Source organism: Notamacropus eugenii, chromosome 1, assembly GCF_028372415.1.
Source record: "Notamacropus eugenii isolate mMacEug1 chromosome 1, mMacEug1.pri_v2, whole genome shotgun sequence".
NCBI lineage: Eukaryota > Metazoa > Chordata > Mammalia > Diprotodontia > Macropodidae > Notamacropus > Notamacropus eugenii.
The window spans coordinates 159676428-159748516 of NC_092872.1; the positions used below are offsets into that span (position 1 = coordinate 159676428).

General features: G+C 35.4%; 1 long non-coding RNA gene and 1 pseudogene across 2 annotated transcripts; both read left to right on the top strand.

Moving 5' to 3' along the window:
• Positions 1–12697: 12697 nt before the first annotated feature.
• On the top strand, positions 12698–14111 carry LOC140509039 (pre-mRNA-splicing factor RBM22 pseudogene; annotated as a pseudogene).
• A 19255-nt stretch (positions 14112–33366) lies between these two features.
• On the top strand, positions 33367–38434 carry LOC140509589 (uncharacterized). Of its 2 annotated transcripts, none has more exons than XR_011968829.1 (4): positions 33367–33443; positions 36269–36418; positions 37004–37105; positions 38327–38434. It is a non-coding gene; the product is annotated as an uncharacterized lncRNA (long non-coding RNA). The 2 variants fall into 2 exon arrangements; XR_011968831.1 differs by lacking the exon at positions 33367–33443 and adding an exon at positions 33558–33712.
• Positions 38435–72089: the final 33655 nt, after the last annotated feature.

A 72089-nucleotide genomic window follows, 5' to 3' on the forward strand; every position in this document is an offset into this window, starting at 1 on the left:
AAAATAAGAGTGGTAGAGGAAAACATAGGTAAATGAATGAAATCAAGGAAAGAGAATTATGAAATGAATTATGATATGATGAACTTGTCCATAAAATGGAAGTGGAGAGCAGAAGGGATTGGAAATAAGAATTCAACAATATGTTGTTAGTTGAAACAGAAAGACATACAGAGAGTTAAAATAAAGGACAAGAGTAGACTCTATAATGCTTAGTCAAAGACAGGGGTAATAATCATGATCTCAGACAAAGCAAAACAAAATTAAAAAGAATAAGCAGGGAAACTATATCTTGCTAAAAAGACATCATAGACAAGGAAGTAACAATCAGGACTAAACCTATGTGCACTAAATGGCATACCCTTCGAATTCTTTTTTTAATGGATAGATGTATTTTTTTATTTATTTTTTAAATTTTAACTCTTTTTAAACCATTCTTTTCTTTTTAAATTCTGAGTTCCAAAATCTTTCCCTCTCTCCCACCTCCTGAGAAGGCGAACAAAATGATTTCAATAATGCATTGAAATCATGTGAAACATTTCCATAAAAGAAATATCACCCAAAAGCAAGAATAATAAAGTGAGAAAATTATGCTTCTAATTTCACTTACAGATCATCAGTTCTCATTTTGGAGATGGACATCTTTTCATCATTGTTCTTTTGGAATTGTCTTGGATCATTGTATTGATCAGAGTTGCCAAGTCTTTCCCAGTTAACCATCATTGCAACATTGCTGTTACTGTGCTTAATAATCTCCTGGCTCTTCTTACTTCTCTTCAATTTGTAGAGTTGTCACCCCTGCTTTATGTATGTATGTTTATTTGTTTCTGAAACACATCCCCTTGTCATTTCTTATAGCACAAAAGTACTCCATCACTAACATATGCCACAATTTGTTCAGCCATTTGCCACCTGATGAGCATCCCCTCAATTTCCAATTCTTTGGCAGCACAAAAAAAAAGCTGTTGCAAATATTTTTGTACATGTAGATTTTTTTCCTTTATCTTTTATTTCTTTGGGGTACAGACATTTTCGTGGTATTTCTAGGTCAAGGGGTATGTGCAATTTAAAGGTCCTTTGGGCATAGTGCCAAATTGTTCTGTAGAATGATTTAATCAGTTAATGATTCCCCAATAGATTTTTAGTATACCTGTTTTCCCTCATCCCATCCATCATTTGTCATTCCTGATATGTGTGAGGTGGTACCTCATAGTTGTTCTAGTTTTGATTTTACTAATCAATAGTGATTTAGAGAATTTTTTCATATGATGATAGGTAGCTTTGATTTCTTCTTCTGAAAACTGCCTGTTCATATACTTGGACCATTTTTCAATTGGGGAATGGCTTATACATACATACATATACATGCACAAACATACACACACATATATATGTATATATGTTTGACTCGGTTTTCTATATGTTTGAGAAATAAGGCCTTTTTCAGTGAAATTTACTGTATTTTTATATTAGTTTATGGCTTATGGTATCTTTTAGCAAAATGTGGTTTTACTAATTGTAACTTCTAATTAGGTCTGTTTTTACTTTTGCTTTCTGTGACATCATAATTGCTACCTTCTCATGCTTTTTTTTTTTTTTAATGTAAGCTGAAGCATAATAGATTTTGCTCCAGCCCTTTTTTTTTCACTCTGTATTTTTGTTTTTCTATTTTAAGTGTGTTTCTTGTATGCAACATATTGCTGGATTCTGGTTTCTAATCAATTTTGCTATCTGCTTCCATTTTATGGGTTAGATCATCCCATGTACATTCAGTTATGATTACAAATTGTCTATGTCCCTTTATCCTTTTTTATTTTGTTCATCCCTATCTCTCTTTCTATCTTGTCCAATAATTCTTAAATTTTTTCTCCTGGATCATTTTTCCAGGTCAGTTGTTTCCAAAGAGATATTTCACATTTTCACTATTTAAAAAAAATTTTTTAATGGTGCCTTATTGTTTCATGAAGTCATTAGCTTCCACTTGCCCCATTTTAATTTTTAAGGAATTATTTTCTTCAAGGAGCTTTTGTACCCATTTAACATTGAACCAATTCCGCTTTTTAAAAAATTATTTTCATCATTAAATTTTTATATCCCTTTTCCTATTTGGGCCAATTCTGTTTTTAAGGTATTACTTTCTTCAGTATTATTTTTTGTGCTTCTTTTATCAAGTTGTTAGTTGTCTAAGTGGTACAGTGTTAAGAAATGAAACAAGAGAAGAACTTCAAAAATGAAATTAACAGTATAATTAGAGACTTTGAGCGAAAAAATATTAAAGAATGAAAAGCTCAGAATAGAAAATGCAAAACTTTATTAAAGTAATACTTTCTCTAAAAAACATAATAAGAATGGAGCTGATTGAACTCAATGAGTCCATGAAACAAAAAGAAGTATTAGAAGAAAAATGAGAGGAAAAAGGTGTCTGCTATAAAATAGAATTGGCCTGGAGAAGAAGCAGAATAGAAAAATGTTAGAATCATTAGAGTCTTTATAAGATACATGAGGAATTGATTCAATTTATGAGAATAAAAGTCATTCCTCAGTTGATAAATGAGCAGGCAGTTCTTAAGATAAAAAACTCAAGATACTTGTGTGAAATAAATATCCCAAATAATCACTAATAATTACAGAAATGTAAGTTAAAACAACTCCAAGTTTCTACATCACTCCCATCGGATTGACAAAGTTGAAAAATAAGAAATATGTTGAACGGGCCTTTGGAAAACAGGCACTTTGGGGCATTCTTGGTAGAACTATACTTTTGACAGTCTTTCTGGAAAGCGATTTGGAACTATATCCCAAATGTTACTAAATTGTATATACCTGTTGGCTTAGCAATAAAACTACTAAGCCTTTACTCCAGATATGAAAGAAATAGGAAAAGGTATTACATTTACAAAACTATTTACAGGAGTTCTTTTTGTAGTAGTAAAGAACTAGAAAATGAGGTATTCTTCAGTTGGGGAATAGCTGAACATATTATGGTCTATAAATATAATAAAATAAGATTGTGTGCTACATCTTAGAAAAGTAGGAGTATTTATCTGGAATGATGCAGAGTAGAGGAAGCAGAACCAGGAGAACAATTTATACTGTAGTATCAACATTGTAAAAAAATAAACAATTTTTAAAGACTTGGGAAGTCTGATCAATGAAATGATTAATGAAGAGCAGTGTTAAAGTATGCAACCTAATTCCTGACAGGAAGATTAGGGACTGATATTAAGAATGGGACACACATCTTTGAACATTGCCACTATGAGCATTTGTTTTATTTGACTCTGTTTATTTTAAACAAGTATTTCGATTTTTTTTCTTTAACTTTGGAGGGGAGTTGGAGAGAGAAAAATAAATAAATGGTATTTTAAAAAGGCTTAATTTAAAATAAAGTAGAAATAATTGAAAAGAAAAAAATCACATTTTTAAATTCAAAAGACTCCCTGAATACTATGACCAAGCAAATAATTTGAATGTCATATTTTTAAAAAAAATCTGCCCATAAAACTCCCTAGATCTGCTAGTACCAAAAATCAAATTAAAATTAGAAAGAATACATTGGCCAGCTCATGAAGGAAACCTCTAGTTGAAAATATCTTAGTTATGTCCTGACAAAATCCAGATGTTTAAGGTCAAAGAAAAAATACTTCAGGAAGCCAGAAGAGTTCAAGTACTAAGCAACTGTAGTTAGATGGTAGGACAAAATTATAGACAAGATTATTTGGCAAGTACTTTAAAGTACAGAAAATCTTGGATTATTATATTCAAAAAGAAAAAGACAAAATAAAGAAAAATATAGGGAGGAAAAAAAACAAAGTGTAGTATAATTCTATGAGTGGAAGTGGTCTTTTAATAGGTGGAGCATTTCTTGTGCAAAGACACAAGTTAGGTAGAATCTTTAAAGCACAAACACAGGAGATCTAAAAAAAAAGAGAGAAAAAAATTTAAAGGTAAATGAATTTAAGCAATAGCAAAGGCCTAAATGATGGTGAACTACTTATGTTCTAACTGACAGAGAAGAGACATATTCTTTCAGAATCCAGTTCTCTTTAAGGGTCATAAAGAAAATTTTAAAAAGAAAAGAAAAAAAGATCCTCTAGTTTGTTTCATTGTATCTTGTTGAATTTTAAGTAAGAAAGAAAGGGAAAGGAAAAGAAATACACTAGGGAAGAAAGGAGAAAGAGGAGAGTAACTAAGTAGGGTTTATAGATATAAGGCTTAAAAGAAGACTGCAAAGATGGAGGAAGGGATGGGGTATCATACATCACATACATTTCATTCTTATCTGAATGCAAGAGAAAGAGGGTTCAACACAAATAAAGGATTCAGTGTAGGAATATATTAAATGGAACAAGGAAACTTGCAGTGATAAAGCCAGGGAAGATGGGGGACTAAATAGTCACAAGCAAAATAAATTTCACCTTTGGTAGTTGTATCATAAAGAGAGATCTATAAGGAGAAAAAGAAAATGTAAGACCTGAGGTATGGATCAGATAAAGTGGGGTAAAGAAAAGTGGAATCTGATTACTTCAATTACAGAACATTGAGATTGATAATATTTCTTCTCAATTATCATTTGCTTCTTCTTTATTGTGTTCATCCTTCATTGCCAAAGAAGACCATGCCATCAGAGAAATGATGACATGACTTGAACTTGACTTTGTTTTGGGTGAGGGAGGGCTGTGCAAGGTCACCAGCCTCACTCCTCCTGCAGAGTCATCTGAGTCCAGTGACCAGATATTCATCAGAATGACTGGAGATGACCCAGGATGCACTGGGAGACCTTGGGCCCTTTAGGCCAAGGTCTTTGCAGGTACTCACTTAGGGGGAGGTAATGCCCATTCATTGAATAGGACTGTTTAAGCAGTAGCCAGGGCATGTCTCCTTTAATGTGGCCAAGAAAAAGAAAGGCATCAGGCTGAGAGTGAAACAGTAGCAGTTACTATTGATAACCACTCTAAAGCTAGGAGGGCCCAGAAGAGCCCTTAGGCAGGAGCCCATTGGCGTCCCAGCTTCAGAGTGCAGAAAAGATGAATTCCCCCTGCACCAGGTTTCCTAGTGAGGAACAGTAAGGAAGACTGTAAAATTTTAAAAAGATATAGATTTAGTCAACTGCATTTATGTCCCTTCCCTTAGTACCCCTGCCTCTTTGATTCCTTATAATCTACCTGCTTTGGGGCAATTGAATACAAACTTTTGGTCAGTCCTACCTGAACTGCACCTAACTTTAGGTATTGGTGTTTCCCTGCAGACCTGAGCAAATTAGGTTGAAATATTTGTGTAAGATTAGAGCAGCTTCAACAGTCAAGACAAATAATGCTATCCATACAAATGGGTACTCTGAGTATGTAGGGAGGAGGCACTGTGTCCTCTCTACCATGCTCCATGGGTGAAAGGTGGCACTATTCTTTTCCCCAAAGAGCTTTAAGTATGGTTTTTGAAGCATGGAATCATTGCATCATAGATTCTAGAGCTAGAAGGAACTTTAGGAACCAATAAATGTAATACCGTGCTTTACAGTTGATAAAATTGCCCCAAATCACAAAGGGAGACACAAAATCTATGAGGCATAATATGAACCCAGGTCTTCTTGAGTCTATGTCCAGTGCCCTATTAAATCCAATTCATTTGCAAGTCATGGCATCACTTTCCTTATGTCATGGTCCTCTCTGAGAACAAAGGACAAAATATATGTGCCTCCAAGAAGCCAAATCTTTGATAAGACAGTACTACCCTCAGAAGGAGGAGGGCCCTCTAGTCCAATGACCTCTTGGAAGAAAGAGAATAAAATGGAGGGAAAAACATCATTAATATTCACAACCATGAATGTGAATGTCATGAACTCGACCATAAAACAGAGGAGAGTAGTAAAAAGGTTTAGAAAGGAGAATCCAACAATATGTTGATTACAAGAAATACACTTGAAAGAATAGAGCTAAAATGTGAGGCAGGAGCAGAATTTATTATGTGTTTGATAAATTTAGAAAGAGTAGGGTGAAAAATCAAGATTTTATATAAAACAACATTAAAAATGCAGGTATTTAAAAGATAAATAAAGAAGCTGCATCATGGTCAAAAGTACCATAAATAATGAAATAATTTACTTTTATGTGCACCAAAAGTTATAGCCTCTAAGTAGTTAATTTAATTATGGGGACAAATAGACATCAAAACCATAATAGTTGGGAACATCAATATGATCATTTTTAGTTAAATCTTACAAAAGGATGAAGAAGTTAAATCTCTGATTAGAATTTTAGGAAGATAAGATAAGAGTATATCTCTTTAGATAAAAGTAAAAAGAGAAGTCTAGAATGTCAATGTACCAAAATGTTTAGCATACAGCCAAAGCAGTCCTTAAGAGAAAATTCACATCCATAAGCATTTTTATTTAACATCTGATCGTAACTTTTGAGGTCTCTAGGTGACAGAGTGGATAGAGTATGGGATTTAGAATTAGGAAGATTTGAGTTTATATCCTGCTTCAGATGCCTACTAATTGTATGACTCCACATAAATCATTTATGTTCTTTTGAATATAGTTTCTTTATTGGTAAAATGATGGTGTTCGACTCAGTGAACTCTAAGGTGTATCATTCAGTCTTAAAGGAAACCAGGAAATATAATAGGTAGGTAGGAGGGGTCAGAGCATTTCAAGGATAGGTGAAAGCTTGAAAAGGCATGGAGTCATGAGATGGAGGACTGTTGATCAATGCAGCTAAGTCACAGAGTTCATGGCAGGAAATAACATCGTGACAAAATTGGAAAGGTAGAATATATGTTCCTTGAGAGGAGGTAATGTATTTTGCCTTTTTAAAATCTCCTGTTAATAAAATGTTGTGATGGAGTGACCACATCACTATTTTGTACACCTTCCCTATTTTGTAAATTCTAGTGGCTCCTTGTTGCCTCCAGGATTAAAAGTAAAAATTGTCTGCTTGGTCTTTAGATCTCTTTGGTGACAATGCATTTTTTTCAGGTTCATTATGTTACTTTTCCTTCTTTGAGCAAAACTGGCTTCTCTCAGTTTCTCATACATGGTTTAACAACATCATCTCCATGTTTTTGTATGGGCCATCTCCAATGCTTAAAATGTATTCATACCTCAAATTTTCCTCAGAAATTGCCTGTCTTACTTGAAGATGAAGCTTAGGTATCACCTTCCATACCACCTTTCTTGATTTACACTGCTAATATCCTCTTTTATTAGAAACCATGTAATTAGCTATTTTGTATTTAATTTGCATTGATTTTGCATTTCTATTCAATACATTTATGTAACATAGAGGCAGAAATCCAATGAGGGCCCAGATCTAGAAGCATACCTGCATGGTGAACTTGCTTCAGGAAGTGCTTGATGGCTTGCTATCAAGGGGTCTTCTTTTCCACTTCAGAGCATGAATACATATTCACTGCTTTCCTGTCCACTTGGTGGATCATATATGGTGAGGAAACAGCCTTTGGAATAGGTCAGGTATTCATAAGATAACAGTAGGAAGAAAGTAGAATAAAGATCAGTATATCTCATCATATTATGGAGTTGACTGTCTAGCTATCTGTGGTAATTCAAGAATCTTTTCTCCTGGCTAGTTCAGAAATATATCAGGAAAGTCCTGCCTGGGTTGGGTACTTGGCATTTGAAAGCAGTCAATAGGATATATACCCTTACCGAGATGTGAATTCTGCTTAAGGGAATATCAGTGATAGGTTATGAAGGAATTGTCCTCTTTGTCTAATAAGATAAATTGAACTAAATGGAATTCTTTGGCCACAAGGAAAAAAGCACTTAATTTTTAAAAACTTTTTAAAAAATTGAATTCTTCTGAATAAAGTATTTCTATTACTGTGCAAAGCTTACAAGCTTTGCAAATACAAACTAGGGATTGAAGTGACAAGGATTTTTCTCTTGTCCAGATCAGGGAGGGTCCTTTCATGTCCAGATCAGGGAACGGATGAATTTGTGGTGAGCTAGTTTAAGCCTGTTTGTTCAATATATCTCCACTCATGCTAAATCTGACTGGCTTTAAAATATATGTGTATGTATATGTATATATATATTTATATATATATGTATATATATATGTGTATATTATATGTATATATGTATGTATTCAAAAGCATAGAAAATAGCCATAAAAAGCAGAATACAACATGATATAGTTGGACAGATTTTGAATCTCACCACTGACAAGCACTCCTACGAATATGGGCAAGCCCCATGACTTTCCACTGTCTTGTCATAAGCTTCCTCATCAGTAAAATAGATGTAACGACACCTGTAATCCTACGTCACATAGTTGTCACAAAGCTCAAGTGAGATGACATATGTAAAATGTTTTGCAAATTATGCCATATAAATGTCAGGTAGCATGAACAAGCACAATGTGTTATTTTTTGTTTGTTTGTTTTTATTTTTAGTTATTCTTTTTATGAGATTATGTAGGAAGATTGAAATTTGAAAAGTCAAAGGAATAAATCTATTCAAGTTAAAAGCATGTTGTCAACATATTCACATTTGGAAGGGATTGTGATGAAGAAGAAGAAATGATTGTATTAGCCAGAGGGTGAAGGGGAGGATAAGAAGCAGGAAGTGACTTTTTACTTTATCCATAAGTATGGATTTGCAACCCTTGGGAACAAAGGGAAAGTAAATGATATTAAACGAATTTTAGAAGTCAAAAGAGACATGAGCCAATTGTTTGGCAGTTAATTACAGTATTTTCACCTGGCATTTTTTTTGTTTTTCAAGATTTTTGTCCTTGATCTCTCTGAGGCTATAACAGCAAGTTACAATTGAATCATTCTAAATAATCCACAGTCAAATAGGCGGAGGGTGTTGCTCACCAGACCACAGAAAGCAAGAGCTCAGTGGAGTGAGAAAGGGTAGTAAAATAAATAAAATAGAGAAAGAGGAGATCAATGAATTGGGCATGCAGCTGAAAAAGCTAGAAAAAAAACAAATTGAAAATCCCCAGGTAAATACCAAATTAGAAATACTGAAAACCAAAGGAGAAATTAATGAAATTGAAATTAAGAAAACTATTGAACTAATAAATAAAGCTAAGAATTGGTTTTATGAAAAACCTAATAAAATTGATCAACTTTGAGTAAATTTGATTAAAAGAAAGAAAACCAAATTACCATGATAAAAAATGAAAAGGGTGAACTGACCTCCAATAAGGAAGAAATTAAAACAATAATAAGAAATTACTTTGCCCAACTTTATGCCCATAAATTAAACAATCTAAATGAGGTGGATGATTATTTTAAAAAATATAAATTGCCCAGATTAATAGAAGAGGAAGTTGAATAAGAAGTTGAATACTTAAATAACCCCATCTCAGAAAAAGATATTGAACAAATCATTAATGAACTCTCTAGGAAAAAAATGTCCAGGGTCAGATGGATTTGCAAGTGAAATTCTATCAAACATTTAAAGAACAGTTAATTCCAGTACTATATGAACTATTTGGGAAAATTGAGCAAGAAGGAGTTCTACTGAATTGTTTTAATGATACAAATATGATTCTGACACCTAAACCAGGAAGAGTCAAAACAAAGAAAGAAAACTATAGACCAATTTCTCTAATGAATATAGATGCAAATATTTTAAATAAGATATTAACAAAAAGAATACAGCAACTTATCATGAGAATAATACATTACAATCAGGTAGGATTTATACCAGGAATGCAGGGCAGGTTCATATTAGGAAAACTATCAGCATTATAGATCATATCAACAACAAAACTAGCAGAAACCACATGATTATCTCAATAGATACAGAAAAAGCTTTTGACAAAATGCAACACCCATGCCTATTGAAAACACTGGAGAGCACAGGAATAAATGGAATTTTCCATAAAATAATATGCAATATCTACCTAAAACCATCAGCAAACATTATATGCAATGGGGATAAATGAGATGCATTTCCAGTGAGATCGTGGGTGAAACAGGTGTGTCCATTGTCACCACTGTTATTCAATATGGTACTAAAAATGTTAGCTGTAACAGTAAGAGAAGAAAAAGAAATTGATGGAATTAGAAGAGGCAAAAAAGAAACTAAGTTATCACTCTTTGCAGATGATATGATGATATACTTAGGGAATCCCAGAGAATCCAGTAAAAAACTACTTGAAATAATAAACAACTTTGGCAAAATTGCAGGTTACAAAATAAACCCATATAAATCATCAGAATTTCTATATATTACTAACAAAGCCCAACAGCAAGAAATAGAAAGAGAAATCCCATTTAAAGCTAGGGTAGATGCTATAAAATATCTGGGAATCTACCTGCCAAAACAAACTCAGGGACTATCTGAACACAATTACAAAACATTTTTCAAACAAATAAAGTCAGATTTAAGTAGGCAGAAAAACATCAGTTGCTCATGGTTAGGCCAAGCCAATATAACAAAAATGACAATTCTTCCTAAATTAATTTACATATTCAGTGTCATTCCAATCAAACTACCAGATAATTATTTTATAGAGCTATAAAAAATATCAAAATTCATCTGGAAGAACAAAAGGTCCAGAATATCAAGGGAAGTAATGATAAGTAATGCTAGGGAAGGTGGCCTAGGTCTACCAGATCTCAAATTGTATTATAAAGCAGCAATCATCAAAATCACTTGGTACTGGCTAAGAAACAGAGGGGTAGACCAGTGGAATAGGTTAGGTGCTCAAGACACAGTAGTCAATGAACATAACAATCTACTTGTTTGATAAAACCAAGGACCCCAGCCTCTTGGATAAGAAGTCACTGTTTGACAATAATTACTGGGAAAACTGAAAAACGGTGTAGGGGAAACTGGGCATAGACCAATGCCTGACACTGTACACAAGAATAAATTCCAAATGGATATATGATCTAGATACTATAAACAAATTAGAGGAGCAAGGAATAGTGTATTTGTCAGATTTATGGAGAATGGAGAAATTTTTACCAAACAAGAGATAGAGAATATTATGAAGTGCAAAATGGATAATTTTGATTATATTAAGTTGAAAAGATTTTGCACAAACAAAGCCAATGCAACCAGGATTAGGAGGGAAGCAGAAAATTGGGAAAGAATTTTTGCAACTAGTGTCTGTGATAAAGGCCTCATTTCTAAAATATATAGAGAACTGAGTCAAATGTACAAGAATACAAAGCATTCTCCAATTGATAAATGATCAAAGGATATGAAAAGGCAGTTTTCAGGGGAAGAAATTAAAGCTGTCTTTAGTCATATGATCAAATGCTCTAAATCACTATTGATTAGAGAGATGCAAATCGGAACAATTCTGAGATACCACATCATACCTATCAGACTGGCTAACATGACGAAACAGGAAGATGATAAATGTTGGAAACAGTGTGGGAGAGTTGGAACACTAATTCATTGTTAGTGGAGTTGTGAGCTGATCCAACCATTCTGGAGAGCAATTTGGAACTATGCCTAAAGGGCTACAAAAATATGCATACCCTTTGATCCAGCAATATCTCTCCTAGGACTGTAACCCAAAGAAATGGGAAAGGGTCTCACATACACAAAAAAATATTTGTAACAGCTCTCTTTGTGGTGGTCAAAAACTGGAAATCAAGGTGGTGCCCATCAATTGGGGAATGGCTGAACAAGTTGTGCTATATGAATGTAATGGAATACTATTGTGCTATAAGAAATGATGAGCAGGAAGACTTCAGAGAGGTCTGGAAGGACTTATATGAACTGATGCTGAATGAAAGGAGCAGAACCAGGAGAACTTTGTGCACATCAATGACCAGAGTGTGAGAGGAATTTTTTCGGTAGACTTAGTACTTCATTGCAATGCAAGAACTTTAAAAATTCCCGATGGTCTCTCGGGGCAAAATACCTTCCAGAACCAGAGAAAGAACTATGGAATTGGATCCCAGAATGAAGCACACCATTTTCTTTTGAATTATGTTTTGTTTTATAGTTTCTCCCATTCATTTTAATTCTTCTACACATCATAACTAAGGACAAAATATATTTAATAGGAATGTAATTTAAAAAAAGAAAAAAAGGAAGAATAGTACCTCCCTCCCAGGACTGTTGGAAGGATCAAGTTATATGATATTTTCACAATGACTGGCATATAATAAACACTATATAAATGTCATTTATCATTGTTATTATTATTGATATTATTTTTTCTTCTTCCTTCCTTTTTTTCTTTTTCTCACTCTCCTTTCCCTTCCTCCTCCCATAATTGTAGAAACATTTCTATTCTCACAAAGAAGACAAAGGTTGGAGGTGTGTGTGTGTGTGTGTGTGTGTGTGTGTGTGTGTGTGTACACACACACACACACACACATATATATTTATTTATTATGTATTTATTTATTTATTCCTGATTAATTTCTGAGGCATCCAAGGATCATTCTAAAGACCAGTTGAAAGATGAAACAGAGATCAATTATAGTTCATAACTCCCTCATATCTTATACCTCTTCCAAAACTGAAGAGAAATGGTTATAACATAATATAGTTCTAAGCATATAAAGCCTTAGAGTGGGGAATGAGGCAATTACTAACATAATCCCATTACAATTCACTTTTGCTCCAATTTTCCGCACGTTGATGAGGCAAAAACTATCTTGGGGTCCAAGTTATTTCTATAAATGTCTTGATTCTCTAATTCTTTTATGTGTGTGAATATAGCCACAATCTCAATTAATTACAAAAAGTGAAATGCCTGGGAAGGCTCCAGGTAGCAGGTCCAAGCTCAAACTGGCTTGGACCACCCCTTACTACAAACAGAATCACTCTCACATTTCTTCCTTCTATGTGAAAGGAGAATGTAGAAGACAAGAGTGTCTATACAGACACAAGAATCCTGAAGATCCTGATTATCCTTTTGCTGATCAGAACATCAAAGATGCTTATTATGATATTAATGATCCTGTGACTGATAAAACAAGCTTCAACAATGCCTCTCCGGGTCCCACCAGGGGATAAGACCATTACCATATTGAATATTGGTGTTCTTGGTGTAGCCGCAAGCACCCTGACACATTCAGGATGGTCAGCTAGCACAGGTTCTTTGATCTGCTTTTCTAAAAGGAAAGCAACTTTTGAGGGAGTCAATCTTCTTTAATTACATTTACCAACAGAGAAAATACAAGAGGAGAAATGAAGACCAACAGACAGGGCTTACAACTGTCTGACCATAATGAAGACATACATCACAGAACAAAAGACAGATCTAACTATCTGACCATTACATACATACATAGTTACCAGAGAAAGAAGCACCAACATCTGGGTTTTCAAAGCTGGGGGACTCCTTAGCGGCTACCCAGAACCTCATCTGGCACACAAGCCTTCTTCCAATGAGTGGACCCCAAAGTAAAACCTCACATCAGAGTATATATATATGTACTTTTCAGAGCCAGAGGGGATCCCAACCCTCATGACCCAGTGCCTTGTTAGAAATTAACAAAAGATGGGCCTTCCTACAAAACAATCTTCCCCTAATCAAGCTTCCCTTAATGGGCTTCACCTGAGGCCTATTAATGGGCAGAGAAGATCTTTAACTCCCATTAACATGATTCTCATTAACATTACACTTGGCAATATAATCAGTGAGACTGATCTCAGAAATCACCTTTACCGGTTTGGTGAGATCCCAGCCATTACAGTTGCACAGATAGCTGTGTGCTTTCATACAGTTTGCTACAATGCAAACTGCAGAGATAGCTGCTGAGAAGTCCTTCAACAAACTGATTGTAAGTGGACACAAGCTTAATGTAAAGTGGGAAAGCTGGAGGAAAAGAAAAGGAAAAAGAAGGAAGCAGAGACTCTGGAATTAAACTGGAGCCTGTCCAAGGATTTCCTGGAGCTCTTTCTCCTTCTCCAGCAGCTGAAGAAGATGCCTCTCCTACTTATTTTAATCTTCCTCTCAGTGGTCCTCCAGTATTGGTTAATATTGTTCTGTCCTCTCCCGCTGAGATTTTACCTCCATCCCCACCCGGTTTTGGACCACACGTTCCACCCAATGGAACCACCCATTCCTTCTTTCATGAGAGCTCCAGCATACATCTACTATCCTTCTCAGGATCCCCAGAGAATGGAGGCTCATGCAGGAAAGCACAGTAATCCTTAATATTCTGCTACCATGATTCAACTTTGAGAAGGAAAGACTATTTAGAAATGCAGTAAACAGATCTTGGAATTAAGAAAATCTACCACATTTCTAGTAAGGAGAGGAGATATGGGGTCTAATGATGACTTTTGAAGGAAATTTTACACCTACACAAACACATACAACAATGTGTGTTTGTGTGTGTGTGTGTGTGTCTGTATATACTGTCACATATTACAGTCAATTGATGTTAGCCCATTATATCAATGTCAAATATTATGTTTTGCTGTGATGTTTTGGTGTGATTAAAACACATGATTCTGTGTTTTAAAATAGCCTATTAATTGTTTCACTGATTTTTGCATCAAAGTACACAAACACATGGTTTTGCTTTTTGGAAAGAGGAAAGGAAGTACTTATATTTAAAAAAATGAAATCCAGATAAATGTTTGAATTCAGAAAAACAAGTAATGAGTTTCTGGTTCAAAATGGATTACTGAATTGAATAGATCTCTTCCTGCCCACTTTCATCTAATCTTTGACATCATATATTTTGGCAAAGATGTTAAAGAAAGTAAGGAAAAATCTGCCTATGACTTCATTCTTTGAGTGTTCTCCACTATTATCTTGTGCCAAGAAACTTTAGCAGTGTTTTGTAAATTTACCCTATCTCAGAAATTGCCTCAAGAAATCATATTTTTCCTGTTTGTGGGAAAAACCTAAATTCCCTTCCCACTCTCCCTCCCTCTGAAGATACTGTGAAATAAGGAAGGTTTGGAGGTATGACCCCATTGTGGGATGTCCCAAACCCAGCAGAAAATATCCTTCCTGCCATTTGTTCACATTTTTATGTGTGCTATAACTATACATTAGCAGGAATTTCCTGAAACTAACTCTAACATAGAGTTCAAAAGTGATTTTTCAAAACAAAAACTGTTTCACTCTATAATTTTACTTTACCTTATTCTATTATTTTTTTCCCTAATTTTGTGAGTTGGCTACTGTAATAAAGCATTTGACATATAAATATATGTGTTCTTGATGGATAGATAAGATCTTCTTATTCTTGATTTCTATGAGTCACAGGACATATCCCTGATCCAGTCTTGTTTCACACCACTCTTCTTTAAAATTGTGCAATCCTGCAAAAAAAACTTAAGTTCTTCCCCCTGATTCTATCTGTAGAAAATAGATTGTCTTCCTTTTTTGAGTCATTCATCATCAAAGATAAATTTTTGCTAGTTTCATTTTTAAATTGTTTTATTATTATAAGGTGTCTATAGATGGTATGATAATCAACCATATAAATGATTTTTTTGTCATAGCTGTGTTGTATATATTTTACCCCAATAACATGTTCGGGTCCAAAGTATTACCTATTATTTTTATCAATTCACGTTTAGATATTCAAAAATTATTTCTTAATTTTCAGCAAAAAAAAAAAATGTCATATGAAGCAGAACTCTTCAATTTATAGGACCTGCACCTGCCTCTTTCTAGGGGCACACCTTCCTATTTTCTTGCGTCCTACTAAACAGAAACCCTAATGGCTTGCCCAGGATTTTATAGTCCATTCTAGACCAAGGGAGCTGGCAAAGACCAAGCCAGTTGGTATACTCTCCCTCCAAAGGGAAGTACAAAACCTAATCCCCAGACACAGTTTCAGACAAACACTCATTTTATTTACTCATATTCATCTGCCTAGAAAAAAAAAAGTAGGAGAAAATAGCTTGCTTAATCCCAATACTAACACAATATTGATTCACATTCATGTTCGGTATTTATTGACGTGCATTGCATTCAATGGAGGCTATCATTCTGGCGGCTGTGTTGGAGGGAAGGAACAATCACATTAGAAAAAGAGATGAAGCACCCAGTTTATACAGCCCTAATTTTATGTAATGTAAACCTTTCAAACACTGCACATGCGAATGGAAATGCATGTCCTGATGAAAAATCAAATGCATACAAAATGGATTTATCTTAAAGTTAATTACGGTTGTTGAATATCTGTCCTCCAAGTCCGTCATTATTTCAGAAACTTGTATAATGAAATTAACTTCTCTTGCTTTGTGACAGATTTCTGTGTATCTCATTAACCAACCATAGCTGCATTGGGGTTGTTCAGCACAAGGTTTTTATTTTGTGACGCCTGAGTGTTGGGAAATTATACAGGTGGCATGTAATTTTGCTCAGGGCTTTTTGTATGCTAAGGCATGCACCAAATATCGACCTTGCCCCCACCCCCCTCACCAATCACAGAAATCGCCAGACATTTTATGTACATTACTAGCATATGGTTGAGGCTAGTGAGTAGTTGGGGGATGTAGAATTAAGCTATGAAAAACACCCCTTTTTCAGGTGCCCCTTCGAGATTTTCATTAAATTGTGACAGCTGGATTTACACTATGTTTAATAAAATGTTAGCAGGCATTTGAGGTTTAAAGGTGTAACATAATTCTTTTTTTAATATGATAATTCCATATATTCAAATATGAAACCAGTTTTAGATGCTTTGTATGGCTATAATTAAAGTAAGTATCGTTGTCTGCAGTTTTCCCCCCAACTTACTGGTGGAATGTACACGAGTTACATTTACAAAGCAGATTTTGGTTTTTGGAAAATATTCAACTTTATTCATTAAACACTACCTGTTTCTGGTTCTTTGCTAACCACTGAGGCATAACTATGAGAAATAACTGTCCATAGACCTAAAGCAGAATATGATGTGAATTGAAGGTGGGAGGGATGAGACACACATATATTAACTCTAAAACATTAAAATAGTACAGAAAAAAGAAAATAAAAACAAATCTTAGAATGGAATGAGAGAATAAAGGACTACCACCCCCGGGGTAAGAAATGAAGAGGTTGCACTGAGCAGGTTGTTGGACCTTTAAGGAAGAAAAGATTTTTAACAGGTGAAGATGTGGGAAAATTTCATTTTAATAGTAAGAGATGGTATACATAGTTCTGGATTATATAAAACAGAGTTCTTCCTCTTCTCCCAGGAGTCTCCAAGTAACTTCCTATGCTACTCCCTTCTTAAATTGTAGATTTCTTCTCTTTATGGCATGGAATTTCCAAGGGAAAGAATGGTAGATTCTAGAATGGTAGATAACTAGAATGGTAATTCCATCCTTCTCCTTTACTCCATCCATCTCATGTCCTCGATTCACAGATTATCAGTACCAGAAGAAGAGGTGCCTGAGTGCTCACAGGGAAGAGGTAAGAGCAAGTAGCTACATCTGCTTCATTACTCACAAGAGCTAAAATTAATAAGAAAATGCAGAGAAGCAAAAATGAAGGAGAATTACCCTTATTGGAGGTATATCCAACCAAATTTAGTTTTACAAAAAAAACCAAATAAGATAAAATTATGTCTAATTAGAACACAAAGGGGCAGAAAACAAATAAAATTAGGAGTAAGGTCAGGTTCCTGAATTAATCATGGAAAATTCTCTTAAAGTGACTGATTATTCTGAATTTACATTCTATAATACCCGTTTTCAGTTATAATCTCAGTGATGCAAATTAACTCATTGTTTAAGATTTTTAATTTCATTGAATCAGTCAGCTTCTTGAAAAATTCCCTTTGTGTTTATATGTTACATAACATAAATATGTGTTTAGCTTTGTGCATATATATATGCTTCATATGGGTACATATATAGCTTTACATATATAGCTATATACATATGCATATACATGTGTGTATATATATACATATATATATATAAAATTTCATATATCTGTATGAAACTAAAAAGAAGGATGGTACTTTTTAAAAAGGCAAAGAAAGCAGTTGGAGTGGGTTTTGCGTTTGTCCAGAAACTATAAGAAACTTTATTTCATGGCACATTTGGTCATCATATATTCCAATACTGCTAATAATATTTTTAAAAGACAACCATAAAAAGAATTGCTACTTACAAACCGAGATTTGTTACTGAAGACAAAACAGTAAAGAAATTCTAGAAGAGCTTGATAAAACAGACAAAAATCAACATACTGATACTCGGTAATTTCAGTACAAGAGTTGGGGGAAGAAGAAGATTTGTAGAAAGATATGGAAATGTACACCTTAGGAAAAATGAAGGAGGGAGTCCAGTGACTCGTAAACTACATAAAATCCTCATAATATTCTATCAAGGAAAATGCTCTTTTAAAACAAAGAATTTTTTGGAAATAGATATGGCAAAGACCAAATCATACCCTAAAAAAGATATCAGTTTTATTTTAAGAAAATCAAAAAATCAAATCATGTTAATACATGAGTCATTATTGAGTCATCTTTGTAAGTTAGGATTTTCTGAAAATGATTTTAAAATTAGGAATAATATCTAGGAATAGATCTGGAACACCTAAAAGACTGAACCTCCAATTATTTTAACATATAATTGAAAAATTTTAAAAATAACAAAGGGAAAACTGAACTTTAAAAGGCACTGACTACAATAATTTCACCTAGGAATGTAAGTATTAAAAATTAATTATCATAATGAGACCAAAACAGCCCAGAATGATCCTTAGTCAATCAATCACTCAACAGGCATTTATTAAGCACTTGCTCTCTGTCAGGTACTGTTAAAAAAAAGACCCTGCCCTCAAAATCTTATATTCAAATGGGGAATCCAAGATGTATTAATCAGAACATACAAGGCAAGTACAGAGTTGATAGAAGATAACTTCAGAGGGGATAGTATCTAGGGGAACCAGAAGAGTGTTCTGGAGAGATGATGCTTGAGTAGAATCTTAAAGGAATGCAGGAATTCTAAGAGGGAGTAATTGGGAAAGAGAGCAAGTTAGCAAATATATGAATTGCCTTATTTGGCAGATAGAGCAAAGAGACTGACAAAGACAACACTAGAATTAAAACATAGACTTGTCTATAAAATCTCATGAAAAAAGATGATGGACAATTAAAATTAGTATCATATTATACAGAAGAGAGAAATAGAGAAAGATAAAACCAATTTAAAGAAATCATGGCAAGATATCCAACTAAGCAGTCATCCCAGGGTGACTTTCACAAATGAAAATGGAAGGAAAATTACAAACAGAACATGAAGGAAGGAGGGAGAAGATTTACAAAAGACATTTCAGCTTGCAATTAATTTTTAATTTCTGCTTCCAAGACCTTTTCTTAGGTATATTTTATTGCCTTATTTTCAGTAAAAGTTGTATTTAATATATCTGTCTTTCTGTATTTATTTATTAGCTTTTATGGCATGATATGGTCAGTTCTATTGAAGGTGCCATACATAGCTGAAAATAGGTATATTTTTTTTTTCTATTCCTATTAAATATTCTCTAGAGAGCTAGCATATGTAATTTTTCTAAAATTCTATTCATCTCCTTCACATTTTTTATTTATTTATCTACATCTGAGAGGGGTAAATTGAAGTACCCTCTTAGTATAGTTTTACTCTTTCCTCATTTAACTTTTGCTTCAAGAATTTGGATTCTATGCCATTTACTGCATATATGTTCAGTGTTCATAATAATTCATTGTCTATGGTAACTTTTAGTAAAATGTGGTTTCCCTGATTATCTCTATTAATTAGGTCTATTTTTGTTTTTTCTTAGTCTAAAGTTGTAATTCCTACCCCAGCCTTTTTTTTTTTTTACTTCAGTGGAAATATAATAGATTGTGCTTCAGCTCCTTATTTTAACTCTGCATTTATATTTCTGATTCAAGCATGTTTCCCGTAAACAACATACTGTTAGATTCTGGTTTCTAATCTATTTTGCCATCCTCTTCTCTTTTATGTATGAGTGTATCTCATTTAAAGTCACAGTTATGATTGTTAAATGTATATTTCTCTCCGTTCTATTTTCTCATGTTTACCCTTCTCTCTCTTTTTTTTTTACTCTTTCCTCCTCTCAAGTCTGTTTGGTTTCTGACCATTACCTTCCTGAAACTATCCTCCTTACTACCCTGCCCCCTCCTCTTAACTCTTTTCCTTTCTACTTCTCTGTTTGTCGATTTTTGTGTCCATTTGTGTGTGTATCTCCCTTCCTTGAAGCAGTGATGAAAGTGGGATCCAAGTGTTGCCTCCATCCTCCCTGCCACTGTATAAAGTCTTCCTTTTGTACCTTATTTATGTGAGAAAATTTCTACACTCTTCCTCTCCCTTGCCTTCTCTCTCAGTATATCCCATCTTTCTCACTTTTGCATTCTTCTTCTAAGGTCATCTCAACATAATAGAATCATACCCATGATCTGTGTTTAAGTAGATTCCTTATAACAACCCTAATGCTGAAAAAATTGTGAGGCATTACCTTTATCACCTTTCCATATAGAGATATAAACAGTTTAAACTTGTTTGATCTGTTGTGATTTCTCCCTCATGTTTTTCTTTTCATGCTTCTCTTCAGTACCATGTTTGAATATATTTTTTCCTTCAGTACTGGTTTTTATATTAGGAACTCTTGAAAGTCTTCTATTTCATTAAATACATTCTTTTTCCCTATAGGATTATAGTCAGTTTTGTTGGATAGGCTATTCTTGGTTGCAGTTCTACCTATTTTGTCTAACAGAATATATATTCAAAATCTAGGCTAGTTGTTAGATTTTGTATGATATTGAGTATAGCTCTATAGTATTTGAATTATTTCTTTCTCAGGTTCCAACACTTCCCCCTTAATCTGGGACTTGTGGATTTTGTACATAATATTCTTGGGGGTTTTTCATTTTGGTATTTCTTTTAGGACTGGCCAGCGGAGTCTTTCAATTTGTACATTTTTGGTCAAGATGCTGGAGAAAAGGCAGAGATTCACTTGAGTTCTCCCCAATCCCCTCCAAAGGACTTTCAATAATGCCTCAAGATAAATTCTGGAGTGTCAGAACTCACAAAAAGATGGGGTGAAATTATTTTCTAGCCCAAGATAACTTAGAATATTGACAGAAAAGATCTATCACATTAGGGTGAGAATGGAGTGCAGTCCACCAAAGACCACACACCAACAAACCAGCAACAGTCCTTGGGGTAACTGAATCAGTGATATTATCTGTTGCTTCCAGAGCTTTCACACCAAAGACAGTAAGGATTAGAAAACAGGTCATTAAATTACAAGGATCCCTTTCCTGGCAATGGGTGCATTGCTCATACTCAAGTCCAGAAAAGAGTGGTTGCAGTCCAAGGGCAAGGAGGAGCACTAGTCCACCAGAGCTTGCAGCTGCGGGGGAGTGGGAGCCTGGTCACAGTTCTAGGGCAGAAAATAGTACTTGTGGTCACTCATAGACTAGAACGCAGGCCAGGAGAGTAGTAAACATACTTCTTCTTAGATCATACCACCTTAGAAGAACTGAAAGCTTGCAGAACCTCAGAATTAGCTGTGAAAACAACAGAACAAAGAACTTAAAGCTGGGGACAGTGCTCCATTTACCCTAGGAGCAGAGCCCAACATTGATATAAAGTTAAAAGTCAAGAAATGTCCTGGAAAAAAAATGAGCTAACAACAAAAAAGCATTCTGATGATAGAATGTTACTTGAGAAGAGGGAAGATAGATGTACAAACTCAGAAGAAGACAGCAAAGTCAAAACTGCTATATTAAAAACCTCAAAGAAGAATGTGAATTGTTCTCAGGCTCAAAAAAGAATCCCTGCAAAAGGTTTAAAAGATTTTTTTGATTTTTTATTTATTTGACAATTATCTAAATACATTTTAAAAACCATTTGATACCATTCAAATTCTAACATTCTTATCCCACAATTCAAGGAAAATCCTTCAGCACTTCCTCAATCCGTAGTCATTATTTCCTTCTTATTTTTTTTTACATTTGCTTACTTAACTTTTAACATTCATTTTCACAAAATTTTGGGTTCCAAATTTTCTCTCCATTTGTCCCCTCCCCCCACTCCAAAACACCAAACATTCTAATTGCCCCTATCAGCAGTCTGTCCTCTCTTCTATCATCCCTCCCTTCCTTTGTCCCCATCTTCTCTTTTGTCCTGTAGGTCCAGATAACTTTCTATACCCCATTACCTGTATTTCTTATTTCCTAGTAGCAAGAACAGTACTCAACAGTTGTTCCTAAAACTTTGAGTTCCAACTTCTCTTCATCCCTCCCTCCCCACCCATTCTCTTTGGGAAAGCAAGCAATTCAATATAGGCCATATCTGTGTAATTTTGCAGATGACTTCCATGGTAGTCGTGTTGTGTAAGACTAACTATATTTCCCTCTGTCAGGCCTAGAGGCCTGAGGGCTACCCGAGTCTTACCTTACTGTATCGCAGGTCTTCGGCTGGCCAAACCGGATAAACATATGAGAGAAGAGACTTTACGGAGTCAAACAAGGATTAGGCTTTTATTCAGGGTCCTGGTTACAAGTGCAGGAGGAATTCTTCCTTAGGAGGGAGCGAGGAATCTCCCAAGGAGGCAAGATCTTACAATAAGAGATTGGAAGTAGAAGTGTAAGTGGGGAGAGAGGGGGAGGGGAGAGCGAAGAGAGGGAAAACGGAGGAGAGGCCTTCTCTGTCAGGGCCCCTCCGCGCTAAGAGCGCTTTCAGGCTTTCCTGATCCCAATTAAGCTCTCCGGCCGCGTAGTTTGCATCTGAATACCGTGCCTGTTAGATAACAATAGGTGTGCCCAGACACGGGACAGTCTCTAGGGGGATGCTCCTCCCATCACGGGAGGAGGCGGAAATACACGAGATTGCTCGGTCTCACTCCTCGATTCCCTGGTGTTTATGGGGGAGCCTCATGAGAACTCTAAGATTTAGAAGTTCCCACCTTTACCTGCCCGAGACTGTCCACATGGAATTGAGCTTCCATACCCAGCATCCCTCCATCTTATCCAGACCCCACATTGCTTCCATTCTCTCTTTTGATCCTGTCCCTCCCCAAGAGTGTTGACTTCAAATTGCTCCCTCCTCCCATTGCCCTCCCTTCCATCATCCCCCCAACCCTGATTATTCCCTTCACTCCCACTTTCCTGTATTGTAAGATAGGTTTTCATACCAAAATGAGTGTGCATTTTATTCCTTCCTTTAGTCGAATGTGATGAGAGTAAACTTCATGTTTTTGTCTCACCTCCCTTCTTTTTCCCTCCACTAAAAAATCTTTTGCCTGCCTCTTTTATGAGAGATAATTTGCCCCATTTGATTTCTGCCTTTTTCCTCCCAATATATTTCTGTCTCACCCCTTAATTTCATTTTTTTAAGATATGGTCCCATCCTATTCAATTCGCTCTGTGCTCTCTGTCTCTGTGTGTGCATGTATGTGTGTGTGTGTGTGTGTGTGTGTGTGTGTGTGTGTGTGCGTATGTGTGTGTATAATCCCAGCCAGTACCCAGATACTGAAAAGTTTCAAGAGTTACAAATATTGTCTTTCCATGTAGGAATGTAAACAGTTCAACTTTAGTAAGTCCCTTATGACTTCTCTTTGCTGTTTACCTTTTCATGCTTCTCTTCATTCTTGTGTTTGAAAGTCAAATTCTCTTTTCAGCTCTGGTCTTTTCATCAAGAATGCTTGAAAGTCCTCTGTTTCATTGAAAGACCAATTTTTCCCCTGAAGTATTATGCTCAGTTTTGCTGGGTAAGTGATTCTTGGTTTTAGTCCTAGTTCCTTTGACTTCTGGAATATCATATTCCACACCCTTCGATCCCTTAAGGTAGAAGCTGCTAGATCTTGTGTTATCCTGATTGTATTTCCACAATACTTGAATTGTTTCTTTCTAGCTGCTTGCAATATTTTCTCCTTGACCAGGGAACTCTGGAATTTGGACATAATGTTCCTGGGAGTTTCTCTTTTTGGATCTCTTTCAGGCGGTGATATGTGGATTCCTTGAATACTTATTTTGCCCTCTGGTTCTAGAATCTCAGGGCAGTTTTCCTTGATAATTTCATGAAGGAAGATGTCTAGGCTCTTTTTTTGATCATGGCTTTCAGGTAGTCCCATAATATTTAAATTGTCTCTCCTGGATCTATTCTCCAGGTCAGTTGTTTTTCCAGTGAGATACTTCACATTATCTTCCATTTTTTCATTCTTTTGGTTTTGTTTTGTGATTTCTTGGCTTTTCATAAAGTTGTTAGCCTCCATATGTTCCATTCTAATTTTGAAAGAACTATTTTCTTCAATGAGTTTTTGAACCTCCTTTTCCATTTGGCCAATTCTGCCTTTTAAAGCATTCTTCTCCTCATTGGCTTTTTGAATCTCTTTTGCCAATTGAGTTAGCCTGTTTTTCAAGGTGTTATTTTCTTCAGCATTTTTTTGTGTCTCCTTTAGCAAGGTGTTGACCTGCTTTTGATGCTTTTCTTGCATGTCTCTCATTTCTCTTCCCAGTTTTTCCTCCACCTCTCTAACTTGATTTTTGAAATCCTTTTTGAGCTCTTCCATGGCCTGAGCCCATTGAACATTTATTCTGAATGTTTGGGATATAGAAGCCTTGACTTCTGTGTCTTTCCCTGATGGTGAGCCTTGCTCTTCCTCATCAGAAAGGATGGGAGGAGATATCTGTTCACCAAGAAACTAACCTTCTATGGTCTTATTTTTTTTCCCTTTTCTGGGCATTTTCCCAACCAGTGAGTTGACTTCTGAGTGTCCTCTCCACACCCACTTTTCCTCCAGATCCGCCCAGCCAGCACTTGGGAGCTGAGATTCAAATGTTGCTTCCCAGCCTCAGGGCTTTCAGTGGGGGCAGGGCTGCTATTCAGTGTGAGATTAAGTTCAGGTGCTGGAGGGGGCCTGGCAGGGCCACCACACAGGGCTCTGTTCCCTCAGGGGGTTTATGCAGAGACCTTCAACAATGGATCCAAGCTCCTTCCTGCTTTGGGAGCCCTTGTCTGCTTCTGCCTCTGCTGCTGCCTCCTGAGGGGGCCTGGGTTATGGAGACACACCACTCCCCTCTCAGCCAACCAAAGAGACTCTCTCACTGGGGACAAATGGGGAGAAAATTTGGAACCCAAAATTTTGTGAAAATGAATGTTAAAAGTTAAATAAATAAATTTAAATTAAAAAAAAAAGAGTGGGCCAAATGGTAACAGAGGCACAAAGATCCAATGAAGAGAAGAACAACTTAAAAAGCAGAATGGACAAACTGAAAAAGATGTACAAAAATTCACTGAGGAAAAAAAAAACTCCTTAACAGTAGAATTGACCAAATGAAAAAGGAGGTACAAAAACTCAATGAAAAAATAATTTCATAAAAATTAGAATTGAACAAGTAGGAACTAATGATTCCAGGAGACAATAAGAAACAATAAAGCAAAATAGAAAGAATGAGAAAAACATAAGAAAATGTGATATATCTCTTTGGAAAACAACTGACCTGGAAAGTACATCAAGGAGAGATAATTTAAGAATTACTGTATTACCTGAAAGCCATGATCAAAAAAAAAGAGCCTAGGCATCATCTTTCAAGAGATTATTAAGGAAAACTGCCCCCAAATCCTAGAAGGAGGAAAAATAGAAATTGAAAGCATGCCATGACTACCTCATGAAAGAGATCTCAAAACAAAAACTCTCAGGAATATTATGGTCAAATTCCAGAAATTCTAGATCAAGAAGAAAATATTGCAAGCAGCTAAAAAGAAATAATTCAAATATCATGGACCCATAATCATTATCACACAAGAGTTAGTAGCTTTTACATTAAAGAATCAGGGATTTGGAATATGATCTTCCAGAGAGCAAAGGAGCTAGGATTAAAACTAAGAATTTCCTACTTAGCAAAACTGAGTATAATTCTTCAGGGGAAATAATGGTACTTCAATGAAATAGAGAACCTTCAAGCTTTCTTCATGAAAAGAAAACAGCTGAGTAGAAAATTTGACTTTCAAAGAAAAGAATCTAAGCAATCATAAAAAAGACAAATAGTAAAGAAGAATCATAAGGGATTCAATAAAGTTAAACTGTTTACATTCCTAACTGGGGAGATGGTACTTCTAACTTTGAAAATTTCTCATTAATGGATAGTAAGAAGGAATATGTATAGATGGAAGGGCTCATTGTGATATGATGAAGTAATTCTCAAAAAAAAAAGGTCAAAGGGTGAGAAAATGGAATGCACTGGAAGAAGAGGAAAGGGAGAGGTAGAATGGGGTAAGTTATCTTAAATAAAAGAGGCATGAAAGAACTTTTATAATGTAGGGAAAGATGGGGGAGTAGGGGGGTAGAGCACATGATCTTTATTCTCATCAGAATTGGCTCAAAATGGGAGTATGGGAGAGTAATATACTCAGTTGGGTATATGTATTGCCCAGACAATATTCACAGCACCAAGGGCAACTATGAATATGCCAACCTAATTCTGAATCACAAAGTATAACAGACTCTCCATATAGAAGTCAGAAGAAAAACATTTATTCACATACTAGAAAGCCAATTGTCAACACCAGAAAGTCAAATCCATCATAGTAACCAAGAAGTCAATACATATTAGCACTGCTGGGGACAAAAGCATTTCCAAGCTTCCCACCCCCTCTGCTGAGGCCATCCCACAAACAAACAAACACTCATGAACCCAGCTGTGCCTGCTTGCCTGTATCCTTCCCAGCTCTGACTAGCATGACCAACTTCCTCTAAGTTCTGCTCCACACTTCCTGTTCCACATGTTCAGCAAGCTCCTCTCTCCATGTGACTTAGGCTTCCATATGATATAAGCAGGTCACATGGATCTATTAACGAATGGAAAGATCTTCCCATTTAAATTACCATTACATTCTGCCCCAAGAGCTTTTGTATTCATCACATAGGTTGGTGGGGCAACTGGTATCAACAGAATTGTTACAGGAATAACAGAAAATAAGCATATAAAACAATATCTTAGGCAACTGGTGTCAATAGAACTTTAAAGTAATATAACAAGGATCACACAAAATGAGCACATAACACAATATCTTAGGGTGAGGCTTGAGCACAAGCACCCCATCATTTCCCCCTCAAACAATTGGGGCCAAAAATCTTGGGGTAATGGGCAATTTCCATAAGCATTTCCTGCTGAGATTGGACATAAAGCTGTCCTTGCCTCACAATGCCCCTATCAAGAGGTCAGTTCTTTAGCTCTCATCTGGTGCTTGGTCGACACCAGGTCCAGGGGTGACACATCACAGTCATGGACAAGTGGTGACATCCACCTTAAGCAATCAGGCATATTAAGCCTGCAGAAAACAAATCTAGCAAAAGAGTTTATTTTTTTTAATTTTTTATTATTATTTTATTTATTTTCAATTTTCTACAATCACTTCCATATAACTTAGATTTTTCCCCCTACCTCTCCCAGTTGGCATACAATTTTATATAGGTTTTATACATACATTTCTATTAAATACATTTTCACCTAAGTCATGTTGCATAGAATAATTAAAATGAATGGGAGAAATCATAAAACAAACCAAAATGTAATACAAAAGAAAATGATCTGCTACATTCTGCAATGGAATTCCATAGTTCTTTCTTGGGATGTGGAAGGCATTTTACCCTAAGCGACAACTGGAAATATTTTAAGTCCTTGCATTGCAATGAAGTTCTAAGTCTACCAGAAAAATTCCTCACACACTGTGGTTGTTGCTGTATATAAAGTTCTCTTGGTTCTGCTCCTTTTGCTCAGCATCAGTTCATATAAGTCTTTCCAGGCCTCTCTGAAGTCTTGTGTTCATCATTTCTTATAGCACACTAGTCTTCCATGACATTCATATACCACAATTTATTCAGTCATTCCCCAGTTGATGGGCATCCCCTTGATTTCCAGTTTTTGGCCTCCACAAAAAGTACTAGCAAACAATTTTAATAGACAAAAAGCCAAAAAGAAACAAGGAGACAATAACCAGAAGCAAGGTAGGTAGGATCAGTCATGTTTCTGAAGTCCATGAATGCACTATCATAGCCTCATTCATGGTAGAATACATGAGTTAAGAGTACAATTTGGTAATTGTCTTCTCTCGAATAAACAACAGTTACAATATTACCTTTCTCATGCAATAATTTCCTCAGTCTTTGGAACATCGTCTGGCTTCCATTTTACCATACTTTAGCTCTCAATTTTATTCTATCAGTAGAACCCAATCTTTCAATTCCTCTGCTAGTTATTCCAGAAGGAGGGTCAGTTTCCACAAGAGGTATTGTTTCACAAGGAATAATAATCACTTGAATTATTCTATCATTTTTACAAAACTGTGGGTTCTTCACCTAAATTTTGGAATGTCACAAGAATTTCTTCTTGTTAATTAGAATCTGTCTCTGTAACTAATATATATATATTCCTTGAGCTGCTAATCCTAATTTAGGTAATAACCATCCAAAATTATTTTTAGGGATTCTTATACATATTCCAGTAGAGATTTTTCTTATTTCTTTTCTATCTGACCTAAAGTCGTCTAAACAATGTAAATCGTTATCCTTCCAAACCAAGTGTCCCTGGACATGGTGTTGGAACATCTGGCCTTACAGTCTAATACTCAATATTTGGGATCTAATGTGTTTGTTATTTTCTAATTTGAAGACTTGAGGTCATCATTCTGGCTAGAGATATACTTCCTCCCAATGGTCTATTATTAAAATTATATATAGCAGTGAACAAATTATCTTTCCAATGTTGATAAGAATTATTAGACCTTAACTTCCTTAACTGTTCTTTCAATAATCCATTCATTCTTTCAATTAATCCAGATGCTTGTGGATAATATGGAATATGATATATCCATTCTATGTTGTTTAATACTAATATATCTTCCTTTCATTACCTTTGAAATGTGACCCATTGTCACTTTGTATTTGCATTGGTTTAGCATCATGTAGACTTACGATATCTAGAGTTTTACGGGTATTTTTCTGGGTCACATTCTTATATGCAGCTAACAACTGCTTTTCAAAAGGGGTGTATTGAATTCCAGATGCAGGGAGTTTCCTAGACCAAAATCCTAAGGGTCTGTTTCAGTTTTGTTGTTTTTGCCATAAACTCCAATTTGTATATTCATCCTGTACAGTCACTTGTAATTCCACCAGGTCACTTAGCATAGGCCATAAATCTAGGGCCAATTGTATAATGACCTTCTTTAAAATCTTTATTCTGCTCACATGCCCAATCAGATTCATATTTTTTCTAGTAATTATATATAAGGGTTTCAAAATTTGTCCTAGATGTGATATGTGATGTCACCAATATCCAAATAATTCTATAAACTTTTGGGCCTCTTTCTTATTGGTGGGGATAGGAAAATCTTGAATCTTATGTTGGGCTTGTGGGAGAATCTCTCACAGCCCCTGATTCCATTATACATACCAAAATTTTATGGTTTGAGCTGGCCCTTGAATCTTTGCAGAGTTAATTTTCCACCTTTTGCTTTTCATATGCTCAATTAAAAGACTCAAACTCTTCTCTATTTCTTTTTTACACTGTTTTCCTGTATCATATCATCTGTCCAGTGCATAAACTACACATCAGTTACCTCTAATTCATCCAAATGTTCAGCCACAATCTTATGACAAATAGTGGGGCTATGCAGATATCCTTGTGGCTAGCTTGTAAAAGTATATCATCGGTCCTGTCAAGTGAAAGCAAACTGGTCCCATTGCTTAGAACCTATTGAGATAGTAAAGAAAGCATTGACTAAATCAATAACTACATACCAAGTCCCATCATATTTCTGGATCCTTTCTATTAAGGTAACAGTATCTGGAACAGTAGCATACAAGGGAGGAGTGACCTTATTCAATTGTCTATAATCCACTGTCATCCTCCATGTCCCATCTGACTTTCATACTGGCCAAACAGGACTATTCCATTGAATGGTTGTAGGAAATAACACTCTGGCCTCAACATATTCTTTTCTAATATTGTACATCTTGCCCACCTGACACATTTTACTGCTTTAAAGAAATTACTTTAGAAGGTTCAGGTAAAGTGATTGGGTCCATTTTTATTTTATTCAGTAGAACTGTATTGACTCCTGTCTTCCTTACTACAAATTGGTATCACCCATTAGGTAAATTTAGAGTCATACCTTTCAATATATCTATTCCCATGATGTATTCAGGAATGGGTACAATTACCATGGTATATTCTTTCTTAGTAAATGTCCAATTTTCGTCATTAATTTGACTTATCTGGTTGATATTACAGCCCCTTTCAGTCCCATGATGGTAATAGAAAGTCCATGTTTTAACTTAACAGGGTTTCCATATGTAAGGGAAGACTCTGCTCCAGAAACTATTAATGTCCTAGTTACAGTATTTGATCTGTTTTTCCAATATATGATCACATTGGCATGGGATCTATAATCCTGTCTGTGTATTTCTTTAAACTGAGCTGGAGTTTGGCCAATTTCCTATTCTCCCTGAAGGTGTGACAAACTTGGAATACAAAGGTTCAGGAGGAACTATAAGGGCAGTTCTTACTTTTCTATTCTGTCTAGTATCAAGCCCCTTTCCTAAAGACATTCTGCATAGTTTATAAGTTGGAATACTAAAATAATGGAGGGGAAATGCAGTTAGGAATCATAACAGTGAAAAAATTTATGTCAACCTTCTTTGATGAAGGCCTCATTATCTCAAATATACAAAGAAGTCAAATTTATAAAAATATAAGCCATTCCCCAATTGAAAAATGATATATTGAAAATATATTGAACTATAATGAAAAATGATAAATATATTTTTCACTTACTTTAATATTATTTTTCCTTTTGATGTGTTTCTTCTATCACAAGTGTAACTAATATGGAAATATATTTTGCCTGATAGCTCATGTAGAACCTATCTCAAATTTCCTACCATTTTTGGAAGAAGGGAGGAGAGGGAAGAAGGGAGAAAAATTTGCAACTCAAAATCTCGTTAAAAGGAGTACTAAAAATTGTCTTGACATGCAATTGGGAGAAAACACTATTAACAAAGAGAAAATATATTAAAGCAATAATTTTAAAAGCTATTTCTTCTCAATCTATTTAACACATCAGAGTTGCTGTTTTTTTTTTTTACTTTGTTTTATTTTTTCTTGACGTATCAGGGAACCATTAGTTTCATTTTGTCCAATTCTAATTTTCAAGAAGTTATTTTCTTCAGTGAGGTTTTGAATCTCTTGTATCTTTTGTCTAATTCCAATTTTCTATGCCTCTTTTACCAAACTGTTAATTCTCCTTGCATTATTTTCTTTCATGGCTTTCCCATTTTGTTCTCTACCACTCTTGTCTTACTTTTAAAATATTTTTTTCTCTTTTCTCTCTCTTTAACACTCATAGGAATTCTTTTTTGTCTTTGTCCAACTTGCATTTTCCTATGAAGCTCTGCTTATACTTGTTTTCAAGTTATTGTCTTCTTTTGAGTTTGTGCCTTGAACTTCCCTATCACAAAACTAGCTTTTTTGGTCAGGTACTTTTTTGTTTGCTCATGTTTCCAGCTTACTTCTAGACTTTGGATTTTATGTTAATGTTAAGCTATATTCATCTCTGGAAGGATATCTAGCCTGAACATCTTTTATGTCCTTCTACTGCTTTCATTGTTTAGTCTGGAAGCCTTTAAGTTTTGGTACTTTCAAAGTGGTATGATTTGGGGAGAGGGCATGCAAAAAGTTTGAGACTTCATCAATACCAAAAAAAGTGACTAAAAAAGTCTCTGACTATTGAATTATATGTCTACTCCTTCAGATGTGTAACATCTTTGTCAATCAATTATATATGAATAGAGAGCATCTTCAGTGAGGGCATTAGTAGGGAAGAAGCAGATTTTACAATGACTGTCAACACGGGAATAAATATTTATTATATCACAATTAGTTGGAAGATGTAGAGAATATATTGTCCCATTTTGTTATTTTTTTCTTTATTTCCCAAAATTATTTGATTCCCTATATTACAACACAGGTCTTTTATTGAATGGCATGTCCTGTCTATACATCAAGATCGTTCAGGACTCCTTAGAAGATGTCACAAATAAAATGACTCAGTTAGATGATCCTCTAATAATCAACATTAGGGCAATGCATAAAACAGATAGATATATGCTTACCAGATGTATGCTCTCAAATATCACTATGATGAAGCAAATGCAACTCTCAGAGTCCAAATTAAGGAGCGATTCTCTGAGGTCATCCAAGTGTTCTTGATTTTGAATAACATTATGTTGATTTTATCAATCCCCAGAATATTTCAGAGCCTCCTGAAAGAGATTTGTAATCATTCAAATTAATTTGTCCTAATCATAAAGCATGATAAAGACCAATAAAGACCGAGATAAAAAGTGTCTATTGCCCAATTTTACATGCATTTTAGATGGACACCTTATTGAAAACACACACACACATATGTGTGTTTGTGTATGTATGTATGTACATGCATATACATATATACTTATCTAAAAGTATATAGAAATATGTGTATGTATATGTGTATATACATACATATATACACACATGAATATACACATACATGTGTATGTGCATGACAGATAATACATATAGACAATGATCCAGAATTGTAAAAAGAAGAATTAATTAGATTTCTTTGGGGTAGTTATAATACTCTCTTATTGTAACCCCCAAGCTTCCAAATTTTTCAGTATTGACATTTTACCACTATTAATCAGAGAAATGCAAATTAAAAGAACTCTGAGGTACCACTTCACACCTATCAGAGTGGCTAATCTGGCAAAAAAGGAAAGTGTTGGATGTTGGAGGGCATGTGAGAAAACTGGGACACTGATGAACTTTTTGTGGAGTTGTAAATTGGTCTAATCATTCTGGAAAACAATTTGGAATTATGCCCAAAGAACTATAAAACTATGCATACCCTTTGATCCAGCAATACCAATGCTAGATCTATATCCTAAAGACATCCCCCCCAAAAAGGGAAAAGGAACTATTTGTACAAAAATATGGTGGTTAAGAATTGGAAATAAAAGGAATGCTCATCAATTGGGGAATGGCCAAACAAGCTGTGGTATGTGATTGTAATGGAATCTGACTGTGCTGTAAGAAATGACAAGCAGGATGATTTCAGAAAAACCTGGAAAGATTCATATGAACTGAAGCATAGTGAAGTGAGGAGAAATAGGAGAATGTTGTAACAGTAATGGCAATATGTATGGTTCAATGAAGAACTGTGAATGACTTGGCTGTTCTCAGCAATACAATGATCCAAGACAATCCCAAAGGACTAATAATAAAGCATGTTATCTACCTCCACAGAAGGAACTGGTATTGATTGAATATAGACAGAAGTATGTTTTTTTCACTTTCCTTCATTTTTTGCTTTTATTTGAGTCTTCTTGTACAAAATGACTAATATGGAAATGTTTTATAATTGCAAAAAAATTAACATTTTACTTGTATTGTTATACAGCAGCAAGATGTGAAATATTACTATCTCTAGAAAACTAAAGATGAGAATCACAAAGAATGCAATGAAAAGATGCATGGTAGGTATAAGAAAACTGCAATATATAACCAATAAAGAACTGCTAAGACTAACATGAGTAAAGGGCATTATCAATTCATTGTATAACAGGAAGAGAAGGCAGGCTAGCCAAGTAGCAAGAGGAAGAGGTGACAGATGTTCTACTAATACTCTCTCAATTTCAGAAGACACCAAAAAAAAAAAAAAAAAAAAAAAAAGGACGTCCAGCCAATTAGACTGACCCCTTGCCCTGAACTTTTGAAGAACATGGACAAAACTCTTATAAGATGGGTAGGTATGAATGTATTGTAATCTGTTCTATTGGAAGGAATTCCTGAATCAAAGAGATCATTGATCCATTTGAATATTTGAGTAAATACTACAACATAAAAATATACAAACTACAAGGAAAGCTCTCCAAAAATCTCTGTTACTATGTAGTCCAAAGGATGCTAATATAGCAATGAGAATTTATAAGTGAGAGGCAGCCAGTGAAAACTGGGGATGACTTAGCAGTATTCCTTGACAGGAACATAGATTTATGAAGGAGATCAGTGTGAAATAAAAAGATAGTTGTAATTATAGATTTTAGATGCTGGAAGGGACTTTAGATGTCATTCAGTCTAAGCCATACTTGAAGTATGAATTTCTTCTTTAAATACTAACATTTATTATCTTATGTGAGATGATTTATTATATGTAATACATATTTATTATATTTAATTTATCTGCAAATATGTGTATATAAATTATTGCATGTATATATAAAATTCATTTATTATACATGACATATGATATACATATATACATTTACTGATTATGAGTCAGGATTACTGGAGTACAAATCAAGCCTAATACACTACCTGTGTGATCCTGGGCAAGTCAACCTCTGTCTGTCTCAATTTTCTTGTTGTATAGTGGTTGTAGTGAAAGTTGCTATGAAGTTAAAATGAGATATTTGTAAAACACTTTGTAAACCCATAAAAATGCTGAATAAAAGCTAGGTTTTATCCCTTGCCCAATGATTCATCATTTTAAAAAAGAATGACAAAAGAAAAAGAAAAGAAAGCATTTCAGCAAAACTAACCATCAAATCAGCCTGACAGTATATACAGTGTTTAACATCTATAATCTCTCACCTCTGTATAGATGAGAAGGAGATCCATTTTCTGATCTCTTCTCCAGGGGTAATATTGATCCTTACAAAACACACGGCTTCACTTTATTTATAGTATTTTTTTTAACATTTTTATTCTTTTGCATTGTTGTCATTTTGTATGTTGTTTTCCTAGTTGTGGGCACATAATTCACTTCATGTAAGCTTTTTCGTCCTTCTTTAAACTCTACATATTCATCCTTTCTTATGTTATAACAATATTTCATTTCATACATGTGTCATAACTTGCTTAGCCATCAACCCCTCCACTACCACCACTATCCCAGGCAATAGCCATCTACTTTATTTCTAGTTCTTTGCTATTATAAAAAGGGATGCTATGATTTTTTTTTTTTTGGTAATATATGTGATTTTTTTCTGACTTTGATTTCTTTGGAGTTTATGTTTAGCACTGTGAACTCTGATTGAATGAATATGAATATTTTAGCTTTTTTCTTGGAATTATTTAAAAGTTCTTTCCAGAGTACTTGAGCCAATTCACAGCTTCTCTGACAATCTATTAATTTTCTTGTCTTTTTGGAATTCTTTCAGTTGATGATTACTATATTTTGTCATTTTTGCCGTTTTTCCCAGTGCCTTAGAGTTATTTTTATTTGCCTTCTCTTATAGTGATTTGAAAGTATCTTTCTTATTATTTTTAATAGTTTACAATTATTTTGAGAACTGTTATTTTAAAATTTTAATAATTTTTTTCAATTAACAAATATCTTGTTTTTCTCCCTTTCACTTCCTCTTTTCCCTACTGAAAAGAACCTTTGCAACCAATATTTATAGTCAAGCAAAACAAATGTTTACATTGGCCACATCCAAAAAATACATATGCTAAGAATAGGGTTTTTTTTATATCTTTTGACCACTATCCTTTGGGGAATGCATTTCAGTTTTATATATTCCATTTATTTCCATATATATGTCCTGGCTATCAGAAACTAATTAGAGATATTTGACACAATTTTCCCTCAGCTGAGAGCTACACTTTGCATTGATTTTGTCAGTTCCAGAACTTTTCAACTTCATGTAATTTAAATGACTTTTTTGTGATCTTTGGTGATTTCCTACAACCCTTGTTTGATTTAAAGCTGCCTGCTGAATTGTAAAGATGAAAGTATCTGCTTTGGTTCCATTCTAATTTTTCATGATAACACCTTTAATGTGCACAAATTGTTTCTATAACATCTAGCCTCATCCAGAAGACTTTAGATGGGTACCTCACCACTTCGGTATGCAAATCATCCCATACATTCCACACTTAGATATCTCTTATTGGTAGAGGATTTTTCTTTATATATTTAACTTAAATCTACTTCTACATAAGAAATACACATTGCTTTCAGTTTTGTTTTTTAGAGTTAAGATTGACTACTATCTTACCCACGTGGTAGTTCTTCAGTAATATGAAGACATTAGTAATATCTTTGGTTCTCTGTGCTAAAGATCCTAATTTTTTGGCTGTGCCTGCACAGCAGAATTTGGAATTCACCCGAGTGGAGACAAAAATTGCTGATGGTAAGGGAGGGGCATTGGCATTAAGGGTCATATGGACTCAACACTGGTACAGAGCAGTGTACAGAGGATGACAAAGAAAGGGCAATGGTATAAAAGATAGTTTCATCATGGGTGAGCTTATTCTAAAAGAGGGACATAATTATACATCAACCCTCCTCCCACAGGCTGGACAAGGAGGAAGTCATGCCTTGGAGAGGGATGCCACAGTTATTGAACCCCAGAAGTGGTGGCCCAAGGATATATAAGGGAGTAGAGCTGTGCCACCTGGAAAAGACTGGAGGAGCATGTTCATTTGGGAATAATGGCGGTTCTTGGTGAGATGTGATTACCTTACAGGAACCCTCTGGTTCTCCTTTCTTGATTAGATAAATAGATGAAATTATCCAGAGAGAAAAAAAGTAGAAAGAGAAGAGAGTAAAGGGCATAAGATCACATCATCATATAATTTAAAGTTCATAGAGATCTGGAGATCATTCAGTCTAATCTTCTCATTTTACAGATGATAAAATTTAGACCCAGGAAGTTTAATTTGACCTGGAGTCTAGTGGCCTCAATTTTATAAAAGATATTGGTTTAGATTTTCATTTCACAGAATTTATGGCAGCCAAATAGATTTCTACACTGCCGTAGAACAAGATAAATTTTGCCCCATTTTTTTATTCTTCTCTCCATTTTTTCAGATATATCTCCTTCCAAGAACATAAGATACATTTGGAAATAATGTCAAAAAAAATAACTTCATGGCTAATATGCAAGAAATAGTAAGGGAAAATGTCAGAAATTTGTATAGGAACAGAATAAAACAGAATTTATGTACCTTGACATTTGTTTATCCATTTTACAAAATGGCAAGTATTTCAGATTCTTCTAGATTTAGAAATGTACACTTTTCTCTACAGCTCTTTTTTCAGAAGTTACTTTGCCCCATGGGTGAGATAATGTCCTAGAGGATTTATTTAATACTTTCAGCTCCAGAGCTCTGACCCTGTAAAGTGAGACTGGTGAGTGCTTCATGTGACCCATTGTATCAACATTTGTTTTATCATACTTCCTGAGATTATTCTTACCAGATTCCTTGCCACCATATCTTACCACCTCTATTCTAATTCTGGAACCACAATCAAATTAATACTGCCTCTGTTACTAAAAAGGTATGTCAGTCTAGTGCCTTAGTGTTCCATGTGCCATTTCTGTAACTTTGCAAAGCAAAATACCCTCCCTGACTAATAAATCCCCTCACCCATAGTATATCTTGTCTTCTTCCTATTAAATGTAAAGTCATTGAGGTTAGAGGTTGTCTTTACTTTTGTATTTATATCTCCCAAACCTAACACAGTGCTTGGGATAAGCTAAGTGATTGATGAATGCATTTATTTTCATTCATTTCATTTCATTCATTCATTTAACAAAACAAAGAAGTAAGAGAAGAACATTCAGGGGATTAATAGGCATTTATATAGAATCAAAGAATCACAGAAGTTGAAAGTTGGAAGGGAAATCATTATCCATATAGTCCAACACAAATCAAATATAAAACTTTGGAATTTGGTCTTATAAGATTCCATCTATTATTCTAGCCAGGCAAAATCTATTTGGTTCCTCTGTCATCCCATATGTTAGCTGACCCTTCCAGCTTAGTGTCATCTGCAAATTCTGTAAGTGCAATATGTATGAGTTTATCCAAGTCATTAATTAAACATGCTAATGAGTACAGGGTCAAGTACACATCCCCAGGGCACTCCACAAAATACCTGCCTTGTTGGCCTTGAACCATCAATGACTACTATCTAACTCAATACAAACAACATGAATCCAGCTATTTATCATGTAGCTCCATCTTTTCCAAAATAATAAGACATACTTTACTAAAAAAGTATACTAAAATTGAGGCTAAATATATCTATGTTTTCTTTATAAGTTTAAAATTCTATAAGTTTTGGTAACTATAAATTTAGTAACCCTGTCAAAAAAGGAAATACAGTTAGTCTAATATGACCTGTTTTTGTTGAAGTAATGAGAGCTCTTTGTAATCACTGTTTCCCTTTATAGATGTTCACCAACCATCTTTTTAATGATCTATTCTAGAATTTTTCCAGAAACTAAAATCACACTCACTGTCCTATAGTTTGTAGGCTCCATTTCTCTCTTTGAATGCCTCTGTCTGTCTATGAATTTCTTTGTGTCTTTTTATCTCTGACTGTCTATTTGTCTCTCTTCCTTAGGAAACTGGGACAATATTTCCTTTCTCAAGTTTTGCGGCACCTCCTCCATGTTCTCCCAAGTATTGATAGAAGAGGATCAGTGAATATATCTCATAATTCTTTCAGTATCCAATGGTAAAGTCTAGTTAATTTAATTTGATAAAAGACAGCTTAGTGCTCTTGTGATATCTTCTTGTCTTATCTTGAATATCAATTCCTTATTAGCTATTTTTATTGTATCATTACCAGTGTGAAGATCATTCTCTTTAGCAGAAAATTCAAATGCAAACAGCCATTTATATTCACACTACCACAACAACTATTGAGTTTGAATACTCACTCTAATAATAAGTAAACCAGGCAAGGCTCTCTTGGCTTTATTTAATTCATCTATAAAATGGGAAAATTTGATCAAGTTATCCATAAGGTCCCTTGCAACTTTAACATTCTAAGAATCTAATTTATACTTTGAGTATGAGTTATTGCGAATAACATATCAAAACCACCTCTACAATGGGAAAAAATAGAATAAGTATAGTGTTAAACTCATTTTAAGTCTATGAAGAATCAGGTAGAGGCTAGATAAATTTGGTGAGCCCAAATGTTGGATGCCATCATAATGAGGAGTGAGCAGTAGGACAAAAATTTATTTATCTCTCTCCCATGGATGGCTTGCTTTCTTAAATAAACAACCAAATTGGAACAAATTTTTCAGTAAGATTTTATTTGGCTATTCTTGACCTGGATGTTTAATAGTTGTTGAATAACATTTTATAAACAAAGTAGGCATTCTGTCATTCTAAGCCCATATGAAAACCAAAATGTATCTTAATAATGATTTTTATATGACATTTCATAATATAAGGCCCACTCTGGTTCCACTCTCCCACCTCACCTTTCTGTAATATCATTGATAACATAGAAGTGATTCTTGTTTCTCCAAGCCTGTGTCAGTAAAAAACAAGATCTTCCAAGTCTGACTAAACCAAAAAGCGTACTGATGCACAATTTTCAAGACCAACCAACTTCAATTTAGGGAGCTTTATCACCAAATGATTGCATGCCAAATGATTTGTTATTTATTATTTTTTGCCACATAAAATCATGAATACTGTTTTCTAAGGCACTGAAGATGTGAGATCTCTACTGATAGGGCTGAAAGGTGAGATCTTAGAAATATTAAAGACAATATTTTTTGTTTTTGTCAAACGTGATTTACTTGAAGAGAGAGCTTTCAGGGCTGAAACTCCTCTATTGATTTGGATCAGCATTTTGTCTGTAGTTTATAGTCATAGAGAACTGCCTTGAGAGGCTTAGAGGTTAAATGATGTTCATGCAGTCAATATGACAGAGGAAGGACTTGAGGCCAGGTCTTTCTGACTCCATGTCAGTCTGTCTATATATTTCATCATACCTTTATTATGTACTTTTACAGAGAAAAAGTTTGAGGGGGATGAGAAAATTTTCTTAAGAGACTTTTCTTCTCCCTCTAGGTGAATATTCACAAATCTATTTGTGTTCAAGTACTTCTAGTTATTAGCAGGGATGGGGCTATCCATTTTGAGTATATAGTAGCTTGCTTTGATGAAGCCTTGTTCTTGTCAGTACAATGAACCACACAAAGTACATTTTATTCATATTGTTTACTTGTAAACAATCCCAAGGCTATAAGAGAACTCCATCTGGTTGTCTTCCTGTGCACATAAGTGATAAAACTGAAAGCTCACTGAACAGGGCTTGAGAAGTTCAGCATTTTTGATCAAGATGAACTTTAAAATGTAGAATTTGAACCAAACTTGAATCTCTGATCCCAAGAAAGAAGAATCACATGGGCCAATCAGGGTGAAAGGCATTTTGCTGCAAACTTCTTCAAACATGGGTCAGGAAGAGATACTACTGTTGCTAAGGAAACTGCTGAGCCCTTATTATGTGTGTGTATGTGTATGTTGTATTTTGCCACTGCAACTCCAAAGTAAGATAAAGGTTGCTAAAAATTCAATGTTTTCTTCTAGCTGCTAGAAGGAAAATGCTTATCAAATCTTACTTTGGGGTCAGTGATTTTTCATCCGTATTAGTACATGATGGAATTATTTAATTACTTTTGCTAGCAAGTTTACAGACAAGTATCTCCCTATCATACCGCATATCCTAGAATAAGATTATTTACAATCCAATCTAAGGAGTGCTGACTGGTATCATTGGAAGCTAGAGCTGCATCAGCATTTAAATTCTCACTTTTCTGGGCAAAAACCCAACTGACTGATTCAATTAAACTCTTTATGTTATATATTATCCAGAAGTTCACAATATGAAGTGATTCCCAGAGTCTGAACCCATGCCTTTATGATTGCAATTTGGTAGTGAGACAATTTCCAAGGACTATTTTACTTGAACTGCAATGAAAATGTCAGGACATAACACCCTTTCTAATGTGGGTTTTATGAAAGGCACTCCAAAATCAACCATTATTTCAAGCACATGCAATAAATAATCTTCATTATTCATTTGAGAGTAAATATGCATTTATATTTGAAAATATGCTGGTTTCTTAAGCAAAGAAGCCTGTAATCAAAATCCCCTTCAATCATTTAAGGCAGTAACAAATGGATAAACATAAACCATTGCACAGGGCACCCTTTTTAATTGATAATGGAGATAATCAATAGAGTTGCTTTTAAAAAATGGTGTATTCCTTAGTTATAAACTTTAAATAAATCATATTTCACTGTGTAATGGAAATATTTTTCAGAATGAGTTAAAATGAATTTTGTGTATGACTTCCTTGAACCCATCACTGCTTTAAAGAAATTTATAATCATTATTTGTATTAATGAATCTAATTAGCAGACTTTCAGCATGTTTAATTCAACAATACAGTTCAATGCAATAAGCATTTGTGAAGGGCATACTATATACAAGGCAACATGTGAGGCCTTTGCAATACAAAGCAAAAAGAAGCCTGTTCTCAAAGAGCTTATATTCTATTTGAGGAAATCGTCAAAGACAAGACACTCATGAAAGACTAGAAGGTTATTGAACTGCTGGCTTCAAATTTTCTACTGTCAGCCTCCTCGTGTTCAATAGTTTTTTTTTAAGAAAGAAGAAACAAAAAATACTTATATTCATATCCCAAGTAAACAAGTGAATGTTTAAAAATTACGGTTTTAACATTTTTTTAAACTTTGAATTCAAAATTCTCTCCTTCCTTCTAGTCCCTCACCTATCCATTGAGAAAGAAAACAAACTGTTATACATGGGAAATCAAGTAAAACATATGTCCATTTTAGTAATGTTGTAAAAGAAAAAAAAGAAAAAAAATTAAACAAAAAATATACTTCTATCTATACTCAAAGTTAATTGGTTCTCTCTCAGGATGTGAATAACATTTTTCATCATGAAGCTTTTGGAATTGTCTTGGATCATTGTATTGACCAGAGTAGCTAAGTTTTTCACAATTGATTATTATTACAATACTGCTGTTACTGTGTACAGCGTTTTACTGGTTCTGTTTACTTCACTTTGCCTCAGTTCCTGCATGTCTAATCATGTTTTTCTGAAACCATCCCCTTTCGTCAGTTCTTATAATGCAATAGTGTTCTATCACAATCATACGCTACAACTTGTTCTGACACTCCCCAATTGATGGACAATTCTTCAATGTCCAATTCTTTGATACCACAAAAGAGCAGTTATATATTTTCATTGATCTCTTTGGGATACAGACCTATTAATAGTATTTTTGGGTCAAAGGGTATGTGCAGTTTTATACTCTTTGAGCATAGTTCCAAACTGTTCTCCAGAATGTTTAGACAAGTTCACAGTTTCACCAATAGTATTTTAAAGTCCCAATTTTTCCATATCATCTCCAGCACTTGTTATTTTCCTTTTCTGTAATGTTAGTCAATCTGATAAGAGTGAGGTATACCTTAAAATTGTTGTAATGTGCATTTCTGTAATTATTGATATATCGACAATACTTTTCATGACTATTGATAACTTTGACTTCTGAAAACTGTCTGTTCATATCCTTTGACCATTTATCAGTGGCTCTTACTTTTGTGAATTTGGCTTAGTTCACTATTTTTTTTTTAAGATAATAGACATTTAACAGAGAAACTTGCTCTAATGTCCCTCCCCATAAGTTTTCTAGTTTCTTTTTAATTTTGGCTGCATTGGTTTTGTTTGTGCAAAACCTTTTTAATTTCATATGATCAAAATTATCCATTTTACTTCCCACACTCCTCTCTACATCTTGTTTGGTCATAAACTCATTCCTGAACTGTGGCTCTGACAGGTGATTTTTTTCCCCATGTTCCCCTAATTTGCTTATGATAACATCCATTATTTGCACATCATGTACTTGTCTTGACCTTATCTTGATATATAATGTGAGATGTTAGTCTATGCCTAGTTTCTGCCAGACTGCTTTCTAGTTGTCCCAGAAGTTTCAATTAAAAAGTATTTATCCCAAAAGTTTGGATGTAAGGATTTGTTTCTTTGTTTGTTTTGAGGTTAGAAACTATTTTCTAAAATTATGACCATAAAAATCAAATACAATGAGTTTTTCTATATACAGCTCATCTAGAGGCTCTTTATATGAATGAAATCAATGGTCTATATGCTATCCCTTCCTTCAACAAATTCAATATGTTATTTTCATACTTGTCCTTTTTGTCTATATTCTAATGACTCTTCTGTGCATTAAAGATGCTATAATGACTGTTTTTAAATATTTCTTCTCAATTAAAAATATTTTTCTAACCATTTAGTTTAGTAACCCTTCTCCTTTTCATAAATTCTCTCCAAAACTGAAAGAAAAAAAACATATAAATATGCATTCTTAAAGGGGGACATGTGTTGGTCATATCTAAAAATGTATATAATATTATGCACCTAGAGTCTATCACCTCTCTGTCAAGAGGTGAGTAAAATAGTTTATTAATGATTCTTTGGAATCATAGGTAGCAACACACTGACCAAAATTCTTAACCCTTTCTTGTTTTATTATAGTGTTATTAAATAAACTCTTCTCTTGGTTCTGCCCATTTCACTCTATATCAGTGTATGTAGATTCCTAGGCTTGTTTGAAACTATTCTTTTTATAATTTCTGATAGTGCAATAATATTTTAGTACATTCAAATACTATAATTTGTCTAGCAATTTGGAGTTGATGAGTATCACCTTTGTCTCTAGTTCTTTGCTACAACAAAAAGAGGTGTTGTGAATGTTTTGTATGTATGGGGCCTTTTCTTCTTCCTTCTATTTCTGTGGTATGAGAGGCTGATCTAAACCTGAATTACTATAGAATGATTTCCAGTTTTCCATATATATGTGTGTATTTATGTACATATATACACACAGATCCACACATATATACACATATATCTGTGTATATGTATGGGCGTTTCTATATATATATATATATATATATATATATATATATATATATATATATATATATATATATATATGTATATATATATATATATATATATATATATATATAATGTGTATATATATATATACGTATATGTACACATATACATTTTATAGAATAGTGAGTCATTTCCCCAGTAGTTGCGGTCTTTGGGTATGCTGAACACCGCTATGTTCTGTGCATCTGAATGCCATATACCTAATCTGTTCAACTAAAGAAGTTTCTAATTTTTAACTAGTACTAAATCATTTGATCATTGTTTTTTTGTAGTAAAGGATGAAAACTGGTACTGCTAGGACCTTTTATTTCTCACTTTTTTCGTTATTTCCCTTGATAAAATTTTTGTTCTTCCAGATGAATTTTAATGCATTTTTATCAGTGAAACTCTTTGCACTCAAAGTTTTCCAGTTTTAAATATATAAGATTTTTTTTCTTTTTTTACTGTCTTTAAACTATCAAGCTGTTTGTATACAGGTAGGAATTCTCCTTCATCTTTAAGAATGATTTTAGTCTTTTTGTTTATGTCACAGTACAATTTCTGTCCAAAATTATTAAAATCCCCTTTGAAAGATATTTATACATATATTTCAGCTGTTCTTTTAAACAAAAATTATTTCCCTACATCTTTTTAAAAAGTTTTAATATTTTATTTTTCCAATTACATGTAAAAACAATTGATAATCTTTTTTTTTTTTGCAATTTTGAGTTTTCAAATTATTTCCCTCCCCCTTCATTAAGAAGGCAAGCAATTTGATAAAGGGTACACATGTGCAGTCTTTCAAAACATATTCCATATTAGTTAAGTTGTGAAAGAAAACAGGCAAAAATAAAAACAAGTAAAATTAAAAAAAAACATGTTTTCCATCTACATTCAGATTTCATCATTTCTTTCTCTGGAGTGGATAACATTTTTCATCATAAATCCTTCAGAATTCTCTCAGAACTTTATCTTGCTGAGAATAGGTAAATCATTCACAGTTAATCATTTTAAAATATTGCTATTATTATGTTCAATGTTCTTCTGATTTCAATCACTTCACTTTTATATCAGTTCTTGTTTACATTTTGTTTTCTCTTCAATCTTGTATTTGAACATCAGATTTTCTAGTCAGCTTTGATCTTTGCATTAGCAGGGCTTGAAAGTCCTCTATTTCATTAGCTGTCCATTTTTTTCTCTTTGAAGGATTATACTTAGTTTTTCTGGGTAGGTAATTCTTGATTGTAATCCTAGCTCCTTGCCCTCTGGAATATCATATTCTAAGCCCTCCAATCTTTTAATGTAGACACCGGTAAATCTTGGGTTGTTCTGACTGTAGCCCCATGATATTTGATTTTTTTTTCTTTCTGGATGCATGCAATATTTTCTCTTTGACCTGAGAGCTCTGAAATTTGTCTTTAATATACCTGTAAGATTTGATTTTGGGATCTCTTTCAAGAGGTGATCAAAGGATTCTTTTAATTTCTATATTATCCTCTGGTTCTAGGATATCAGGGAAGTTTTTCTCAATCATTTCTTGAAAGTAGTTTAATAGTAGTTTTAAGTAGTTTAATAATTCTTAAATTGTCTCTCCTTAATCTGTTTTCCAGGTCAGTTGTTTTTCCAATGTGATGTCTTTCATTTTCTTCTGTATTTTTTGATTCTCGTGGAGTCATTAGCTTTCACTTGCCCAATTCTAATTTTTAAGGAATCATTTTCTTCACTGAGCTTTTGTACCTCCATTTTCATTTGGAAAATTCTATTTTTTAAGCAGTTATTTTCTTCAGTAGCATCATTTCCCATTTTTTTGTGCACTTCCCTTGCAAAACTATGGATTCTTTTTTCATAATTCTCTTGTATTAGTCTCATTTCTTTTTTCCAATTTTTCTTCTACCTCTCTTATTTGATTTTTAATATTCTTTTTGAGATCTTCTAGTAAATCTTTTTGAGTAAAAAATCAATTCAGTTTTTTCTTTGAGGTTTGTACATGGCCATTTTGACCTTGTTTTCCTCTTCTGAGCTTGTGTTTTGATCTTCCCTGTCACCATAGAAACTTTCTATGGTTAGGTTCCTTTTTTGTTGCTTGCTTAGTTTTCCAGCAAATTTCTTGACCTCTACTCTTGTGTTGTATACTCCCGGGGTGGAGGAGGCACTATCTGAAGCTTCAGGTTTTTTGTTCTGTTGTCTTCAGAGCTAGTTTTGTAACTAGCTCTGGGAATTTGTAACTTTTCAGTTTTTCTCAGTTGGTATGACCTAAGGACAGGTGTAGTCATTGTTTTCCTGGCCTGTACTCTGCTCTGTGAGTGACCACAAGCATTATTATTTTCCCTGGAACAATGAAAAGCATTCTTGCTCCCCTGTGGCCAGGAGATCTACTGTACTAGTGTTCTTCCTTGCTCTGGGACTGCAAACAGGTTCCTCATGTCAGCAATGCAACAGAGTCCTGCACCCTGTTCCAGCTAAAGGTCCCTTGCAATCTTCTTCTGAGCAGTTGTCCAATCCCCTTACAATCTGTGAGTTTAGAACCGCAGAAGTTGCTCACATAAATTCAGTTGCCCCCAAGTTCTACTGATGGCTTGCACTGGACATGGTCCCCTGCTGACTGCCTTGCTCAGGGACCTGAGATCTCACTCCAGGTTTGGGTTTTTGATCCTGGCTTGCTTGGGATTGCATGTGTTGGACCTCACTCCTTTATTACCCCAGCAAGACAGAACATTCCAGCTTACATTCTAAGTTGTCTTGTTTTATCTGGTCCTTTTGTTAGTTTTGTTGGTCTAGTATGAATTATTCAAGTATGAATTTTTGAGGCATTGTTTTAAAGTTATTTGGAGGGGAATTTGGGAGAAGTTGAGTGAGTTTGTCTTTACTCCTCCATCTTTGCTCCACCCCGTTCTTATTCCTTTTAAACATGAAAATATTTACCAGTGACAATACATTACCTCCTTTAATAGTTGATTTGAATTTTTTCCTTTCTGCAAAAAGTACTTTTTTCCTACCTCTTTCAACACTAAACTGCTCCCTATGAAAAAAATCTTAAAGTGACGGTGTATTCAACATTTTCACATAGCATCATTATGTACACATAACTACAAGACAATAGAGCTCAGGATTTCTTAGGGGTATGGACACTCAACGGCTCATGTTATAAATGACCTCAAGTGCACTAAAAGTGTACACTACTTCCTGTTATTTCATTTATTAAAGTAGCTGATATTCCCACCACCAGTCATTCTGCTAATGTGATGTCCACTAAAGTGTGAACAGTATTAAGGAAGCAAAACATGTTTATATATTTTTTAACCAGTTGCACTTTAGTAAGAATTATGTTGTTAGTCTATAAAGGCACACAAGGATAGACCATTAGTTGAACAAATTTTGTTTTCTGATAGTAGAAAAGAGTAAAAAATCTCTGGAGAATATGAGTTAGGTATATGCCACTGTATAATGGAAGGGTCTCCACAGATAGGGCAGCAAAATAGAATTAGAAACTAGAGGTTGGCGGTGATATTAAGGGAAGAAAAAATGGTAAAAGGGAGTAGAGAGAATCAGGGAAAATCACTTAATAGGGTTAAATTTTGGAATGAGCATAGATGTTCAGGGAATAATAATGTGAAAAGAGAGAGGTGAATGTTGGGGAGTAATGGGAGATAAGCTTTGGTAGAAGAATGAGTAAAATTTACAGATCTTCTCATTCAGACGTTAGCCTTTATTTGGTAAGAAAATGGGGAACTATTAGCATTTCCAAGTATTTTTTTTTCACTGTCAGTCCTCCTTGCTTGGAATATTCTGCCCCTTACTTCTACCTTTAGACTTCCCTGGCTTCCTTCAAGGTTTAGATAAACTCTTGCCTTGTACAGGAGGCCTTTTTCAGATGCCCTAGCTGTCAATGCCTTTTCTTTTTAAGTTACCTTTCTCTACTCTCTATATATCTTGTATATACTTAGCTATTTTTGTGTTGTGTCCCTTATTCAAATATTTACTCCCATAGAGTATCGATTGATTGCTTTAGGCTTTTTTCTAGGTTTATCAGCATTTCCTGGCTGCAGTAAAACATTCAAACTTTGTGTTTTATCTCTTATTCTCACCACATTATTGATTAACCTCTTTGTCAATCATACATTTTTTGTCTTTTGTGTAACCTCTTGTATGAAAATAATCATTAGTGATATCCTGAAGCCTGCTTTTAGTCATTGTGTAGCTTTCTGTTGCCCTTTGGATTACCCATAATTAACATTGTGATTACATAAGTCCTGAAAGGGGACAGAATTGTGTGAGATTAGTCAGGATATTGTTCCTGTAAAAGGTATTTCAAATATGGTTTTGAAGGGTGTAGATGCGTGAGTGTGTGTATATGTGTGTATGTGTGTGAATAAGTGCATGTGATTGTGTATGTGTCTGTTGGGAGAAGGGACGTGAATTGCCCAAAAAGAGGGTAAGCAAGAGGACAAGCAGTGGATAAGGATGATGCACAGTGTATAATATATTAATTACTGTAATATATTAATAGAGGCAGTTCAGTTACTAGAGGACAGTGTCTCTAATATCTTAGTGTCTTTTGGCCTAGCTCTGTGATTCCTCCCTTCATCTCTTGCTTGTACCATGAGTCAGTCCCCTGGTCCCAACGTTTAAAGACTTGTTCCCAATGCCATGACATGTCATTATGGATTCTTCTTCTCTGTTACTCCGTAACATTTAAAGTATTTCTTCTCTCTGTGTAATTTAATCATACTGGTCCTTCAAGGTGTATCTCCAAGTTTATTCACCCTGTGAAGATACCCAGTCAATAATCTTTCAGATTTCCTGATCACCCACAACACTTACTCTCTGTGCTAAATAATTTGTCATAAGATTAATGTCTATTTAATACTTTATTATATATTGCCTTAAAATGTTCTACAATCCTTTCATTAGTTTGTGTCTCATATTCCTAACGAGACTGTCAAATTCTTGAGGGCAAAACCCACAAATTTTTGAACTCTCAGTTTCTATCACAGTTGTGGGTAGATAGCATCTTCTTAATACCTGCTTAGTGAGTTAAATTGAATTGCATTACTGATTTTATGAAAGTGTAGAAAACTTGCTAACTGTTATGTATATCAGTAAAAAAAAAATCATGAAACAAACCTCATAAGGGTAAGAGGCATTTCTTCTTCAGAAATATTCATCCTTCATTTCAATAGGCTGGAATCTGGGAATCTTACCTCTGAGAATGGGGGATGCAACCTTCCTGATTTGCAAAGAATTGATTCACCCCAAAAGTTGTCTGGAAAAATTAAGCACTCAAAGAAATCTTGGCAGTCTGATACTATTTCCTGGATTGCAGGGAGTAATTTTGATTTGTGATCTCTTAAGTCAGTAACAATTTGCTATTTCTAATTTATTGCTTCATTTGTGACTGCTGCTACAGCAAGGTAAATTTATTCTGATTTGCACAACCTAAGTCCTTCCTCTGACAGTGACTAATTATTACCTGAGTTAAAATAATGAAAGTGTCGGAAAGTGTCCGAATGCAATTTGTTAGGAAAACATGTGGCATGCTGAGTTACCCCAGTCCAGAAAAGCTAGGTGATCAGAAAACATGGAGAAAATGAAAGCCACCCCCCCACAAAAGTCAGAAATCAATACATAAGAATTCAGGGATACACTATTACAAAGGTCTTTTTTGGGTCACACACAGGATGCCTGGATGTTTTTAAACATCTCACTTTTTTTAATAAAAGTAACTATTCAAAGAAATTTCCAAAGAGAATTGAATGATCACATCATTCAAACAAATAGGACTGATTATTTGAGGTTCATGAGTCTGAGAATCCAATATTTTAATGGGATCTTTATACAAATATAAAGGAGCTACAAATATGAAGCCAGATGGAATTGTACAAAGACCCATTCATGGCATCATAAAAACTGATTTTTGATCTGAGAGTGACCTTAAAGGTCATCTAGTTCAACCCTCTTGTTTTTTTTAAATCAACAACAACAACAAAAACTCATTTGACACAGGACAAGCCACTGGTCCTGTGTCACAGCTAAACTGGGATTTGAACTCAGATTTTCTGCCTTTAATTCCAGCCCTTATGCCACTGTACCATACTGTCTCTTTAAATCCAAATCAAAAATTGATCAGAAAAATGAATTCAGAAATAAAACAGCCAAACAATTCTTTACTTATATCACAGCCAAAGAGGATGTCTCAACCAGGTCTAGATACTTTCTGCCTCTTGAAAATATTTTAATTTGGATACTCGGCTACCAAAATGATAGAGTGATATTTTAAAAAATCAAAGTCTGTTCTCTTTTTTAAAAAATCAAAATTCAAGTAGGTTAGACAAGTTTGAATACCTTCAGCTAAAATATGTGTAATCATGAAGGTAATTTTGGTCATGCTTAAATTAAATTTCACATAAGTGTTTCATTTTGATTTAGTAGCATAATTTTATATGTGCAGCAAGTATTAATTTAATAACAAAACACAGTAAGTGACATTTAACACCCAATTTTTTACAATATATGTGACAATTGCACATTTATACTTGGATACTATAATTTTACATGTTGAAAAGTGTCAGTAGGGTGTTAAGACAGGCACTTAAAGATGTCACAAGTCAGGATCCTGCCTCCAAATGGTCTAAGCCAGAACCTCCTGTGTTGTTAGGGCTCAATAAATATGTTGGTTTAATCTGCTATTTAACATGCATTAGCTAAATGACTACATTTTGGATTAAATGCATGGTTAACCAAATGTAAAAAATTATCATGGACTGAGTCTCTATGAAGTAAGTCGTACTAAACTGTATTTTATTATTAGCATAAAAGGTTTCACCTTGTCTGTAGTGCTTATGTAGGCAGACTTATAGAGGCTCTTCCAGATAAGGGGGAGTGGCTGCCTGACTCATTCATTCACAGTCCAGCTCATAGCCTTATTCTTTAAAATTTCTCCAAACTCAAGCCAGTTGGAGACATGATTTAATATAATCAAAATTATAGAACCCAAGAGTTGGAAGGTGCCTCAAAATTCATGTAGTAAAACCCTTAGCTAAAATAAAAATAATCCCTACATAATACTCCACAAGCGATTACCCACATTCACTTGAAGTTCTTCAAGTAAAGAATAACCTTCTATTTCTTGAGGCAGTCTATTCTACTTTGTATAGTTCTAATTGTTGGGAAGTTGGTGAATTTTTTTCCCCGTTCATCAAAACTAAATATGTCTCCTTTTAGTTTCTACACATTGATCCAAGTTCCACCCTCTGGGCCCAAGTAGAACAAGTATAATCCTTCTTCTACAAGACAGTCCTTCAAGTACTTGAAAACAGCTGTCATGTCTCAGATAAGTCTTTTCTTCCCTAGAATAAACATCCCCAATTCCTTCACCTGTTTTCCAGAAGGTATAAACTCAGGACATTTAAATGGAGCATTTTTCAGAACAGACTTGATCATTAAATTAAGAGATGAATATTCACATACAGTTTATATACTTGCAAACTATATGACTTATTTTCTGAAAATGCACTTGTATGGGAATAGTTGTAGACTTATAGGATCATAGATTTATAACTAGAAGGAACCGTAGAGATCATCACTTCCAATCATTTTACAAAAGTAGTTGTTACTTGCCCAAAGTCACATTAGTAGTAAGGAGCAATCAACTGTAGTCTTAATTATCAAATTCTTCAATCAATTAGCTAATATTGATTTAGTGCATACTATATGCCTAGTTCTTACTATGTACCCTGTCTTAAGGATAAAACGTTTTCAACATGATTCCTGCATTTGTGGCCCTGATAATCTTGTTGGGAAGGCAAAATTAACATACATGAAACAATAAGAATGAATGAATGAATGAAATAATTTGTATTATGCACTTACTTTTTTTTTTGGAAGTGGGGAGAGGCATGACTGGCAAGTTTATTGCATGGATGTTTCAATGAATTCCAAGCTCAGTAAAGGAAGAAGATGACAAAGAAAAGTAAAGGCAGCTCCTGGGCTCCACCCAGGAGAAGCAGCCCCCTACCTCCAGGGCAAAGAGGAGGCTCCCCAAAGCCCCTTCCAACGCCCAGCTTCTCCACAAAGAGATTGTTGGGAAAAAGTAAACCTATTTTCGAACCATCCAGAAAAGATGGCCCTTCAGACCTTGGAGGCCACAGCTTTTCATAAGAAGTGGGTTTGTGGACCTTAAAAGGGAGGACTGTCCATCTATTCTAGTCTTGGTGTCCTATCCCCTCTCTGGGCTGCAAGCTGTATGTGACCTGTCTGCATCCAAGAGAAGCCTCGCTAAACAGAAGAAGGATGGGGCTCTGCTCCAGCCAGTGTGACCCACAAAGCAGCCATGCCCACCAAAAAGTCTTTTTCCAGAGACCCCCAGGATACCCCTTTTGCTATGGTAGGCGCTGTTCTAAGCTCTGGGTATTGAACTATGAAAGCAATACAGTCTTGGCCCTTAAGGACTTTGCATTTTAAGTGGGAAGAGAACAGACATAGGGAGGTGATGGTCATGGAAAGGTGAAGTCCCTTCATATTCTGAACCTTTTGTTCTTCCATATGAATTTTGATATTATTTTTTCTACTTCTATAAAATAATTTTTGGTAGTTTGATTGGTATGGCACTGAGTAAGTAAATTAATTTAGTTAATGATGTGCTCTTTAGAGAAACAATGACAGTATTGTTTTAATTGCTATACCCAGGGCAAGAGGGGGAAAGTGGAGGGAAAGAAGCAGGGCAAGAGAATGGCATGATGGGTAGATGGGACTGGCTAGATGCAGTGAGGACTCACCAGTCATGGGCCCAGGACAAGAGACAGAAATTGTGACGAGGGAGATGCATGGCAGGAGATAGATGCAGAATGTCTGGCAGATGGAATAATGGGAAGTTTGGAGGTGATCTTGTAGGGCAGTCCTGATGCTGGCTGATAATTCAGATCTGATATTAGAATAAAATTAAATACACATAGACCATATGCCCTTACTTTGTTTGTGTGATTTAGGTGGTTCACATGCCATCTCTAAACAATGAAAGTGGGGGCAGAGCCAAGATGGTGGAGTAGAAAGACACACATATGCTAGCTCTGAACCCACAGTCCATAAAATATCTGTAAAAAAGAACTCCCAACAAATTCTGGAGCAGCAGAAGCCACAGAACAACAGAGCAGACGAGATTTCTGTTCCAGAGAGCCTGAAAACCTCTCACCAAAGGTCCTTTGTGCTGCAGACCTGGAGTGGAGCCCAGCCTTGCCTTGGCCACGCAGAGCCGAGAGGAGCACATTCGAGCAGGCTTCAGGGACGGAATCTCCAGTGGCCACAAGGGTCCCTCCACCCACAGGTAACAAGGGTCAGTGAGAGGGTCTCTTTGGAGGGTCGAGAGGGGAGTGGGGTGCCCCCATAACTCAGGCCCCCTCGGGAGGCAACAGCGGAGGCGGCAGCAGACAAGGGCTCCCCAAGCAGGCAGGAGCCCTGATCCATTATTGAAGGTCTCTGCATAAACCCCCTGAGGGAACTGAGCCCACAGCCCTGCCCCCACCTGAGCACCTGAACTTTATCTCACACTGAATAGCAGCCTTGCCCCCACCCAAAGCCCTGAGGCTGGGAAGCAGTATTTGAATCTCAGACCCCAAGCACTGGCTGGGCGGATCTGGAGGCAAAGTGGATGTGAAGAGAATATTCAGAAGTCAAGTCACTGGCTGGGAAAATGCCCAGAAAAGGTAAAAATAATAAGATCATAGAAGGTTACTTTCTTGATGAACAGGTATTTCCTCCCTTCCTTTCTGAGGAGGAAGAACAATGCTTACCATCAGGGAAAGACACAGAAGTCAAGGCTTCTGTATCCCAGCCCACTCAATGGGCTCAGGCCATGGAAGAGCTCAAAAAGGATTTGGAAAATCAAGTTAGAGAGGTGGAGGAAAAACAGGGAAGAGAAATGAAAGATATGCAAGTAAAGTATGAAAAACAAATAAACACCCTGCTAAAGGAGACCCCCAAAAATGCTGAAGAAAATAACACCTTGAAAAATAGGCTAACTCAATTGGCAAAAGAGGTTCAAAAAGCCAATGAGGAGAAGAATGCTTTCAAAAGCAGAATTAGCCAAATGGAAAAGGAAGTTCAAAAGCTCACTGAAGAAAATAGTTCTTTCAAAATTAGAATGGAACAGATGGAGGTTAATGACTTTATGAGAAACTAAGAAATCACAAAACAAAACCAAAAGAATGAAAACATGGAAGATAATGTGAAATATCTCATTGGAAAAACAACTGACCTGGAAAATAGATCCAGGAGAGACAATTTAAAAATTATGGGCCTACCTGAAAGCCTTGATAAGAAAAAGAGCCTAGACATCATCTTTCATGAAATTATCAAGGAAAACTGACCTGAGATTTTAGAACCACAGGGCAAAATAAGTATTCAAGGAATCCACATATCACCGCCTGAAAGAGATCCAAGAACAGAAACTCCTAGGAACATTGTGGCCAAATTCCAGAGTTCCCTGGTCAAGGAGAAAATATTGCAAGCAGCTAGAAAGAAACAATTCAAGTATTGTGGAAATATAATCATAATAACACAAGATCTAGCAGCTTCTACCTTAAGGGATCGAAGGGTATGGAATATGATATTCCAGAAGTCAAAGGAACTAGGACTAAAACCAAGAATCACTTACCCAGCAAAACTGAGTATAATACTTCAGGGGAAAAATTGGTCTTTCAATGAAATTGAGGACTTTCAAGCATTCTTGATGAAAAGACCAGAGCTGAAAAGAAAATTTGACTTTCAAACACAAGAATGAAGAGAAGCATGAAAAGATAAACAGCAAAGAGAAGTCATAAGGGACTTATAAAAGTTGAACTGTTTACATTCCTACATGGAAAGACAATATTTGTAACTCTTGAAACTATTCAGTATCTGGGTACTGGGTGGGATTACACACACACACATGCACACACACACATAGAGACAGAGTGCACAGAGTGAATTGAAGAGGATGGGATCATATCTTAAAAAAATGAAATCAAGCAGTGAGAGAGAAATATATGGGAGGAGAAAGGGAGAAATGGAATGGAGCAAATTATCTCTCATAAAAGAGGGAAGCAAAAGACTTATTAGAGGAGGGATAAGGAGGGGAGGTGAGAGAAAAACATGAAGTTTACTCTCATCACATTCCACTAAAGGAAGGAATAAAATGCACACTCATTTTGGTATGAAAACCTATCTTACAATACAGGAAGGTGGGGAACAAGGGGACAAACAGGGTTGGGGGGACTATGGAAGGGAGGGCATGGGGAGGAGGGAGCAATTTGAGGTCAACACTCATGGGGAGGGACAGGATCAAAAGAGAGAATAGAAGTAATGGGGGGCAAGATAGGATGGAGGGAAATATAGTTAGTCTTAAACAACATGACTATTATGGAAGTCATTTGCAAAACTACACAGATTTGGCCTATATTGAATTGCTTGCCTTCCAAAGGGAGGGGGTGGGGAGGGAGGGAGGAAAAGAAGTTGGAACTCAAAGTTTTAGGAACAGCTGTCAAGTACTGTTCTTGCCACTAGGAAATAAGAAATACAGGTAAAGGGGTATAGAAAGTTATTTGGCCCTACAGGACAGAAAAGAGGATGGAGACAAGGGCAGAGAGGGATGATAGAGGAGAGAGCAGATTGGTGATGGGGGCAATTGGAATGCTCTGTGCTTTGGGGTGGGGGGAGGGGACAAGGGGGGGAGAAAATTTGTAACCCAAAATTTTGTGAAAATGAATGTTAAAAGTTAAATAAATAAATTTAAAAAAATAAACAATGAAAGTGATAGAATTGATACCCACTTCAGAAGGGCACTCGAGCCCTAGATGAGACCAGGGACTCAGCAATCCCTCCACTGTTGTTGAGCCACACATAGGCCTTACAGTCTCATTCAGAAGGAAAAATTAACATGCATGAAACAATTTTTTAAAAAGATTATATAATAGATTATTGGGCATAGACTATAGTAAGTACCGTAGGAGTTTAGAGAAGGGAAAAAGTCAGAATTGTTAACATATTTAGGAGAAGCAGCATAGAGGAGGTGGAATATAGAGTGAGCTTTGAGAAAGAATAGACATTTTGAAGTTATTTAAGTTGAAAGAGATGAGAGGGAGAAATAAAAACCCTCTTATTGCTAGGAATCAGCAATATTTAGGTTACTATGGTATTAGGTGGAATGGAGTGGAGGAGGTAGAATTAAGAGTTAATATGTGCAGTAAGGTGATGTCAGATTATGGAGGGGCTGGAAGGTATGAGATGTATGGATCTGGTAAAGTAGGTGAATGATAGGAAATAGTATATTTAAAATGGAATTTTAGGAAGAAGAGTTTGGCAGGAGTTTGCAGAATGGGTAGGATAGACACAGGAATCATGGAACTCAGTGGTACAGTGGGGGAAAAAATATACTAAATATGAAATTATGAGACACAAATCTGAATAGCAGCTCTGTAGTTTTCTACCTCTAGGACCTTGTTCAAGTCCCTTAGCCTTTCTGGTCCTCAGTTTTCTTATCTGTAAAATTGGAGATTAGAATAAAAGATTTTCAAATTCTTTTTCAGCGCTAAATCTATGCTTCCATGATCTGTGACCAGGCAGAAAATCTGTTTTGTTGACTAAGGATGAGGGTGATGGACAGGGCAATATAAAGAAAGAGAAAGGGAAATAATGTGTAATGGAAGGAGTTAAGGACCAGGAGTCTGAAGACTTAGCTTCTATTCCTCATGTTTGTGATGTTAGACAAGTTCAAAAATTTCCAACCATTCAGTTGACTCCTCTATACAGGAACTCTAAGGTTCTTTTCAACCCTACAGTCCTATGGATTCAAGAATAATTTTAAGAAAGATTGAATTCAATTCAGCAAATATTGATAAACTATCTATTATGTGCATAACACCTTGTCAGATATAAAAATGAAAGAAATTTTCCTTTGAGAGGAGCTTACTTCTTACTGGGATCTGTGATCTGTACACAGATAAGTAAATGTAAGACATCTGCAAATTAGTACAAATTAATTTCAAGAAGGAGAGAGAACTGACAACTTGGAAGATCAGGAAAAATCTCATACAGGCGGTATAAGCAAGATTCTGAGGTGAGGTGAGACATAGGGTACCTACCCCATTGGCAAGGTACAGTGGGAGGTGGAATGTCATGTAAGGTAAAGCAGTGTTAAACCAATTTAATTAGACTGGAGAATGAGTAAAGGGTAATGATAAGAAATGATTGGACAGGAAATTGATCTGCAAACTGTGGAAAACTTTAAGTGTCAGACTAAGCATTATATAATTTAGCATAGAGCAATGGGGAACCACTACAGATTTTTAAGGATAAGATGTGATGACTTATTGATTATAGAAGAGGTACCCTAGATAGGAAAAAGAAAACTCAGAAAGACTGGTTTGCCAGGATTAGGGAAGGATACAGATAAGCAAGCTGAAACATTCCCTTTTGGACATGTTGACTATGAGGTGACAGCAGGATTTTCAAGTAGAGATGTACTGGATGGTTGAAATGTGGAAATATAGCACAAGTTAGAATCTTAGGGTTGGAGTTATAGATGATTGGTTCATTCACTGCTCTTGGCTAAAGATCGTCACAATAACACATTCCAGGTCTGCAGTTAACAGCTTTAGACCTGTTGAGGACATTTTCAGAACACGTACATAGATCTGGCAAAATGTATATCATTAGACTTTGAGTAACATATAAATAAAATTATTTTCATGTAGACATGTTAATACGGACAATTTTTGTGTATGTATACCAGATAGTACAAATTTCATTTCATTTCAAAACAGGAGAAAGAGACACAAATCTGTAGGGTTTTTTCTTGGGTTTTGGCAAGCAGAATCTCCACCCATGGATTAGATTATAAGCTTTACATAGAGTAGTAATAATAACGCACTGGTAATATCAATTAGTAAGGTAGTAATTACTTAGTCTTTTCAGGTAGGAAAGGATATATTTAAAGGAAAACCTTACCTGAGGGTAAGATGAGCATGTATATAGCTCCACTGTAATCCTTCCTTCAGACAAGCCACTGGCATAAAACAATATACAGAATTATCTGTAATGATCAGCTACCAGTAATGAGTTTTTCTGTGCCGAGGCAGAAAATCTTATTTAATTTGAGATATAATATTCCTCCTTGGCTGAGCAGTGGAGGATAAATATCCATCCCTTGGAGAAATGGTCTAAATGTTCAAATCAAATAGAAGTGGTTTACCTAAACCTGATACAATGCTGATCTATTCTAGATTGACTTTGGAGACTTAGCCAAATTATTCCACATAGGCAATCTAAGTTTTAAAAAATATGTATAATTAATGCTTGAATTATACATTGGAAAATTACACAGTGGACAGAATGTAGGTACTGGAGTCAGAAAGACCTGAATTCAAACCCATTCTAGATATTTACATGTGACCCTTGCTGTGTGACCCTAAGCAAGTCATTTAACCTCTTTCTACTTTAGCTTTCTTCTCTGTAAAATGGGGATGATAATAATAGCACCTCCCTTCCAGGGTTGTGACGAGCATCAAATGAGATAATAACGAAATGACCAATTGCACTTCGCAAGACTTAACGTATTATAAAATTTTATCTATAATTATTAATCAATTATTGTTAATTATTAATTAATCTATCATTAATTATTAATATATTATTAATATTATTATACATTAATTAATATCCATTATTAATTATTATTAATTAATCTATTATTATTAATATTATTATAAGAACTATTAGCAACAGGCAAGGTAATGACAAAGTATAAAGAAAATTAAAAGAATATAGAATACAGCAGTTTTTATAACTAAAGATTTCATATAAAACAAATGTCTTCTGGTGGTTTATCAGACTCTTCCTTGGACATACAAATAGAGAAACATTTAAGTTAGAATCATCAGATATTTCCTACTTTTCTGCTAGCTAAAACTTACCGAGCTTGACTTGAAATTGAAAATGGGAGAATGCTTGCCCAAAGTTCCTTTCATATTGTTGATTCTCCTTATTTGCTAACCCTAAAAGATTATTTTTCTTCAGACCCTTGGACTTAATTTTTGTTTTATAAAGAGAAAGTAAGCTGTGTGTGATTTTAATTCCTTTATACCATGCTTTTAAAAGTATTGCTCTGTAGACTTGTTTGGCTGGTTAAAAATAAACAAAACTTCAAAGTTTATTTTTTTTAAGTGTTTGAAATAAGAAAATCACTAGAAAATGGAATGTAGAGTATAAAAGAATAGTGTCCATTGTGAAACTTGGAACTACTGAACCATTTCAGGACAGGCCTAAACAAAATAAAATACAAAATAATGAAAAGTCCCTAATGTAGTCTCCAAAATCCTTGATTAGAAAACTGACACATATGTAACTGGTTTGGGGAAGTAAGAGAGATGAAAATTTTCACTTGGCAAGAGTAGGAAGTCTCTAAGTGTTATCAGCCCAGGCATTTTCTTTAACCTAGATATACTTGAAGACTAGACCCATATTAATAAACTCTACAAGAAGGTCTCAAATCAATTTGGTAAACATTTATTTAGCATATACCGTATTAAGACTCCATGCTAAGTTCTAGGCATGTAAAGACAAAAAAAAAATGGCACCTGACCTCAGGGAGTTTACATTATATTGGAATATCCAGATTTTCAGGCTAAAAAAAAATTCTATGAGCTTTTGTATAGTATAATGTGGTTGTTTTGGGTGAAAGAATTTTCAAAGCCATGACCTGAATAATAGCAAACAAAAACAATAATATTTAGGTGGGATGACAAAGCCAGGGTAGCCTCACACTTTTGGTCATTGGATTTACATTTAGAGACCTCAGTTCAAATCCACACTCTACCAAACTGTGTGACGTGGGCAGGTTATTAAATCTCCCCAAAATTCAGTTTCCTCACTTAGAAAATGAGAAAGTTGGAATAGATGACCTTTAGAGTCCCTTCCAATTCTCAACCAGTTAAGGAAGGAAGGAAAGAAGGAAGGCAGGCAGGAAAGAAAGAGAGAAACAAGAGTTTATTAAGCACTTACTGTAAAACAGACACTGCGCTAAGTGCTACATGACTAGTATCTCATTTGACCCTCATGACAGCACGGGGAGGTGGATGCTACCATTAGTCCCATTGGACAGTTGAGTAAACTGAGACAAACAATTATTTTAAGGAATTAACCTACTTCCACATATCTAGTAAGTGTATGAGGTTAAATCTGAACACAGGTCTTCCTGACTCTGCTCTCACCATCACTTCCACTGTGTTGCCAAGCTGCCAGAGAGCCCATGACTCTGTAGGGCAGTAGGTAAGATAGTAGACTTGGAGTTAAAAGCAATAAGTTCTAATCAGCACTGTGATAACTACAAATTCTGTAATCACTTAATTTCTTAAGTCAAATTACTTAAATTTTCAGTCTCAATTTCTTCCATTCATCTATAAAATGGCAATTATGATTGCATCGCCAACCTCCTACAAATAGGATCCTAAGACTCAGAACCGAAAAGACCTTGGAGGTAATCTAGTCTTATTATTTCATTTTATGTATGAGGAGACAGAAGCCCAGGGAGGTCCAGAGGTAGTGTGGGGTCAGCAGAGCTCATTTATTTAAATCCACTCTAATAATTATGAGCTGTGTGACTTTGGGTAAGTGACTTACCCTTCATGTATAAAAAAAGAGGATGAGAATAGAGCCTTACCTTATAGAGATGTTGGAAGGATCAAATACCATAATTTATATAAAGTGCTTCATGAAACTTAAAGTGTTCTATAAGTGTCAGTTATTACTATTATTGAAGTGAATAGACCTTTTTTAAAAATGGTGACATCTTAGAAGTATGAATGCCATAATCATGTACCAAGGTAAATAGAAACTAGCTAGATAGTTATGTTTCACTTAATATGTTACAGAACACGTTGTAAAACCTATTTAACACTATAATATCTATTGAGTATTGCCTCTGGGAATAGGCCTTATATTGGATTACATTATACAAGATTAGACTAGTCAATAAGGGATTTTTTTCACCCAGCAGGCCAACTGAAATAGTTGTTTTTAAATCACTTCAAGACCTTTTTTGTCAGGGCCTAAGTAAAATATACTCATGAATCATAAAACTGACAAGCCCTGGGGCTGAGTGGACTTGGTGTAAGAGATGCCAGGGAAAACGATAAAGGTGCACTATAGGTATGCAGTGACAAGAAGGATTAAAGACAAATAAAAGAAGTGATTGGATGAGAAGTGCCAGACAGAAACTCCCCCTTAGAATGCAAATTAGAATGGCTAAAAAATGAAGCTCTGAAATCTGAGAGATCAGACTTTTGTTTCAAATATCAGAAATTTTTTTTTAAAAGTGAATATTTTATTTGTTTTAATTGCATTGTTTCGATTTAATTGGGCCAGAAAGTACTTTGACTTTTTCCTATATCCTTCCTCTTCTTCTTCATCCTCCAATAAAATCTAATACCATTCATTCACAGAGGAGTGTTTGTTTTGTTTTCTATCTCACTTCACCATGAGTGGCAGTTACATCTGTGTTAATGGTATCTTAGGCCAAATGATAATAGCCCGGATTACATTAATTACTTCTCCCTGTTACAGTGGATGTTCTTTCCTTGATTCAAAATTGAACTTCCTGGTTAGAAATTGTATAACTTCCCATGGCTGACCTAGTACTCATTCTGCCTACAAGAACTTTTCATATCTCACATAACCAAATTCGCCCATAAGATTGACATTTCAGAAGAGGAGGAAAGGCAGACAGGTGAACTCAGATCAAAATGGATTTCACCAGCCTTCCATTTTAAAGGTCAAGGTTGTTCTAGACTACTGTGTTACTTTTAATCCATAGTTCCAACTTCATTCCCAATATTCAGGAAAAGTCGGACCAAAAGGAAAATAATTATTCCTTGACTTCTTCAATGTCTTCAAATATTGCTGCCTGAATTACTCTGAATTAGGCTATAAAAAAAGACTTCCTGTCTTGTGTTTCATTCTTCCTGAGGTTGAGAAAGTCTATATAATTAATTTATTAATTAATGGATAAATTCCAGACATTAGAAAAGTGACCTCTGACATAGCATTTCCCTTTGCTGCACTTTGTTCCAGGCTCTTATGACTAATTGTAGTCCATATTTGTATGCAAGCATATTCTATAAGAAATATTCTCCCTGCTGTTTTATTTCTCTAACCTCCCTATTCCTGCCTTTTCCTTCCGGTCTCATCCATTTCGTGCTATTGAGTTTCCTAAGTTCCCATCATGTGTTTTGCATGCTGGTTGCTTTAAAGATCACCCCTTAAGTCTGTATATCCTAATGTGAATTGAGAACAGTCCTTTTTTTTACTCGTATTTATTTATTTTTTATTTCTTGTTATATACACAAATTGACCATGTGTTCAGTGTTATAATAAAAATGTTACACACAGTCACTACCCATAAAGCATGTATAATCCAAACAAGCAATAGTAACAGAGAAGAAGACTGGCCTGCTTGTAGAAAGAAAGAAAAAAAAAAACTACTCTTCCAGTAGTGATTTCTACGACTCATCCCTGATATCTGGAGGTTAGGGACTTGAGAAATATTATAGAAGACATTACCAATATGTCTCTCCTCTGGACCAAAGGAAGCCTTTGTTTGCATATTTCACAATGGAACCATCTTTTTGCTTTGTCCTTATCTATTAATGCCCTAGTTAGAGATTTACTGTATGACTTTTAATTATTTACCCAAGTTTTTGACATTCTTCTTTCTTTCCTGTTGCACACATATCTATGTGTATAGGCACATATAAATGTGTGTATACATGTGTCTTCATATATGTGAAACAGAATAATCTATTGGAGAGAATTATACTTCAAATCAAGGTTTAAATCTTCGTTCTTCAATTTATCTCTCTAAAACTCAATTTCCATATCTCTGGAATGGGTATAACAATATTTGTACCATTTACCTAACTTCACTATTACAGAAATCAAGGAAGATCATAAAATTATGGAGCTAGAAATGAAAGAGACTTACAAGGTCCATCTAATCGAACCCCCTCATTTTACAGATGAGAAACCAAGGCTGAGGGAAATTAATTAACTGGCCAAGGTTCATAAATATAAAATGATAGAGAAGATTCGAACCCAAGTCCTCTGACTCCAAGAGCCAGTGACTTTTTGCCCATCCCATGTTTTTGCTTCATGTTTAGAAAATGTATAGAAAGTATTTTGCGAACCCCAAAGTACTACCTTAATGTACATTATCATTATGAATGTATATTATTTTTCTAAATATCAGGACAGAGATAGCATCGCAGGATAATAGAATAGATAACCCCCCCTAGAGAATATTTGTTCTAATTTCAATTAACAATCAACTGAGGGACCCAGAGAGGTCAGTCTCCTAGATATTTTAAGCTCCTTGAGGACAGGAATTCTGTGCCTCTTTCTCTAATGTCTAGCACTTAGTGCCTTTGCACAGAGTACAAAATTAATAAATGTCTCTTTAAGTGAATTGGCTAGCTAGTTAGTGGATGAAGAGGGCCCCTCAAACTGCTGGTTTCTCACTCTTGTACCACACTGGCTTTCTTATTCTGAATGCTGCAGATAATGCCTAAAATTCTTCACACCAACAGATTATATCAATAAGCAAAGGTAACCAGAAATGTTAAGGTTCGGAATAGTTGACATTTAACACCTCAAACTGATGAATATCTCTGACCCATCAGTGCTGCATCTGAACCTGAAAGAAAAATGTTTACGTTCGCTATTAACATATATGCCTATCTTTCCCCTTCCCCCTTTCTGTGCCTCTATTGTCAATTCACTTTCCTATGTTTAACCCTTGCTGTATCTTCTATACTGATTGCTCTTAATGGAGCTTGACAGTTGTAGGGTTAATCTGTCCGTTGGTCTCAAGGTTTCATCTCAGGAAACAATCTGTCCCTGTGAGCTTTCTGGCCTGTTGCAAGGTTATATCCCCCTAGGGTACCATCAAACCCAACAAGTGCTCTGTTCCCATTGTCTGCCAAATGGGCACCAATTAAGTCAACTGTTCTCCAATTAGAATTTTGAGGAATTTATCTTGTTCTCTTGTAGTTAGACTCCTAAGCAGGGTCTGCTTTTGGAATTAGTTACAGAAAGGGGTGGGGGGGAAATAAATAAATAAGTATCAGCCCTTTCCTGTAATCTGATACTCCTGGGTTTTTCCAGCTATCCATTCACACAACATGATCCTGGGATATTTGACAACTGCTGGGTAATTCTGAGAGCTATTATCTGCATAATCCCTCAACCAATGTGGGCTTTTTTTTTTTTTCCCCTGATGGGCAGTTGGCAGAAAACAAGGCGGGCCTCTTGGTACAGAAATACACCTACATGCATTAGGACCTAGAGGAAGAAGGAGAATTTCTTATTTGTATGGAAAATGTGAATTTGCTTTGGAGCAAAAATTGTTTGTGCAGAAAAAGGAAGCTGTGTTTCGATTTGGGGCGGAAAAGTCCCTCCAGTTGGAAGACCAATTTTAACACAGATGTGTGACTATGATGAAGGGTTTTGCTGAGTACTGTGCTTTGAGGAAACACTTAAAATGTCAATCTATGTTTTAAAAATCCTTCATGCTATCGTAGCTAGATAGTCCCAAAACTGATTTAGGGAATGATTAAAGAAAGGAAAAGTGATTGCGATAAGACATATATTATTTCATAAAGTGAATCAAAATTCGGTTCTATCCAAATGAATTCTATTTCTTCTTGTTGTTAGCGCAGTGCCTGGCACATAGTAGGCACTTAATAAGTGTTTATTGACTTGAATTATTGACATTCGTTTAGTGTGGGCCATTGTAATTCTCACCTGTAAAGAACGAAGAGTGATGAGGACAAGAAATTTGTTTCAAAAATATGGTTCTATTTAATTTAATAGACAGAAAGGCAAAATAAAGTAAATATTAGAAGCACATATGGACATAGGTGAAGTGCCATTTCCTGTCACTGTGGTTAAAAGTAGAGATGACGGCTTGAAGTCTTTGTATTTTATGTCACTATTGTTTTAGGTGAGAGTAGTACAGTGGATAAGGGGTATGCTTTAGAATCGGGAAGACCTGAGTTCAAGTTTTACCTGTGGTATGTGCTAGGGTGTGACAAAGTGCATAACTTCTCAGTGCCTGAGACAACTCATGAACCTTAAATTACAGGGAGTTATATTTATGGAGGTGGGTTGTTCCCCCCCCCCCCACATCCCTGCTTCTCTAAATTGATGGAATAAAAAGACCTGACCCAAAATCAATTATTAAATAAAACCTAAGAGTGTAGAAGGTATACTGAACTGTACAGTCAAGCAGGGGACCTGGGATCAAGTCTCATCTCTGGCATTAATTTACTAAATTATCTTGGATAAGTAAACTATGCCACTTGATACCTGAGTTTCTTTATTAATAAATTGGATCAGCTGATCTCTAAAAGAAGCTCTCAGCTGATCTCCCACCCACTTCCAAAATGTTATATCAGCTATTGAAATAGTGTCATAATAGATACTGCTATAGATTCAGTGGAAACAAAAGATGTGACTACTTTTTTCTGCAACCTAGAGGGAGATGAATTTCAATGCATTTCAAACATGCGTTTGAAACAATGCAAGGCAGAATATGGTTTGACCTCATACTGAGTCATACAGATAAAATTTCCACAAAGAGGATTGGGAGGGTGGGATCACAGTGCCTGACACAGAACAGACACTTAATAAATGTTTATTGATTGATTTTTGATTGATTGATAAATAGGAACTCAAGTGATTGGAAGAAGGCATGGCTGGGGCTGACACTTAGAGGATGAATGATGTTTGAATAGGGACGAGACATAATAGGAATGGGAGTAGCATGGACAAAAACTGGAATTCAACTCAACATTTACCTAGCACTTGGCATATATACATATATAAAAGATGCTTTGGGTAATTGCAATTTTTTTTTTAACCAGACATGATTTTTTTGGTATACCTAATATCTGGTAGGAAAACTCCATCTACAATTCCATCTAAGAACTATTCTGAAACATATATTGTTAGAGAGTATTCTAGGACAGGTTAAGGTTCACACAGCCTAAATGTGTCAGAGGCAGGAACTGAACCTGTTTTCCTTACTCTAAGGCTGACTTTCTGTTCACTACATCAAGATGTCTCTCAGTTGCAGGAAATGCAGAGGCAAAATGGATATGGTCCCTTTTCTTATACACACACACACACACACACACACACACACACACACACACACATGCACACGCACATACATTATATTCCCTCATTATATATACATATAATTTTCAGGAATAAGGAGTAGATTCCCCAAACAAAGAAAGATCATACAGGGGAAATTACTTTTAAAAACAAAATAACAATAATGTATCAATGATTTAAGTGAGTTTTAAACAACATAAAGTACATTTCCGGAAGACTGCTGAAGAAATTCCGTAACATATTGCAAATTACCAGTAATCTCACAAGACTTCACTCCAGAGTCAGACTCTCGTGGGGTTTTCAATCCCACATCACAATGAGAGAAAGGGAGAGACAGAAATACAGAGATACAGGGAGAGAGAGAGAGAGAGAGACAGAGAGAGAGAGAGAGAGAGAGAGAGAGAGAGAGAGAGAGAGAGAGAGAGAGAACGTATTTGTACAATGGAAAGGATAACTCAGTATTCTTAGTTTAAAATGAATTGTATTTTTTTCTGGAACGTGTTTAATAATGCTTTTAAAAGTGAAAACTTATCCATATATTTTTAAAGTTCCACAGTATCTTCAAAAGTGGTCAATACTTTCTATTCCACCAAAATAAGAAAAAAAGGCTACTTGCACTCTAAGCATAAGGTTGTAATATTTGAACACCAATTATTCATAAAAGTCTCAGTATCAGGAAGCAATTGATTTAATATTTTGACACACTTATGCCCTAGTTTGCCTTTCTCTGGGCTATATTGGATTTCTTTCTCTTTTCTTTCCTTCTTTGGTTCTTCTGCCACCAATTCTATTGTCTGGGCATTCTTCCAGGGTTGATGTCCTTTACTAGGCTTCTGTCTGGTTGTTTCCCTAAGAAAATAGTAGCATTACATTATTTAAAATGACATTATTTTCTGTAGGGAAAGACAAAGGAATGTTTTATATTTAACTTAGGCATGAATAATGTTACCTGATCAACAGACACCTAAAAAGACTTTTAACTATTCCTAGGAGACTGGGGAGATAGGCAATCCTTGTCAAAACTTGGTGAAAATATGAATTGAACTACTGAAGGGAAAATAGAGGAGTTCCCATTATTTTTCAGCGCTGTGTTTTTGCCGTAGTTGTCTTCATCAGCATCAGCAGCAGAAGTGCAGAAAGAGGGTCAGAGGCCTGCAGAAGAGATATTTCTAGCCTGACCAAAAGCAGACAGTCCTGGAAAGTTTACAAGAAAGCTTGTTCTTAGGAAATTTCCAGTCCAATTATTCTCTCCCAAGAGAAATGAATAGTTCAGATAACATTCAGATAAGCATCCACATTTTTGGGAACTTTATGAAAAACAGAATACTAAACTTTTTGAGGTTTGGCCTTTTGTGGCTAAAATAACTTTTCCTATATTTCAGGGTGAGGCAGAAAAGCCTAATAGTCTCATGGTAGACATTGGAAGCAAAAGTTTCTGAGGTTCAATTCTAGCTTTCCTCTCAGGCTCATTGGGTGGTCTAAAAACAACAACAAAACCTGCTACATTCCTCATTTTTAGACTAAGTATAAAAATATCTATCCATCTCAGTTTTTATGTAAATTAATTAATAATTTTGATACAAACAGTGTTCTTGTGAATCCTTATTCAGGTTCCCCTTTGTACCTGATTGGAGTAGGTGGGAGAAAGAAAGGACTCTGATTATCAATTTAGGACTTAGACCTGAATGATGAACTTGTCCATACTCCCTGTTTTACAGAAGAGGAGACCGAGGCCCAGAGAGGGCAAAGTGACTTGCTCAGTCAGAGGTTAACCTCACACTAGAGACTACTAACTCTAAGGTCAGTGCTCTTCCCATTACACTGAGTGACTTATACAGTATGCAGCCTCTGATATAGCGGTCTGTGAGTGGTGCCAAAATTCTGCATGCAAAAACTGTCTCCTTCCTTAGTCTTCCAGGTGCCCTGAAATTTCCAGTATTTGCATTAGCTTCAAAGGCCCTTTAATGGGGGTTAATTAAGGCAAGATACTAACTGGGAACAGTAACTCAGTGGGTTGCCAGAGCCTACTTGTAATGGTAATTTAAATGGGAAGATCTTTCCCTTTCATTAATAAGCCCATGTAACCTGCCTGGTTCACATGGAAGCCTGAGTCATGTCACATGAAATAGGAAGGGGTGGGGCTAGAGCAGAGCTGAGAGGAAATTGGTCAGAGTAGTCAGAACTGAGAGAGAGACAGAACAACAGGCAGCAGCTGGCGTGAGTGAGAGAGTTTGTTTATGATTTGTGTAAGGGAGCTGGTTTGTGGGAAGCCTAACAGAGCAAAGGCTTGAGAATGGTGTTGTTCTCTGCATTGTTATTGTGTATTGATTTCTTTGTTACTATGACGGATTCGGCTTTCTGGTATCTGAGTAAATGTTTTGGTTCTGTCTTCCATGTTGTATTTCATGATTCAGACCTGCACCAGGATATTCATGGCTGCCATAGGTGCTGTGAATGTTGCATTGGCACTACATTACGTTATGTAAGAAACCCATTATAATCTACTATAGAAAGTGACTGAAAGAAGGGATCAAGTAAGAAAACATTGTATGGGAGGAGATAGCCAGGGTACAGTACTTGACTGGGACACTCTGGTGGAAGAAAGATAGTCAGAGAGAGAAAACCTCCTTAAAAGCATGATAGGCCTGGGAATGCTGGGGAAATGAAGGGGCACAGACACAAGGGAGGGAAATTTTGAAAAAAGGCATGAAGTGGCTCTAAGACAACTTTCATCTATTTTGTCACTTAGATATAGAGTTAGAAAAGACTTCAGACTTTAATGCAAATCTCTCATTTTGCAAATAAGGAAACTGAGACCTGCCTGGTGTTTTGATTTGCCTAAGGTCACAAGGATAAGAAATAGCTAAGCCAGGATTTGACCTCAAGATTTCTGGATATGAATCCACAGTTCTTTCTAATATCTATATTCTTTCTGAATTTTCTTTTGAAATTAGCATGGATCCTATATTTGAAATAAATTATTCTCTTCTCTGTAGTGATCTCTATAATTGTTTTGCAACAAATAATAAAATAGTAAATATTTATCAAGAACATGGTGTGTGTAAGATTCTGGTAGGAGCTATGTTTATTATTTTTTATTATTAATTATTGAACCAAGAAGCTTGCCAACTTTCTGGCTTTTTTGAGGTGAGTGTTTTTGTTTTTAAGACTGGGTCCCCCCATCTTGCTTAGGTGGAAAGTTGTAGGTGCTTCTCACAGGCCCAATCCTACTACCGACTGATCTGCACAGGATATTTGACTTGCTCTGTTTCTGACGTAGACTAATTCTCATTTCCTTAGGAAACTTAGTGGCTCCCCAACTCTGGAGGACTCACCATACTGATATCAAATTTAGCATAGACACCCAATCTGCATATTTCACTGCAACACAGAATTAACAGGTTCAAGAGATCCCCCAGCCTCAAGCTCCCTTGTAACTGAATTTTACAGGAGCATACTACCCCACTTGACCATTTAAAAAAAGTTTTATTAATAACTTTGGGTTTTGCATAAGTCATTTCCAGATATCTCATTGCCTGCCAAATTGGTGTCTTCTTTGTAACAAAGAAAAATAATGAAGCACACTCTATCCACCATCACTACTATCACATAGCCAACCTGAGAGTAACCATGCTTGGCACCACTGGAAACATCCATATAGCTTAAGTCTGCAAGGAGTCCCCCACCTCTCTTGGGCTGCATTAAGGAAGGTAGAGCTTCCAAGAATAAGAAAATTGCCTCCTCCACCTCCATACTCCAGAATGATCAGAGCATTATGTTCAGTTTGGGGCCACATTTTAGAAAGAATGCTGTTAAGCTGGAGAGCATCCAGAAGAAGGCAACCAGAATGCTAAAAGGTCTTAAATCCGTTCCACTGTTTCACTTGGAGAAGAAAAGTCCCTGGGAGTGGATGCTAGCTACCTTAGAGTATTTGAAAACCTGAAAGAAGGATGGAAGTTACTCTTTGGCTTCAGAGGCCAAAACTGGAATTTGTTAAGAGGAAATTTGAGACTTAATATCAGGCAAACAAACAAGCAAAAAGCTCCTAACAACTAGAAATCTCCAAAGACAGAATGAGCTGCTTCAGGAGCTAGTGGGTGTTCCTTCACTGGAAAATTTTAGGCAGAGGCTAGAAGACCTCTTGTCAGGTGTGTTATATTTGTGGGGGAGGGGTTCTTTTAGGCAGAAGTAGGTTGTATGGCTGTTAAGAACCCTTCCAGCTCTGAAATTTTGTGACTCTGTGATTATCTGTTCTTTGGGACCAGGTCTGATCATTGCAATTACTCAGAATCTGGCTTCACTTTACTGTTCTTTCCGTTTACATTATTGTGGTCATTGTGTATATTGTTCAAGGAGCTGCCTTATAAAAGAAACATGACAATGCTCCTGACCTCAATGAGTTTACAATATGGTCTGGATAAGAAAAATATGAGAGAATAATATAAGGTATGTTGCAAAGATAATACATGTTCAAAAGTTCAAAAGAGGTTGAGATCATTGTTGATTGATTTGATCTCTGGTTAGGGTTACTAAGAGGTGGAACTTAAATTGCATATATAATCTAGAAGGGATAAAACAATTGAAGAAAAACATGAGTGACATATATTAGAAATAGGATAGAATATATTTTGCGGGGAGAGACCAATAGAGCACCGGTTACATAAAATAATGTGGGAGAATGTAAGTTATAGAAGTAATCTTATTATAAAAGTCATAAGATCAGAGATTTACTTCTGGAAAGGACCTTAAAGATCATCAAGTCCAATATTCCTCATCCTCAGATGAGGAAACTGAGACTGTAGAAATAAAGTGACCAAGAGTCACACATTATTAGTATCTGAAACAGGATTTGAACTCACATCTTCTTGATGTCAAATCCAGGATCAGTTCACTACATCATATTATCTGAATGGCAGATTAAGGAAATTGGGTATAATCACGTAAGTACTATGGAAGGATTGAAGATTATCTGATATTTCATAGTCATTGCTAGAACTCCAAGTTGTAGGAAAGAGAAAAGATAAGGATAGAGGTTTGACTTGGGATGTCATCGGCATAGGAGCTCCCAGTGAGGAAAGTCATCTGTCTACCAAAGCTGGCATCTGCTTTACAATCTAGAATCTGGGAGAGTTATGTAGAGAACCGAAAGATTAAGTGATTTGCCCAGGGCATACAGTTAGTATCTGTTGGAAGCAGAAATTGAAATCAGGACTTCCTATTTCCAAGAAAAGCTCTCAATCCATTTCTACTTCTATTGATAGTATTTCCTCTCTCTCTCTCTCTCTCTCTCTCTCTCTCTCTCTCTCTCTCTCTCTCTCTCTCTCTCTCTTCTCTTTTTCTTTCTCTCTGACTCTGTCTCTTTCTGTCTCTGTCTACATATATTCACATACCACAATAAATATTAATAGAGTTCTTTACATTTTCATAACGAAAAGTACAATTTCCACTCCTCTAGCAAAACTATCTTTAAAGTCTTAATACTTCAGTTTCTAAAAGTTAAAGAAAAACAATAAAATACAAAAACCAAAAGCTTACAAACAGAGATTTGTTTATCCATCATCATTCTGATTTCTTTCCTTTTTACCTTCAGTTCTATAAGGAACCAAAGGTTGAATACCTCCTTTAACCTGAGTTGTAACTGGTATTTTGGCTGGAAAGCAAATAGGATATTTCAAGCAGTTCAGTGTTTCCAAACCCCATAGAATATACTGTGCATATCACAGACATTCAAAGAATTGATTTTGATGCTGCGGCTGTTTTTTGTGGTTTAATGATGTTTTTAAATAAACATTATTTTCCAGCAGTATTAAAGAAAAGATCTAATTGAAATCCATTTGGGTTCAGGGAGGCCCTTCAGACCCCTTATGCTCAGCTAATCAGCAGATCATTGGCACAATGGATTGTAAACTGCTCCTTTGCAGTGTATCCTTTGGAACAGCTCTGGCTTATTGAGTCTATGCCTACTTGGCAATGCTTTAATCCTCGCTATGGCAGGATGTTCTCAGCAGCAGGAAGAGCAACTTAAACACAGATGTTTCAGAGTGAAGAGATGCAAAGTACTGGTAGTGATACAGTGCTGCTACTATGCATAATCTAGTGGGTCCAAGGAGAGCTTTCTCAGACCCATGGAAAAAAAAAAAAAAACATCTACTTCAACAAACAGAAAATA